This window comes from Elephas maximus, chromosome 22 (genome assembly GCF_024166365.1).
Source record: "Elephas maximus indicus isolate mEleMax1 chromosome 22, mEleMax1 primary haplotype, whole genome shotgun sequence".
NCBI lineage: Eukaryota > Metazoa > Chordata > Mammalia > Proboscidea > Elephantidae > Elephas > Elephas maximus.
This window is the reverse complement of record NC_064840.1, coordinates 16,159,064-16,231,152: the sequence shown is the minus strand read 5'-3', so window position 1 is coordinate 16,231,152 and position 72,089 is coordinate 16,159,064. Positions and strand designations below refer to the sequence as shown.

The window sequence follows — 72,089 nt, the reverse complement described above, 5'->3', positions numbered from 1 at the left end:
CCCTTAGAGCAAAGTTTCTTAGAGTGGTCTAGGAGCCAGGTTTACCCACCGCCTGGGATACTACTTGGAAACCTTGGTGGAGCAGTGGTTAAGAGTTACAGCTGCTAACCAAAAGGTTTGCAGTTCGAATGCACCAGGCACTCCTTGGAAACCCTATGGGACAGTTCTACTCTGTCCTGTAGGGTCGCTATGAGTTGGAATCAACTCGACAGCAACAGGTTTGGTTTGGGATACGACTTAAAAATGCAGGTTCACGGGACCCATGTCAGGCCCACTAAATCAAAACTCTGGTGGGTGGTGCCCTGTAATCACTATGCCAAGTTAAAATCTCCCGACTCTCATCTGAAACACCCTTCTCACTGGCCTCCCTTACCTCCATCTCTCGCATTCAGTCCACTCTGTAGTACAGCCAGTGATCTTTCTAGAAAACACATCTGAACAGCACCCTGCTAATCCTTTCATAAGCTTCCCAGTATCCTTAGGATAAGTCCAGTTTTTAGCTCCTTGATGATCTCCGGTCTTTCCAGTCTCATCTTCCACTGTTCTCCCTGCGGCCACCATCATGGAAAACTCTTCATTTCCTCTGTATTCTCTCAGGCCTCCATGCCTCTTCCAGAAACATCGTTACCCAGCCATAACCCCATCCTTGTCTGCCTCTGGATGGATAGGCTTTGGGTTGGCTAATGTGTGTACCATGCTTCCTTCAAACACCTTTCTGCAGTCATTCGCCTCCTCTAGGAAGCCTTCCTTGGTGCTTCTAGCTGAATTAAGTCTCCTCTGATCCCATTACATCTCTCATACCACATCTGGAGATACTTAGTTTATGTTTAGGTTCTGTGCTTGTGAGTCCCACTCTCTCTGAGTCCCTGGAGAACCAAGGCTCTGTTTTTTCTTTCTTTTTTGAATCATTTTATTTCACTCATGGACACAGAGCCTGGCACTTTGCAGGCTCCCAAACAAACAAAACAACCAAACCCATTACTGAGTCAATTTTGACTCACGGTGCTCCCATGTGTTTCAGAACAGAACTATGCTTCAGAGGGTTTTCAATGGCTGTGATCTTTCAGACGTAGATTGCCAGGGCTTTCTTCCAAGGCATCTCTGGATGGATTCGAACCACCAACCTTTTTGTTAATAGTCAAGCACTTAAACATTTGTGCCACCCAGGGACTCCTTGCACAGGCTAACAGTGATTATTAAATGAGTGAATAAATGAACAAAAATTAATAAATTAATGAACAGATGGCATTCTCCTCTTCACCCTCACCCTCACTCCATCATAGTGCACCCATTGGCCAACCCATCCTCTGAATTCTGCCCACCTTCCTTCACTCTTTAATCAGTAATGATTTTCTTGTACACTGCCCTCATTGGCTCAGGGCCGTGATCTGGGCAAAGGAGGTAAGGAAATGTGTGTTTGTCTTCCAGATACGCCTAAGTAAAAACTTGCTATTCTGCAGCACTTGCCAGTTTTCAAACTCCAATAAATATCAGCTCCTCACAACACTCTGTAAGGCAGGCAGGGATATTCTTGGTATTAGAGAAAATGAGCATCTTTGTGTAGACAGCTCAGGGTGCCTGCCCAGTCCGCACTCTCCTTCCCCCTTTGATAGCCCTGGCTGAAGAGTTGGCCATGAGCAGCCAGCCATGTCATGTGCCAGAAACTCAGCCCCTGGCCACACTTGATTGGCCCAGGATGGTGCACTTGATGTAAATGAGCCAATCAGATTCTCTCTTGGGAATTTGAACCAGAAAAGAAAGGGGAGTTCTTTGGAGGTCCTTTCTGACATTTTGGATCCTGTGAGCTGAGCCAGTGTTCAGGCAATAGCAGAGACAGGCACATAAGTGGTTTCAAAGAGAGAAAAAGAATAGTCTCCTTGGCTTCTGACCTCTGTGCATTTCTAGTGAAGTCCCTTATGAGAACCAACTCTGAATTCTGTCCTTCATTATCCTTCCAAAAAACCCCTCTCTTACTAGAGTTAATTCGTGTGGGTTTTGTTCCTTGTACTTAAGAAGCCTTGACCCAGGTGGTGATATAAACAGAAACAACACTGGGCTAGCCATCAGAATACCTCTGTGGGTTTGCCACTTAGGGACCTCAAGCAAAGCACTTCATCCCTCAGGACCTCAATTACCATTTCTCGAAAGTAGGGGGTAGTGGTGGTGGTAGAATTCTCACTTTCCATGTGGGAGACCCCAGTTCAATTACCCACCAATGCACCTGGTTGCAGTGTTGCCATCGATCTATCAGTGGAGGCTTGTGTGTTGTTATGATGCTAAACAGGTTTCAGGGGAGTTTCCAGACTAAGACAGACTAGGAAGAAAGGCCTGGCAATCTACTTTTGAAAAATCAGCCAGTGGAAACCCTATGGATCATGATGATCTAATCCCATTGTGCATGGGGTCACCGTTACTCTGGGGCCAACCTGGTATCAGCTATCGATAACAAAAGTGGGAGCAGCGACCATACCTATCATAGTGGATCAAACAAGTAATATATCTAAAAGCATTTTGTAGCTATATAATAATTAAGTTACTTGCCCAAGGTCACCATAAGGGTGAGAAATTCAAGCATCATGGCAGGCCACTGATGATAGAGCTACTAGGGAGAGAACAAGGGACGTACAGCCACAAGCCACTTTGTACAGCCTTCTACGAGTGGCAGTGCCTGTGGGCACCGCCTGGAGACAGGAGAAAGGAGGCAAAGAGTTTTGGTACACCCTGTCCAGAGTTCAAAGAGTCCTGGTGACGCAGTGGTTAGGCACTTGGCTGCTAACTGAAAGGTCGAAGGTTCGATCCCACCAGCTGCTCTGTGGGAGAAAGATGCGGCAGTCTGCTTCCATAACGATTACAACCTTAGAAACCCTCTGGGGTAGTTCTACTCTAGCCTATAGGGTCACTATGAGTTGTAATTGATTTGACAGCAATGAGTTTTTTTTGTTGTTGTTTTTTTAATGGGATGGGTCCAGAGGACACTAGCTTCCAATGGAGAGCAGACTGGACAGAGAGCCCCAGCCAGCCCAGGGAGCAGGAGGGCATCCCCCTCAGACTCCATCTCCCCCTGAGAACTCTCTCTAGGTCTGTGAGCTCTCTGGGCAGGGATGGTGTCTGTCTTGCTCACAGCCTTCCCTCCAGAGGGCGAGTGCAGGGCCTGGCACACGGGAGGTGCTCACGGACATTTCTGTGTTTGTCTGTGTGTGTCTCTCTCTCGCGACCTCTGTTTTGATGTCTCTGTCTCTGCCTTTTATGCCTTTTTCTGTGTGTGATGTCTCTCTGCCTCTCACTTCCCCACCTCCTGCCTCTCTTTTTTCCTTCTTTCCCTGTCTTCTTCTCTCCTTTCTGTCTCCCCCTCTCTTTTCTCCCTCGTCCTCTGTGTCTCTGGGTCTTCCTCCGCCTCTGTCTCTCCTTCATCCCCTCCCTCTCTCTCCTCCCCACCTCACCCTCCTCACACTTACACCTGCCCAAGACCTTTCTCTCATACTATCTCCCTTTGTCTTGGTCCCTCTCCTGTTGCCTGGTAACCGCTCTCCTCAACAGCCCCACGGAAACCATAGCAACAAGCAGTGGGAAGACGCGGCCATTCATTTCTCTTTTGTCCCCTGCATTTTGCAGCCCCAGCACCAGCGCAAAAGGAAGCTCCAATTACAGGTATTTCGGCAGTGATGCCTTTGTCTGCAGCCCATTCACCTCAAGCCAGCTCCTTGGCGAAAAGGCTGTTGGGTGCCAGGGCACAAAGCGCCTCTGTGCCTCCTCCTGGCGTCCCCTGCTACACTCAAGGACAACAGGATCTCCAAAAAGAAGGAACGGCCTGGCAGGAGGACGGACAGACATACTGATAGAACAGCCTGGAGAGGAGAAACCATGAGCCACAGGGGCAGCAGGGCGTAGTGGTTAGCACACAGGCTTTGGCTCTGCTGAGTGACCTTGGGCCAAGCTCTGCCCCTCTCTGGGCTCTGACCTTCTTACATCTCTGTGGCCTGCAGGCCATTCTCAAGCCACAGAGCCTTTGCACATGCTGTTCCCTCTGGCCCAGATCTTCTTCCTTTCCCCCTGTGCCCAAGTAACACATACCCCACCTTCAGACCCCGGCTCCAGTGCCCCTTCCTGGTGAAGCCTTCCCTGCCCACCCCTGCGCCCCCTTCCTTGGCTTCCACAGCTCTCTATGCTGTGTGTTTCCACTTGTGTGATGACATATACTTCTCTGGGGGTTATTCCTCCTCTGGACACATAAGCTCTGCAACCTCAACAAAGGTGTCTGCTTTGTTCACCACTGGATCCCCCAGTGCCTAGTACAGTGCCTGTAGTTAGCGAATGAATGAGTCGGCGAGTCAGGATTGCTTCACCTCCACGAACCTCAGTACTCCTCATCCAGAAAATGGGAAACATAGCATCACTTTAAAGGATCACTGGGGAGGAAACCACGCCTGGTATATGGAGAATGATCAAAAATTGGTAACCATGTGTATTAGTTTCCTGTGGCTGCTGTGACAAATTATCACAAGCTTGGTGCCTTAAAACAACAGAAGTTTAACCTCTCAAAATTCTGGAGGCTAGAAATCTAAAATCAAGGTGTTGGCAGAGCTGTGTTCCCTCCGAATGCTCTGTGGATAGTGGATACACACTCTTAGCAAGGAATCCTTCCTCATCTCTTCCAGCTTCTCGTGGTGGCTGGCATTCCTTGGCTTGTGGTCGCATCACTCCAATCTCTATCTCCATCTTCACATGGTCTTCTCCTCTTTTGTTTCTTACTAGGACACTCGTCGCTGGACTTGGGCCCACCCAGATAATCCAGGATGATCTCGTCTTGAGAACCTTAACTTAATGATACCCACAAAGATTCTTTTCTCAAATAAGGTTCCTGGTTCCAAGGACATATCTTTCTGGGGGCCACCATCCAACCCACTACACCATGATTATTATTATTTCTGCAATTAAGGCCCAAACTCTGGTTACTGACAACTTAGGTTCAATCAATATTTATGAGGACTGAGTAGTTGCAGTACTTAAATGTACTCATTTGAATTTAATTTTTAGTATAACCCTGGGAAGGTAGATACCATTATCCCCTTAGAGTTGAGGCAAATGAGGCCAGAGAGGTGACATGGTTTCCTCAAGTCACAATCCTGGAAACTGGGCACCCTGTTCTCCCCAGTGTATGCACAGGTCACCCTCCTGTTTGGCATGTCTTTTCTGTCTTCTGCTTCACTGGTTGGGTCCACTCATTCTTCAGGTTCTTTACAGCTGGCTGTCCCTTCCTCAGGAAGTCTCCTGTGATCCCTAGGGCTGCATGAGGACCCCTCCTCTGGTTTCCAAATCATCCTCTCCTTATCACTCTGTGTCTGTCTGTCTGTCTCCATCCTCTGAACTGTGAATTCCTTGAGGACACAGACTGAGTCTTCCTTATGGGGCACTCCATAAATATTTACTGAAGTGAGGTGAAATGAGATGTGTGATGGCATTATCATGGACTGAGTCTATTGAAACATATCAACACCAAGCATATTATCATTGTTGTTAGGTGCCAACTCATAATGACCCCATGTACAACACAACAAAACACTGCCCATTGTCACAATCCTTGCTATGTTTGAGCTCACTGTTGCAGCCACTGGGTCAATCCATCTGGTTGAGGGTCTTCCTCTTTTTCGATGACCCTCTGCGTATGTTTGTTGTGCTGTGGTGGCTTACAAGTTGCTGGGGTGGTGGAAACTATGCTGTTGGTATTTTAAATACCAGCAGGATCATCCAGGGTGGACAGGTTTCAGCAGAGCTTCCAGACTAAGACAGACTAGGAAGAAGGACCTGGCGGTCTACCTCCTCCCAAAAAATTGGCCAGTGAAAAACTTATGGATAGCATATTATCAATATTTGATTTTTAATTGAGACCTCAGTCTTCAGAGAAACCCTGGCCTAAAGAAGCTTAGTAGATGCTCACTCCTAGGATTCAAGTAATTGCAAAGTTTTAACTTTGGGCAATTGGCCAAATGCTGGTGCCATCAATAGAAATCGAGAGAATCAAGAGCAGAGGCCAGTGCATACAAGTCTCCTGGGGACTTGCTAAAAGTGCAGAGCCTGAGTGAGGGGGTCTGTGGCTGGGCCTCAGATCCTGCCTCCGTAAACTCCCAGGTGAGCGTGGCTGTTTGTCCCTGGAGCACACTTGAGTTGCAAGGATGTAGCTGATTTGAGCAGGAGATGATGAATCAGGTTTGGAAATGCTGAGTGTGAGCTGCTGAAATGATTCGCAAGTGAACATTCCAAGGAGGCAGGTGTAAACACAGAGCTAGGACTTAGAGAGATGGAGACCACAGCTTCTGGTGGCATATCATGTAGGATGTCGCTGAGCTTGTGTGTGGGCAAGGAAGAAACAAAGACAGCCATGCAGGGGACAGCCACATTTTGAGGAAGGATAACAAGAAAGAGCAAAGAGCATTGGAGAAGATCAGAAGGATGAGCCAAGAACTTGCCAATGGAATTTATGAACTTGAAGGTCAATGGCGACCTTGAGAAAAGGTATTACTATAGTGCAGGGGTGGGTAGCAAACACTAATAATTCCTGCCCCATATGCCCTCCACCAGTTGCCGTCAAGTCAATTTCAACTCAAGGTGACCCTTGTGTGTCAGAGTAGAAATGTGCTCTATAGAGTTTTCAAGGGCTGACTTTTCAGAAGTAGATCACCAAGCTTTTTCTTTCTAGTTCATCTTAGTCTAGAGGCCCCACTGAAACCTGTCCAGCATCATAGCAACACACAAGCCCCCACTGACTGGTGGGTGGTGGGCTACCCCTAGGGAACACTGGCCAGGAATAGACCACAGATCTCCCCCATGGAAAGCGAGCACTCTACCACTGAACCACCACTGCCCCCAATCTAGTGAGCATTCTAGCACTGAACCACCACTGCCCCCAATCTAGTGATTAGATTCACTGATTTCTCATCGGACAAGTGAAAGCCTTTATGGACAGGTCCACAGGAGCACACCTCCCTCCCCCCGCATCACCATCACCACCACCAATCCACTCTAAAACTTGACTGCACGCAGAAGAGCAGATGCTGTTCCGGGAATTGGGCGAAGCTTGAGGAAGAGGGTACGGTTTGCTTGGCTCGGTGCACATCTGGGGAGCGAATCTCTGAGTACAGCTGAGGCTGCTGCTATATATAACACACAAGCACAACTCATAAAACTGATTGTAACGCACTTTTCAGATCCAAAGTGCCACATAAATGCTAAATAAGAAAATTAATCTTAGCTACAAAGAACTCACGTTGCGAGACTGGAGTGGTTTTGAGACTGTGCCAGGGAAGGGGGAGTGTGTGCCATCTCTTCCTTCCACTCTCTGCCTTCACCCCCCCCCAACAAATGGGCACACACACACTCCTGAACACATACAGCTGCTCCCACAAGCACTGCCTCATACACACATACACCCCAACACGTATATCCCCCACATGCACCCACAGACAGCTTCATGCCCATGCAGATATGCCCAGATGCACGTATGGACATCCATATACCCACAAGCGTGCACACACAGACACAGGCTGTCATGTACATGCCAGCTTCTAAATACCACCCCCCACGCACACCTACCATCTTTCATCCCCATAATACATAAGGCTGTATGTGGCAGCTCTTGTAATATAGTCCTACGTTGCAGGATATTATTTCTATAGGTATGTTCCACTAGAAAATGAAGTCCATGGGGACAGGGATTTTTATCTTGTTCATTGCACCGCCAGAGCCCTGGCATGGAGAACTGTGCCTGCCACATAGTAGGCGCTTTAAAAAACTGTTGGATGAATAAATAAGTGAATGAATGAGTGACGGTATTATTTCCCCAACAAGATTAAAAACTCCTTAAGGGCGGCATGAGTTTTATATCATACATTCTTTATTTGCCACTGAACTTTGGCAGTTCACATAAACGTGGAAAGGAAGGAAGGGAGGGGAAGAGTAAAGGGAAAAGGTAATGGAAATGAGAAAGAATGGAGGAAGGAGACGTGAAGGAAATAAGAATGAAAATGTAAAGAAAATAAAGGAGAAAGAAGAGAAGAAGGGAGGGAGAAAGGAAGGAAGGGAGGAACGGAGAGAAGAAGGAGGGGAGAGGAAAAAGGGAAGGGAGGGAAGGAGGGAGGAAGGAAGGAAATGAAGAAGAACAAAGCTTCAAGTCTTACCCTATCTCTACTACTTGTGTGACCTTTGACAAGTTACTTAGCCTCTCTGAGGCTCAGTTATTTTCTTCTGCAAAATAGGCATGATAATAGTGGCTAGGAGGATTTTTTTTTTTTTTTAAGATAAAATGAGAGGATATATACAAACCCCACACACTGCATAGTGTGTTGTTGTTTGGTACCATCAAGCCAATTTCAACTCATAGTGACCCAATGGGACAGAGTAGAACTTCTCCATAGGGTTTTCTAGGCTCTAATCCTTTTGTGTGTGTGTGTGTGTGTGTGTGTGATTTAAGTGAAAGTTTACAATTCAAGTCAGTTTCTAATATAAAAACTTATACACACATTGTTATGTGATCCTAGTTGCTCTCCCTACAATGTGACAGCACACTTCTCCTCTCCAACTTGTATTTCCCATGTCCATTCAACCAGCACTTGTCCCTTTCTGCCTTCTCATCTCGCCTCTGGCAGGAGCTGCCCACTTAGACTCACGTGTCTACTTGAGCTAAGAAGCACACTCCTCACCAGTATCATTTTATGTCTTACAGTCCGGTCTAATCTTTGTCTGAAGAATTGGCTTCGGGAAAGGTTTTAGTTTTGGGTTAAAAGAGAGTCTGGGGGCCATGTCCTCAGTGTCAGTCAGACCATTAAGTCTGGTCTTTTCTCCTGCACCATCAGGGACTCTCTCTTGTGTTCCCTGTCAGGGAAGTTCTTGATGGTAGCTGGGCACCACCTAGTTCTTCTGGTCTCAGGCTGATGGAATCTTTGGTTTATGTGGCCCTTGTGTCTCTTGGGCTCATATTTTCCTTGTGTCTTCGGTGGTCTTCATTCGCCTTTGGTCCAGGTGGGATGGGACCAATTGATGCATCTTAGATGGCCACTCACCAGGTTTTAAGACCTGAGATGCCACTCACCAAACTGGGATGCAGAACATTTTCTTAATAAGTTTTGTTATTAGGCTCTAATCTTTATGGGAGCAGATTGCCAGATCTTTTCTACTGCGGAGCGGCTGGGGGGTTCAAACAACCAGTGATTTACTTTGCAGCCAAACACTAAACCACTGCACCACCGGGGCTACCCTCCTCACAGATGTGTTGTTGTTGTTGTTAGGTGTAAGGTGGTTCCAACTCACAGATGTATTAAGTGCTAAATAATTGGTAGCTGCTATGAGGATAATAACAGAGTTGACTGTGATGGAGATGACGATTCACAAAGGAAGGGGAAGAGGAGCTGGATAATTTAGAATCAGCTCTTCCCTAAGACAATTTTCCAGGCACCACCACTCTGGCCCCATTTCCCTCCTGTTCATGCCATTCTCCTAGACCAGTGTTTCTCAAACTTGGCTGTGCATGACAATCTTCCAGGGAGCTTTAAAAAATCCTGATCCTGTTCACCCTTCAGCCAAATATTAGACAGGCCCACAAAACAAAACAAAACTAAAAGGGCACATGAGTCCAGTGGCAAGGACTAGGAGGCAGGAGGGAAGAGGAAAGCTGGTAATAGGGACACCCAAGATTGAGAAGGGAGAGTGTTGACATGTCATGGGGTTGTTAACCAATGTCACAAAACAAGCCGCTTTGAGTGACTGCTTCAGATGAGAAAACTGAGGCTCTGAGATGCAAAGTGTTTTGCCCATGGTCACCTAGTTCAAAGGGCAGAGCTGGTATTTGAACTCGGCTTCTGGCTCCCAGGTGCAATGTAGTTCTATGCAGAGCTGACATGCCACGGACATTTCCATCCTGGGTCTGTGACATTGGAAGCTTCTGCTGACAATGTTCCCTTTGCAGTCTGCAACGTTCGTGCCAACTCCAGGACAACAGCTGCACAAGCCATTCTCCAGCCATTGGGATGGCTCAGCTGACTCCTAGGAGTCACCCACTGTCCCCAGCCACCTCAGAGAAGAGGAAATAGCACCAACTCCCTGCTGCTCTCTGAGGAAGGCCATGGTCGTCAAGCCCCACCACGCCAACTACAGACAGCACTGACAAAGCAGAAGGAAATGTCAGGTGGATTTTCTGATGGCGAGTGGACTGTGGAATAGCTTGGTACAGAGTCAGGGCTGCCTGGGGAGGTTCCCTCTGGAGCCAAAGGAATATCAACAGCCCCCTCAATTCCATGGGGAGATTTAAGCTAGCCAATGGGCTGAACACAAAGCCAGAGGGCCTGATTAAAAGACCATGTTCTTATTCTCAAAGAGTCCCTGGGTGGTGCAAACAGTTAGCACACTCACCTGCTTGGGGAGGTTCAAGTCCACCCACAGATACCTCGGAAGAAAGGCCTGGTGATCTACTTCTGAAAAATCGGCTATTGAAAACCCTGTGGATCGCAGTTCTCTGACACACATGGGGTCTCCTTGAGTCGGAACCGACCCCACAGCAACTGGTCTCCATCACCCGTCTGTCGGTTTGTTATACTCCGGCTGCTTGTGTGCTGTTGTGATACTGGAAGCTGTTCCACCAGTACTTCAAATACCAGCAGGGCCAGCCACGGTGGACAGGTTTCAGCAGAGCTTCCAGACTACAACTAGGAAGAAAAGACCTGGCAATCTACTTCTGAAAAGTAGCCAATGAAAATCCTGTGAATCATAACAGGACATTGTCTGCCTTGCTTCGTCTAGGGGTTGTGCTAGAGAAGGGCATTGTGTTGGTGAAGCAGAGGGCCAGCAAGGGCAAGGGAGCCCCTCGGTGAGATGGACTGGCACAGTAGCTTCAACAATGGACTCGAACATGCCAGCAATCATGAGGATGACTTAGGACTGTGCAGTGCTTCATTCTACTGTACACTTGGTCACCATGAGTTGGAGTCAACTTGATGGCAGCTATCTATCCATCTACCACGCATCATGCTAGGTGATTTTACATTGTTTTCTCTATAACCCTCACTACAGTCTAGAGATATACACCATTATTTATTGAAGAAGAAGAATGGAGGTCAGGAAGGCTTGCTCAGAGCCACAAAGCTAGGATTGAGAACCAGGGCTTGACCTAGAGCTAGGCTGCCACCCCACTGCTGTTCACATCCTCTAGAGAGGGGAAGTTTCTTGCCCCAGTTATTCTCCAAGTCAGTGAGAGGCGGAGACCACAACTCCAGCATCCTAACATCAGATTTATCTTGTACGCCATGAAGCCTACTTTGCAACTAATAATGGACACAAGGCTCAGAATTAACAGTAAAGTGGCCACAAACATGGAGGTAGAGGACAGTTGGCTGTCCACCCCACGGCCATTTCTCCCTCTCACTCTTGACTCAAAGGTGAACTCTAATTGGTCTAAGTCAGTCTCATTCCGTTTCCAGAGAATGGTTTAGAAATGGGGCACTAGGCTTAGTTTCTGGCCAGTGAGGGGAAGTCTGTTGGGAGGATGTCTTCTGGAAAGTGTTTCTTTGTTCTTAAAAAGATATAACCAAGAGGAGGCCTCTCATCTTCCCTTGGAGTTATTGGGTCTGGATGTGATAGCTGGAACCATGGCAGCCATTTTGTGACGTTGAGAGGAGCCACCCAAGGGCAAATACCATGCACTGAGGATGGCAGACTCAGAGATGAGAAGACTCCAGGTCTGGATGTGATAGCTGGAACCATGGCAGCCATTTTGTGACGTTGAGAGGAGCCACCCAAGGGCAAATACCATGCACCGAGGATGGCAGACTCCGAGATGAGAAGAATCCAGGTTAGATGACTTCACTGAAATGCTGATTAACTGACCACAGACCAAATGACCTGTTACACACTTGATGAAGGTCTTTCTTGTTTTATCCCTTTAAGTCAGAGTTTTCTAATACTTGCATCCAGAAGCACCCTTGCTACTACAATGAACTTTAAATTCTGGTGTCAAACTGCATGGGTTTTAATTCCCACTCGACCAACAATTAGCCATGTGACCCTGAGCAAGTCTCTTGACCACTCTGACCTTCAGTTTCCTCCTCTGCATGACACAGTTGGTAATAATAACCCAGAGTCATTGTGAGACTAAAACGAGAGGATGCAAATCAAAGGGCTTTGCAAATACAAAAGCCTGAGGTCTTGTTGGATATTATTATTGTTGCTGATATTATAGATGTGGCAGGGCCAGAAGCAGCCTTGGGCATTCTGGGGGGCCCAGCGCCTGGCCTGGTGGTAGACTCAAGGATGAGAGCAGCTGCAAACCCTTAGATAAAGCCTCATTTGTATTCTCCCAGTCTCTCCTGCCTGCATGCAGCTCTGCAGGCTGAGCCAGAGAAGTAGCCCTTTGCAGAGGCTCGGGGCCAGCAGCGTGCATCTGAAGGAGGGAAGGATATTGAGGTGGGCTGAGAGAGGGCTGTACCCAGCCATGTAAGCCCCACCAGGGAAGATCACCTGCCAGTAATAATATAATACTCTAGCTATCACTTCCTGCCAGCCTCCTGGGGTGGGGGCAGAGTCTTTGCCTCTATCCTCTCATTCAATCCTTGCAACAACTCTATAAAGTAGATTTATTTCTACTTTACGGATGAGGGAACCCAAGCTCAGGGGAGTTAACCAGCATGCCCAGCTAGTTTATGCAGCCCAGAGCAGGCCAGGTCTGTCTGACTCTGAAGCCCATGCTCTTAATCGCTATGCCATCACCAGGACAGTTAGATGCCCCTCATGTGCCACATAGCAAAAAGAAAGCAGAGCAGGTCTGGGAAGAGTCGAGCTTCCTGTTCAATGACCTCCTTGCCTTCATGGAGTTCACCTCCCACCCAATGACTGAGGCATTCATAGTCCAACTCTTTCTCCATGTTGCCTTTGACATCCTGGCCTGCCTCAGAATGTCCAAGGCAGCTTTTTATATTCTTCTGCACCAGCTCCCTGGGTGGAGGATCTAGAGTCCTGATTCCCAGAAACAACACCGCTCTGGAAATGGCTCCAGAAAAATGGAGAAACTGTTTTTCACTAAGAGTCTGGGGGCCCAACAGGGCAAGTGAGAAGGAGCATTGGGGGTGTGCTGGTTACTCTGTTTGTGGCGCTCCGCCAGGCAGATCCTTTCTGTGCCATTGTCTGCCCTGCTCTGTGCCCCAACAGGCTAAGCCATGTGTGGACAGTGGGCTTGGCCAATGGGAGGCACCAGGAAAGACTGGAAAACTGGGAGAAAGAGAGTTCTCTGCTTTACCAAATTTGTGGATGGGAAGTCAAGGGTGAAGCGGGAAAACGAAGTCAGGGAGGCCACAGAAGTATCTAGGTTTACTATACAGTTGTTCCTCGGTGTTGTCCCTCAGTATCCGTGGAGAGTTTTGTTCCAGGACCCTCCCCATACCAAAATCCAAGGATGCTCCAGTCTCTTATATAAGATGGTGTAGTACTTGCATATAACCCATGCACATCCTACCATATCCTTTAAATCATCTCTAGATTACTTATAATATCTAATACAATGTAAATGCTATGTAAATGGTTGTTTCACCACAATTGAAGACTTGTTCTGGAAAGTAGCCTTTCTCTTCTATGACTTTCATGAGCTCTTTTGGGAACACCGATGCTGCCTGGGTATCAGCCCCTGCGGATTTTCCCCTGACCTTGAAGTTCTGGGGGCTATAGTGCTTTCCCTAATTCATAACTAGCCAAACCAAAGCAAACCAAACCCGTTGCCCTCGATTCTGACTCATAGCAACATCCTTTATCTTCCTCTTGCTTTCTTTTTTTGCCGAAAATTTTTCACCCGCGGTTGGTTGAATCCACAGATGAGGAGCCCGCGGATACCGAGGGCCGACTATACTCACAGTTCCCTGAGAGGTACACAGCATCCCATGCAGGGCCACACGGGAGCACAACGAGACACAGAGAAACAGCAAAGGAAGAGCAAGAGAGAGCAAGCAGGGAACTGGGGGCTGCTGCCTTTATTGGGGTTTCAGGGTGGGGCTGAGCCCTTAGCTGTGCTGGTATGGGGTTAGCTAGGTAAAATTTAAAGTTCAAGCCTAGGAGGGAGGAAATAGCATAAGTTCCCAAAGAAATGATTAAATGGGACCACACAGGGGAAGGGATACATGTCCCAAGACAACTATCAAATGGGGCCACATAGGGAAAGTGGCAGGAGAGGAGTTTGCGAGTATCACAGGGGACCAAACGGTGGTTGTTCCAGTGCACCAGAGGGGGCCTGAAACAAGGGTGAAGGGCAAGGGCCTACTGCAGGGGGTAAGCCTTAAAGGTTTGTGCTCAGAATAGGGGAGCATCGAAGAAAACCGTTTAAATCGTTAATGCAAATTTGAAGTACCACCGCCTCTCCCTCCACTCCCGTTCCCTCCTGCCTCAGTGCTGTAGCTCTGGCTGTGGATAAGCCCATCTATGACCATAGCTCCTATTGCCACCCCCTTCTCGTCATGTTTCGGCAACCCTGTTCCTCCCTTTGTATATTCAGGCCTAGGAGTGGTAACAGCTCCCAACGATAGCCAGTCTCTAGGTGTTTCAATGTCCCTCATGAGGTCTCCTAATCTTGCCCACTCCTCTATGAGTGGTCCTTTATTAAATTTTCTTTTAATTCCCAGCTTTCTGTTTCCTCACGGAACCCTGAGTATAAAGCTGGACTGTCTTGGATCAGTGGTTTGGGAAAACTGCTAGTGGGAGAAGCTTTGAGGAACTGCCAGCTTGATTGGTTCTGCCCTGTGTGATGTCCTCAGAGGTGGGTGGATTCTGGTGGCCAGGGCTGTTCTCTGTTGCTGGAGGAATCAGGCTTTGACAAGCCAACTGCCATCTGCCCTCATCTGCCTGGCTTATAGTGAACTTCAGAGTGTAAAGGGTAGACAGCCTCCGGGGATAAGATGGTACCCCAGCTCTCACACACAATGGGCTGCCCCCATTCAGCTCAATGGCTCTTTCATATTTACAAAACACTTTTTCAGGAAGTCACTCACTGGAGCCTTAAAACAATCCTGTGAGGCACACATGAAGGCTAGAATGCCCATTTTACAGATGGGAAAATTAAAATTCAGAGAGAAGGGACACATCTAGTCATACAGCCACCAGTACTTCTCGACCCCAAGCTGTGGTGACCCCAAGCTTGAGGCTCTTTCTGATACACTTCAAGCTTAAGAGTTGGTATCGTCTCTGATTCTGTGGCTATAGGATCTCCTGGCAAACCTGAGAAGTCTGTCCTCGCAGACTCAAAACATAAATAAATGAATAAAAAAGCTGGCATTTGTTCATGGAGCACCTACTATGTATCAGGCATTGGGAAAAACATTTTACATCCACTTTATCCCTGAGGGACCTTGGAAGAAAGACCTGGCGATCTACATCCAAAAAAGCAGCCATTGAAAACCCTACGGAGCACACTCCTACTTTGACACAAATGGGGTCAGCATAAGTTAGGGGCTGACTTGACGGCAGCTAACAACAAATCCTCAACAACACTGTGGCATAGTTACAATTATCCTTCTTTTAATGGACAGGAAGCTGGGGCTCAGAGTTAAGTGATTTGCCCAAAGTCATTCAGGTGGCAAGTGGCAGATCTGGGATTTGAAATGAGATCTGTTTTATGCCTCCTGAACTTAACTATTGCACTAAACTGCCTCCATCCTCTCCGAAAAGGGAGCATTGGCGTGATGGATGAAAGGTATGTCTTTCCCCTCTGCCAGTGCCTGCAGCTGATGTTACAAGTAGAAGGAGCTCTACGTTGAAGCCCGATCATCTGCAGGCAGCACCCACAGCAAGGCCACCACTCTTCTGGCTGCTTGTCTGAAGTTGCTGCTCCCACCAATGTGGCCATAGACCCCGGGCGGAAGGACAAAGCCAAGTTTCATGGATGGAATTAACGATACCTCACACATCTCCAGCATCTCACATCTTAGAATGTATTTTGACATCCATTAGGTTCATTTCATTCTTGCAGTAAACCTGTTGGGCAAAGTAGTGAAGAGACCTCTCCAAGGTCACATAGCTGTTACGGATGGAGCCAGGATTCCAATTAGATTGACCGGGAACCAATGTTTACACTCACTCCACTACACTGTACTGTTGGACTTTAAATACGAATCTGAGAGTGGGAGTGATTTGCCCAAGGTCACACAGCAAAAGAGTGTTTGTTGCGGGGATTAAACTCCACCAACACACTTGCTGCCTCCCAGCAGCCACCCAGCCTTCCTCCTCTCCATCTCCTTCTCTCTTCCTGGCCGTTCTCACCTCTTGGGGCTTCTCGTCAAGTTTCCACGAAGCAGCTAGAACTCAGAGATGTCTCCCTCCCCATAACCTCCTGGGAGAGGACTAAAGGCGAAGAGGAAACTGGTTAGAATTGGGACAGCACTGTGGGCCCCTTATCTGCATGAGTTGGCGCTAGCGTGGTTTTCTGAACTCTTGGCAGGATCCGCCTGCTCTTTGCCTGCAGGAAGGAGGTGGAACAGCTGTGTGCACATCTGCCACAGGAACCCTTTAAAGAGCAGAGATGATGTTATTTTTCTACCAGCAGTAGCGGCAGCAGGACAAGTGCTTCAAGGCTCATTTTAGGTTCATTCCCTCTCTGTCTGAGGTTCGTATCTTTAGAACAGCTGTGCACACAGAGCAAACCGAGGCTGTGAGCGAGGAAGCCTCGGAAATAAGCTTAGGAGCCCCCCTGGTCAAGTTCACGTGAACTGACTATTCACAGAGCTTGCTTACAGACAGGGAGTAATAGCTGAGACCCACTGTGTGCCAGCCACTTTCCAAGCACTTTACATATATTCACAATCCTTTAAAAATATTCCTATGCTGTAGCTACTATTATTGTCCTCCTCAGGTTTTTACAGGGGGAATGTGGGGTCCCGATATATTAAGCAATTTACCAAACACCACACAGCTTGTATGTGATAGAGCCAGGATTAAAATCAAGAAAGTCTAGCTCCAGAATCTATGTCCTCTATCTCTGTTGTTGTTAGTTGTTAAGTGCCGTCAAGCTGGTTCCAACTCAGCGACCCTATGTACCACAGAACAAAACACTGCCTGGTCCTGCTCCGTTCTCACAATCGTTATGCTTTAGCCCATCATTGCAGACACAGTGTCAACCCATCTTGTTGAGGGCCTTCCGCTCTTTCATTGACCCTCTACAATACCAAGCATGGTGTCCTCCAGGGGCTGTTCCCTCTTGATAACATGTCCAAAGTACATGAGATAAAGCCTCACCATCCTTGCTTCAAATGAGCATTCTGGCTGTACTTCTTCTAAGACAGATGTGTTTGTTCTTCTGGCAGTCCATGGTATGTTCAATATTCTTTGCCAACACCATAACTGAAAAGCATCAATTCTTCTTCGGTCTTCCTACACTATATTATTTCTTGGAGTTCCTAGGTGGTGCAAACAGTGAACACATTCAACTGCTAACCAAGAGGTTGGAATCCACCCAGAGGCACCTCAGAAGAAAGGTGTGGTGATCTGCTTCCCCCAAAAATCAGTCACTGAAAACTCTATGGAGCACATTTGCACTGACACACACGGAGGCACTATGATGGAATCAACTTGATGGCAAATGAGTTTGCTTTTTTTTTTTTTTTTTTACATATACACTTATTCTCAAATTTTAGAGTGCACAAGAATAATCCAGGCCATTGTTTAAAATTCTGGACTTCCACCCATGAATTTAGTGTACATCCAGGCTGAAGAACACATACTTTCCACAAACACTGTCATATCATACCCAGTTGTAGCAGCCTACACAAGCTACTCCAACTACAGGCACCAGTAGAAATTCCAGAGTCTTGACATCCTAACCCGCCCAGTGGCATAAACAATGTCCCAAGTCTGGGAATGTAGGGGTTATCTCCAGCTAAAGCAGGCTTAGGAGGCATTGCTCAGCCCACCGAGCCTATCCTGAAATCCCTCCCCCAGCAGCAAGCAGCCTTCTGCACGCTCTTCTCTACCAAAACATCTTTGATAAATCCTATTCCTCTCCTCCTCCTCTCAGATGAGTCCTCAGAGACTCCAGCCAGTCTGTTCTGATCCATATTTATCAGCTTGGGGCCATCTTCCCTTCCACCACCACCCTCATATTTGCCTCCAATTTAATCGGGGAAGACGGATGGATGATGGCGCCCCATGTAACTTAATTAAGATAAAAGCTTCCACTGATCTCCCCGCCGGAGAGACAAAAGATGTTGCCAGCCATGGCTCCTGGTGCCTACACAGCTGATATGTGCCACCCCATGATTCCATGAGATGCTGAGAGTCGCAGTAGCTGCCTTTAGAACCAAACGATTCGAGTTGCACAGGCCCCAATTACCTGGACAGCAGTGAAAGGTGTAGCAAAATAAACCGCAAACCAACCCCATGGTTGCTAAAAACTCTTAGTCCTGGTATCCAGAATCTGGCCACTTCTTAACACCTCCATTGCTATACCCCTGGCCCAAGCCCCCATCACCTCTTACCTGGATTATTGTAGCAGCCTCCTCACTGGCTTCCCTGACTCCAGCCTTGTCCCTCTGTAGTCCATTCTCAATACACCCAAAATCCCATTGCCATCGGCTTGATTTCAACTCATGGCAACCCCCTCTGTGACAGAGTACAACTGCTCCATAGCGTTTTCTTGGCTGTAATATTTACAGAGAAGATGGCCAGGCCTTTCTCCTGTGGCACCACTGGGAGGGTTTGAACGGCCAACCTTTAGGTTACTGGTTGAGTGCAAACTGCTTGCACCACCCAAGGACCTCTCAATAAAAAAGCATTGTTATATTGTTGTGTTCCTTTTGTAACATAAATTGAACCAGGTCATGCGTCTTCTCAAAACCCTTCCACGGCTCCCCATACCACATAGAGTCGTAGTCAAACTCTCTACTCTGTCATACATGGTTGCTATGTGTCAGAAGTGACTTGCCAAAACACAACAAACCTGATCTAAAAACACAAAGATTCCATTCTGGTGCCAACATTTTAGGATCCCAATGTCCACCCTGACCTTCTCCAGAAGACAATGGACATCTTCCCAGAGATCTGGGAGGATGTTGACGCTTTTGCCCTTTCCAGAGTTTGGGAAGAGGGAGCATTTTCCTAAACTTTTAGCATCTTCCTACGACTATGTTTGGTTTCATAGGGCTTTGCACAGCCCTCATCAGCATAAGCAGCTGACTCAGAAGGTGAACTTCCTGGAGAAGGAGGCAGGAGCCCTGGTCTTTCCCGGGCCATGTGTCAAAAAAAAAAAAAATTTCAAGGGGCCTTTAACAGCATAATCACTCTCTCCTACAGAGGCTGGTGGTAACAGGCCTTTCAGTGGAGCGTAATAGTAGTTTGCATTTAAATATATACAATATACTTGTTACTACAGTAGCCACTGCAAAGACAACCAAGTCTGTAGGGGAGGAAGCGTTTGTCAGGTTTGGGTAGAAATCAGGCCAAGGTGTGGCCACCTTGGACCTCATGGCTGCTACTTCCAGCTCAGTAGTTCCTCAGGCCTCTGGTAAGGAGAGCTGGACTGTGAGTTAAAGGCAGTGAGAATTCTCCCTGTGAAAATACCAACAGCATTCTTTAAAGAGATGGAAAAATTTATCAATAAGTTTATATGGAAAGGAGAGAAGCCCGGATAAGTAAAGCACTACTAAGGAAGAAGAATAGAGTAGGAAGACTCGCACTGTCTGACCTCAGAACTTACTACACAGCTACAGTAGTCAAAAAAGCCTGGTACTGGTGCAATGACAGATACATTGACCAATGCAACAGAATTGAGAACCCAGATGTAAATCCATCTACCTATGGTCACCTGATCATTGACCTAAAGTTCATCAAATAGGGAAAAGACAGTTTTTTAACAAATGCTGCTGGCAAAACTGGATATCCATCTATAAAAAAAATGAAACAGGACCCATACCTCAAGCCATGTACAGAAGCTAATTCAAAATGGATCAAAGACCTAAATATAAAGCCAAAAACTATGAAGTTCATAGAAGAAGAAATAGGATCAACACTAGAGGCCCCAATACACAGCATTAACAGGATACAAACCACAACCAACAGCACACGAGCTCCAGAGGATAAGCCAGATAACTGGGATCTTCTAAAAATTAAACAATTATGCTCATCAAAACACATCGCCAAAAGAGTAAAAAGAGCACCTGCAGACTGGGAAAAAAAATTTGGCTATTACAAATCAGACAAAGGTCTAATCTCTAAAGTGGACAAGAAAATCCAACAAAAAGACAAATAATCCAATTGAAAAATGGGCAATGGAAATGAACATACACTTCACCCAAGAAGACATTCAAGCAGCCAACAGACACGGAAATGCTCCCAATCACTAGGCATTAGAGAAATGCAAATAAAAAACACAATGAGATGCCATCTTACCCTGGCATTACTGGCACGAATCTAAAAACAGGAAATAACAAATGTTGGAGAGGCTGCCAGGAGATGGGAACTCTCATGCACTGCTGGTGGGAATGCAAAAGGATACAACCATTTTGGAAAACGATATGGCACTTCCTTAGAAAGCTAGAAATAGAAATACCATATGATCTAGCAATCTCACTCCTAGGAATATATCCTAGAGAAGTAAGAGTCGTCACACAAATAGACATATGCACACCCATGTTCATTGCAGCATTGTTCAGAATAGCAAAAAATGGAAACAACCTGGATGCCCATCAACAGATGAATGGATAAACAAATAAACAAATGGTACATACACACGGTAGAGTATTACGCAATGATAAAGAACAATGATGACTCTGCGAAGCATCTCACGACACGGGTGCACCTGGAGGGCATTATGCTGAGTGAAATAAGTCAATCACAAAAGGACAAATACTGTATGAGACCACTACTGTAAAAACTCATGAGAAGGTTAACACACACAAAGAAACAATCTCTGAGGGTTACAAGGGAGGGGAGGGATGAGGATGGAAAATACTACATAGACAATAGATAAGCAGTAACTTTGGTGAAGGGTAAGACAGTACACAACACTGGAGAAGCCACCACAACTTGTCCAAGGCAGGGTCATGGAAGCTCCATAGACACACCCAAACTCCCTGAGGGACGCAATTGCTGGGCTGAGGGCTGTGGGGACCATGGTCTCGGGGAACATCTAGCTAAAATGGCACAACATAGTCTATAAAGAAAATGTTCTACACTCTGGTGAGTAGTGTCTGGGGTCTTAAGAGCCTGTGAGTAGCCATCTAGGATACTCCATTGGTCTCACCCCTTCGGGAGCAAGGAAGAATGAAGAAAACTAAAGATACGGGGAAAGATTAGTCCAAAGGACTAATGGACCACATCTACCACGGCTTCCACCAGACTGAGCCCAGTACAACTAGATGGTGCCCAGTTACCACCACTAACTGCTCTGACAAGGATCATAATAGTGGGTCCTGGACAGAGCTGGAGAAAAATGTAGAACAAAATTCTAACTCAAAAATAAAGATCAGACTTGCTGGCATGACAGAGACCGGAGAAACCCTGAGAGTATGGCCCCAGATACCCTTTCAGCTCAGTAATGAAGTCACTCCCGAGGTTCACCCTTCAGCCAAAGATTAGACAGGCCAATTAAACAAAACGGGACTAAAGGGGCACACCAGCCCAGGGGCAAGGACTGGAAGGCAGGAGGGGACAGGAAAGCTGGTAAGAGGGAACCCAAGGTTGAAAACGGAGGGTGTTGACATGTCGTGTGGTTGGTAACCAATGTCATAAAACAATATGTGTACTAACTGTTTAATGAGAAACTAGCTTGCTCTGTAAACCTTCATCTAAAGTACAATTTTTTAAAAAAAGCACTGTGGATTCTGCCTCTGAGGCTGACTTTGGGCAAGATGCTTCCTTGATTTGAATCACAGTGACATAGGATCCCATGGTTACTAAGGAGCCTAAAGGTCTAGTCTTGGAGGCAATTTTTTAGTTATCTAATAGAACACAGCTTTGGAGGTAGACAAACTTGCTTAAAATCCTAGTTATGTGACTGCTTGGCTACACGGATTTTGGCATTGGACTTTATCTTTCTCCCAGCCTCAGTTTCCTCATCTATAAAATGGGAACAAAAATCTTTCTTTGTGGTGAGATGACAAAAACCACAGAAAGCTCTAAGCGTCATTTCTGGCACTTTCTAAGTGATGTTAGCTGTACCCGTTCATTCACTCAAAATCTGTTGATCAACTACTAGGTTCCAAGCTCTGTCTGGGGTTGATGAGAGAACAAGCCAGACAAAGTCCCCCCTCTCATGGCGTCCATTCTGGTGGCAAGGTTCGCTTGCATACCTGCAGTGACCAGACCTTCACTACTTCCGAAGCCAGCTCAACCACTCTTTGGACAGCTCTGAAATTTACGGTTTTGTTAATTCTGCCCTTGAATGTTCATTGTATCTTCTGGAGCTAAGGAGAAAATCTACTTCCTCTTCGTGTTACACTCAGCGGTGAACATCTGTCTAGTTATTTCTGCTTGCCCAGCATCCATTTTCCCTTGGTCTAACTCTCTAAATGTTCTTTTGGGGAACCATCCATTCCCTACTCCCAGTTCATGTGAATTTGTGAGTATGTGATTCAGCCTGATCAAGGAGAACGCTGAATTTCCAGTGACTGCTCCTATGGTGGCCATGTGGACAAATCAGAGCTAGTAGGAGTCAGCCCTGGGACATTTCCAGTAACTATGAAGAAAGAGGCACTCTCCTTCTACTTGGTCGCTAAGCAAGTAGAATATAAGCTTGGAGCTGCCAGTGACCATCTTTGCTACCAAAAAGAGAGTTGCCCTGAGAATGAAGCCAATGAAGAAAAAACACCGGAGCTGTTTCTGGAAGATCTCCTCCTAGAGTTTACCAGTAAATGTTGTTGTTTTTAGGTGCCGTCAAGTTGGTTCTGACCCATAGTGACCCTTTGTACAAAAGAATGAAACACTGACTGGTCCTGCACAATCATTGCCATGCTTGAGCCCATCGTTGCAGCCACTGTGTCAATTCACCTTGGTGAGGGTCTTCTTCTTTTTCACTGACCCTCTTACTTTACCAAGCATTTCCAAGAAACAGACTTTCTATAAGTGGCCACCAGTAGTTCCTACCAGCTTGGCAATCCCAATAGAAAGGAATCATTTCTTTCCCAGTAATTTTAGCAACAGTCAAGTGGTTAACTCCATTAGAACCTGTCTTGAATTATATAACCCCCTCTAACCAATTCCTGGCGCCCAGGTGGTACAGTAGTTAAGAGCTTGGCTGCTAACCAAGAGGTTGGCAGTTCAAATCTACCAGTCAATCCTTGGAAACCCCATAGGGCAGTTCTACTCTGTCCTAGAGGGCTGCTATGAGTTGTAATCAACTTGAAGGCAACAGGTAAACTAATCAGTATGGCCTGTGGCGGGAAGTTGGGAAAGTAAAATACACTTATTTTCTAGGCTGGAAACCCTGGTGGCATAGTGGTTAAGTGCTATGGCTGACAACCAAAAGGTCGGTAGTTCGAGTCCACCAGGCGCTCCTTGGAAACTCTATGGAATCGACTCAACGGCAGTGGGTTTGGTTTTTTTCTTTTTTATTATCTAGGCTCATGTCGCATGCCCATCCCTGGAATGGATGAAGTTGTAGAGAATCGGCCCTATGCAAAGCACAAGGGGCTTCCAGCCACGTGTGGATATTTAAATTTAAATGGTAAGTAAAATTAAATAAAATCCAACATGTAGTTCTCCAGTCACCTAGCCACATTTCAAGTGTTCAATGGCCTCATGGAAACCCTGGTGGCATAGTGGTTAAGAGTTTGGCTGCTAACCAAAAAGGTCGGCAGTTCAAATCCACCAGGTGCTCCTTGGAAACCGTATGGGGCAGTTCTACTCTGTCATATAGGTCAATACATGTCAGAATCAACTTGACAGCATGGGTTTAGGTTTTTTTAATGGCCTCACGTGGCCAGTGACCACTGACTTCAGACACTGCAGGTATGAAAGGTTTCCATCATTGCAGAAAGTTCTACTGAGCAGCCTTAATGGATTGGGGGTGGAGAAGGGCTGGTTTCCCAAAGGGTGAATGGATGTTGGGGAGGCAAAACTGATGCCCATTGTCAGCGGTCTTAATTTGGGAGGCTGCAGACTGTGATAGACCTTCCCTCCCCAAAGGTAGAAAAATGCAAACGACTCCATAAACACGGAATTGTGCTTAGAATTTGAGGGGTCACTGGCTCCCTGAAGCCAATCAATGAGCAATGACCCTGGTTGAGAATATCTAGCGTTCAGGGAATTTTAGCAAGAGAGAGGGCTGGAGGGAATAGCTTTTAAAGGCTTTACTGCCTGAGAACCGTCTCTAGAGCTTCCTTTATTCTCCACCCCAGTGCCCTTAGTCTGGGAACAAGAAGAATTTGTCTCCAGTCCTCATTATCAAATAAGACACAAACGATGCAAATATTATGCTAAATGAGGCCCCTTAAAATAGCAGAGCAAAACCAGCAGCAGAAGATGCCTTGTCATTTGCAATTTGCAAATGAGTTTGATGCCATTCTTCACTCTCCGCCCCCACCCCCCTGTTGTTGACGTTAATCTGAATCCCTGAAGGAGTCATCTTCCCCCCACCAGAAAGGTGTCCCTTGAGGGAGGGGGTGGGGCAAGACAAGGACATGGAAATGCAGTTTGATTGCTTACATCTGATTAGTAATTACAAGCCTAGAGCAACTCTGGTGAGAAACATTGTCACCCTCTGATGAGGAAGAGGCTTTGACAAGGGCAGGTCTTCCAGGCTGAGGGTGGGATGGGAAGGTGATCAAGGGTGGAGGAAGGTAGTAATAGATAAGCATTCCGGGGACCTGCTGTTGCTTGGGCTGGGGGAGAAAATTGTAAAACCATTGCCCGTTGAGTCTGTTCTGACTCATAGTGATCACAGGTGATCTTTATAGAAGCAGATTGCCAGGACTTTCTTCTTTAGCATGGCTGGGTAGATTTGAACTGCCCACCTTTCGGTTAGTAGCCAAGAGCATATTATTTGTGCCAGCCATACAGGCAGGTTACCCATCTTTTGCCAGCATTTGCACTCCACCATTTATCAGCATGGATGACCTTGAGCTTTGTGTAGCTTAAGCTGTGCCTCAGTTTCCTTATCTGTTAAATGGGAATAAAGCTGGCACCTGCTTGCTGGAGCTGTTCTGAAGGTTAATAAAGTCTTCTGACAGTGCATGCCTCCAAAAGAGCATGGATTCAGCCCCAGTTGACAGGACATTGTGCATGGGACACTATACAACCTCAGGAAGGCTACATTGCCTCTGCCAACATGGCTGTAGACCAACAGCCTTCAAAAATGGGACATGAGCACCTACAACCAACTTCCAACTACTTGGATCACTATAAAGGAATGTTAGCTTGGGCAATCCTAGACAGCAAATATCCCAAACCAGTTTGTTTTTAGCTGTTTTCATGAACTTCCCACACCGTACGTGGAAAATGAGAAAGGAGCTCTGCCTTAGCCGTCATTCTAAGGGATCCAAAATGCAGGCAAGATGCAGGAAGAAAGGTCTAGCAGCAAGGACCAGCCTCTAGCCCTGCTGCCCAAGGACGAATGAATGGCGCAACGCCCAGTGAGGCATCCTTCCCTATTCCCCATAAAAGGCGTCCTGGTAGCACTACGGTTATACACCCAGCTGCTAACTGAAAAGTCAGCAGTTTGAGCCCACCAGCTGCTCTGTGGGAGAAAGATGCGGTAGTCTGCGACGGTAAAGGTTTAGCCTTGGAAACCCTATGGGGCAGCTCTACTCTGTCCTGTAGGATCGCTGTGAGTTGAAACCACCCAATGGCAACTGGCTTAGTTTTGGTTATTCCTGATAAATCAGAACACGTGACTCAGCCTCCAAATCGCTGGGTGAACTTGGACGACTGGCTTATCCTCTCCAGTCCTCGCTTTCTTCAAAGTAAAAGGGGACAATCAAGTAAGGCTCCCCCACTGCTTGCTCCTCTCCCTGCATGTCCCTCCCTTTTCTTCTCCAAATGGCTTGGATTAGAGCCTCTCTTCTTTCCTTTTCTGAAAAGCATAGGTCTCTCCCCCGAATGCATACAGGCCCCCCCTTCCCACCCCTCAAGATCAGCCTGGTTTCACCATAGAAAGAGGTCCGTTTTGATACGGTGAGGGTGTGTGTTCAGCAGGGAAGCGGCAGGGAGGTAAGGGGAAGTTAGACTTTGCATTATTATTGGTTACCAGTTGGCCACCAAGTCACCCCTGACTCATGGTGACCCGTGTGTGTCAGAGTAGAACTGTGCTCCACAGTGTTCCCAATGGCTGATTTCTCAGAGGTGGATAGCCAGGCCTTTCTTCCAGGCCACCTCCGGGTGAACTTGAGCCTTGAACTTTTTGGTCTGTAGCCAAGTGCTTTAACCTTTTGGACCACCCAGGGACTCTTCCTATTACTGACTGTTGTTGTTATGTGTCCTTGAGTCGACGACCCTGTATGACAGAATTGCCCCATAGTTTCCTAGGCTGTAATCTTCACGGGAGCAGATTGCCAGGTCTTTTCTCCCATGGAGCCGCTGGTTGGGTTCAAACCGTCCACCTCTCGACCAAGAGTTTACTCAGTGTGCCACTGTTCCTGATTAGCATTTGTTAAGTCACTGTGGACAATGGTCTTTGTGGTTAAGAGTGAGGCTAAAACAGTGGTCCTCAGTCTTAACTGCTCATTGCCTTTACCTGGGGAGCTTTAAAAGCCCTGATGCTGAGGCTGAGCCCGCAGAGACTGAGGTTTAATTGGTATGGGGTATGGCCTGGCCATCGGGATTGTTTTCAAACTTTTCCACATGATCCTAATTTGCAGTTCTGTTTGAGAACTGTTAGGCTAGAGGGAATTCTAAGGAAACTAGGGGGAATTGATTAGCTCTGAATAATCTTAATTACTACTGCGTAGTGTCTGAAATCCATATTTTAGATTTTTATTTATCCTAAAGAAAATACCTGTATCATTGGACCATAATAAAAGAAATTTAAATCTTTTTTTGGTTCCCTCCAAAAGTCATAAGCCAAAATAGGCAGCCGAACAGCCAAATTCTTAAAAAGAAATTATAATAAATATGGAAGACAAATGAGAAAGTGTCCATTCCCCCAGTTACCCAGAAAAATGGGCATATCATACTGTCATCAAAAAATTCTGCCGTATATATAAAGTGCTTGCAAATCAATAAGAAAATATAAAAGAAAGCTAAAACTCCAATGAAAGAAAATGGACAAAAGGCATGAACAATTCTCAGTAGAATACATACATGTGTTTAATAAGCTTGTGAAATTTTTGAAAACTCAGTATCTACAGTATTCAAACGAAAATGGAAACAAGACACCACCTTTTAAACCTATTAGTAAAAAAAAAAAAAAACTCTTTGCTGGCCAGGGTGAGGGAAGCACTCTCAAACACTGCTATTGGAAATGTAATTAGTTCAACCTTTCTGGAAAGCAATTTAGCAGGACAATCCCAATTACATAAAAAATATGCATGTATATTTAGACATATAAAAAAGACTGGGAGGACATAAAACAAATGTTAACAGCAATTTTCTTTGTGTAATAAGATTATGGTGATTTTTATTTTCTTCTTCATACTTTCCTGTATTTTCCAAATTTACACAATGAACATGAACTGCTTTTTCACTGAGGGGAAAAAAATAAGACACATTTTTTAAAAACCTTGTGTCATGTCTTACACTGGGTTCTCTAAATGAGTAAACCCAATTAAATGTACATATGTAAATATAGATAAAGAGATTTAATTCAAAGAAATGGCTCAAGCAGTTGTGGAAGCTGGCAAGTCCCAAATCCTTGAGTCAGGCGTCAGGCTGGAGGCATCTCCTTACTCACAGTGGTTGCAGGGGCTGATAAACCCAAAATCAGCAGTTCAGACAGTAGGCTGCTGGCTCACGGAGCTGTGGGAGCTGGTGAATCCCAAAATCTGCAGTCAGGCAGCAGGCTGCTGCCTCACATCCCAAGAACTGGAGGTCAGATGATGACGAGTCTGATGCAGGATCCAGAGCAAGTGAGCCTCGCTGGAACATCCATTTATATACTAGAGACAGGCCACACACACCCAAGGAAACTCCCCTTTCAACTGATTGGCTGTTCATAGCAGATCTCATCATGGAGGTGATTACATTGTATCACATCTCATCATGGAAGTGATTACATTATACTACCTGATGGAAGAGCCATCAGTCTAAGGTCTGCCAAACTACTGGAAGTCACAGCTAGCCAAGTTGCCACATAACATTAACCATCACACCTTGTTATGTTCTTTTGAGATGTACTTTTTAACCATTTGATTCAAGGATGTTTGGTTTTGCAATGCTAGCCCTTTCTGAGAGTTTCGTATTTTATCCTGAGAGAGTTGACAAATAAAAGACTGGTTATTTTAGTCTGTATAGCAAAATAAAAAGCCCACCTGCTCTGCACTCACCAAACCTGGGTGAGTGTTTTGGCTCTGCCCCTTCCTAGCTGCATGACCTTGGGTGAGTTATTCAAACTCTGACATCCAGATTTCATATCCTTAAATGGATACATATAATCATACCAACCCCAAAGGATTAAATGAAATACCTTATGTGCAGTGCTTGGGACAATGCCTGGCGAATAGTAGGTGCTCAGTAAGTGGTAGGTAGTACTGTGGTAGGAATTGCTGGATGGCACAAATGTTGAATCAGTCGACTACTAGCTGAAAGGTTGGCGGTTCAAACTCACCCAGAGATGCCTTGGAAGATAGGCCTGTTGATCTGCTTCTGAAAGCCCACAGCCTTGAAGACCCTATGGAACACAGTTCTACTCTGCACTCCTGGGGTCGTCACGTGGCCAGAATTGACTCGATGGCAACTAACAATCACAACAGTAATGTGGTAGCTGGCTCATTGCTATGGTGTTGGAAGCTCTGCCACTGGTATTTCAAATATAAGGAGGGTCACCCATGAGAGACAGATTTCAGCACAGCTCCCAAGCTAATAGACTAGGAAGAAAGGTCAGGTGACTTACTTTTGGAAATCAGCCAAAGAAAACCCCATGGGTAAGAAGAGAATATTGTCTGACTGACTCAAACCTGCCAATAATAATGGTGCAGCGAAGGACCAGGCAACATTTTGTTCTGTTATACATAGAGTCGCTATGTGTCAGAGCCAACTTGAGAGCAGCTAACAACAGGACAAGCCAGCCACGGGAAAAATTCACAAGATCTTCGTAAATGGAAACAGTCACCCAGAGTGAAAATCTATCCCACTTGGAGAAAATTATCCTAAGTTTGCCTCATACCACCATTCCCACTTTACAGCTGGGGTTTGGAAGCTCTTGGGGAGGTAGAATGTTTTGCTCAAGACTCTCCCAGGACTTCAGGATCAAGGGCTGAATGAACAGCAAAGCTCAGGTTTCTTTACTCCTGGAATAACGTTCCGCTGCTATTTCTCTAGCCCGGCATGGCACGTTGACATCTTCTCATATCTCCACAGACCAACATTTTGCTCGTAAAGCCGTTTATACAAGCCAGTAAATGCCAGCCATGTGGCCCCATGTACATATAAGACCTTGTTATTGTTAGGTGCTGTCAAGTCGATTTTGACTCATAGTGACCTCATGTAACAGAGTAGAACTGCCCCCATAGGTCTCTCAGGCTGTCATCTTTATGGGAACCGATCGCTAGGCCTTTCTCCCACAGAGCCGCTGGGTGGGTTCAAATGGCCAACTTTTCAGGTAACAGTTGAGCACTGAACCACTGTACCACCAGAGCTCCTTTTATATGAAACCTAGGAGGTAGGAGTCATTGTCCTCACTTTATATAGACAGTGCTTCTCATCATTCAAAATCCACTTCATTTCACCACACCCTGTTTTCTGCTCCGAAGAAAAAGAAGTCCATTTTGCTGCAGTCAGGGTGAGTATTGAAGGAGACTTAGCATTTTCAGTGCAGACAACTGAGTTTTTCTCTATTCTCTCCCTTTAACCCCACTGCCGTCAAGTCGATCCTGACTCACAGCGACCCCATAGGGTTTCCAAGGCTGTAAACCTCTACAGAAGCAGACTGCTACATCTTTCTCCTGCAAAGCCGCTGGTAGTTTCAAACCCCCAACCTTTTAGTTAGTAGCCAACTGCTTTAACCACTGTGCCACCAGGGCTCCTCATTCTCTACCTAGGTGGTCTTATACATGCCCACAATTTAAATTGCTGCTTACTGGCAAACTTCCAAATACCTATCTTTGAGCTAAATCTCTTTTCTCAGGTATAGACTCATTAAAACTTTATACTAAATCTTTCTTTTTTGGTTGTCTAATATGTATACATCCCAAACTCAACATGTTCAGGGGCAAACTCATGGTCTTCTATTCCAGCAACACCATCCATCCAGTTTCCCAAGCTACTAGACATTATTCATGGTTCTCTCTCTCTCTCCCAGTTTCTCTCTTTCTTCCCTCAACCCTTTCCTAAAAAACCTATTGCTGTTAAGTCGATTCCAACTCACAGCTACCCTATAGAACAGAGAATTGCCCTAATAGGGTTTCCAAAGCTGTAATCTTTATGGAGGCAGACTGCCACATCTTTCTCCCCAGGAGTGGCTAGTGGGTTCGAACCGCCAACCTTTCCAGTTAGCAGCTGAGGGCTTAACCACTGCACCACCAGAGCTCCTCCCTCTTTTCTAGCCATCATCAGTCAGGCCCTGTCTATGTTATCCACCAAACAGCTCTTGAAGCTCTTGAGCCTGTCTACTTTTCCCTGTCTCCACTGAGATCGCACTCATCTAAGCGACCTTCATCTCCTGTCTGGACAATTGCAAGCACCACTTAACAGACTTCACTCAATCCACTCTGGCCCTGCTCCAATTTTCAGGCAGGGAATGTTTTTGAAACACAGATATAATCACGCTGTTCCCCTGCTTAAAGCCCATCCAATGATTTCCCAGTGTTTTTTAGATAAAGACCAAAACCCTTATGATGGCTCAGAAGGTCATGTATGGAGTGCTTCCTGCCTGCTCTCCTAGACTACCTGCCCCACGGGCCCCCTGTCAGTCCCTCACACACCCTACTACAGGACCCCGGCATTAGCTGCTCTTTCTCATCACTCTAGGATTCTTCCTCACCTAGTTAATTCTCGCTTAGTTTTCTGTATCAACTCGGATCTCACTTTCTCTCTCCTTCCCAATCTGGGCCCACTCCCTTACTACGCCTTTTCATGGATGTGTGGTTCTTCCCGTCACAGCATTATCTCCATGTATAATCACAGAATTGTTGGTATGACTAATTAACTAGTTCGTCTTCCCCATTACAACTGAGAGCTCCCAGAGGATAAGAATTGCGTCCCTTTTGCAATCAACATTTTGTGTCCCTAGTTGCTTTGTGCGAGTCAGATTTGCACCAGAGCTAGAAAGGAGAGGTGGACTCAAACAGCTCCTGGCCCATTGTCTATTGACCAGTCCAACTACGCGACGTAAGGGTTCCTCCACTTGCTATCAAGCTAGAATGGGAGGTGAGGTCAGCTACTGGATGAACGTCATGCAACAGGAAAACGTAGGAATGCCTGCTGCAACTGATGTCACTGGCTGGTATCACAAACACTCGTGGGAGGCAAGGATTTCAGATTAACAAGAGACAGTGTATTTTCAGGGGAGAAATGCCTCCCTATTCTTTATTTGGCTAAAATATTTCCCAATTATCTCTTTAATTAAAAACAAGATTTCCCTGATTATAAAGTCAAGATGGAATTGCCATGAAGTAAGTAAAATGGCAGATGAGAAACTCATTGTGTGTCTGTGTGGATGCACGTATATATACATGCATGTGTCAGTGTGTGTCTTACCCACTTGCACACACAAGTTGAGTGTTTAGAACAGGTCATGAGTCAACAGAAGCAGTATCCAGCAGCCAGTTTCTGAAACGTGACCATACCTGTTGCTGACTGGACCACAGATGAGTGCCTGTTACAAGCTGGGCCAATCAGATTCCATTCCCTGGGAATTTAGAATTCAATTGAAGAGTACTGGTCTCCCTGTGTGATGGGGTCTGTAATGCATCGACATGGTAGTCCGCCACCTCCTGCACTGCATTTAGGCTAAGTAGCAGGGAAAGTCCATCTGCCAAGGAAGATTGAAGCAGGTGTGCAGACAAGAGGAGATGCATAGACTGCCTGGGTTCCAGGCTGCTTTCCAGTTGTCCATGTCAACCTCTTCAAGGCTTAGCACAAACCTGCCCTCAGAGTCCATGCGTCTCTCTAGCATCATCATTAGTCAGTGTCTCTTTGAATTGGTGAGCTCAAGGGGGCTTCTGCAACTTGTAACTGAAGCAATACTACCAAATGCACACCCCCCATCCCTGCTCAAATGTCACTATCTCAGCGAGCCCTTCCCCGATGATTCAGCGTAAAATTGCATGTGAACCTGCACACACTTCTTGCCCCTTCCCACTTCACTTTTCTCTCTAGCACTGATGTCCTTCTAATATATACAAATAAATGTAATATTTGTTCTAATTGTAGTTGGGTGCCATCCAGTTGATGTCAACTCATAGTGTCCCCATGTAACAGAGTAGACATGCCCCATAGGGTTTTCTAGGCTGTAACCTTTACGGAAGCAGATTATCAGGTCTTTCTCCCGCAGAGCTGCTGGTGGGTTCAAACTGCCAACCTTTTGGTTAGCAGCTGAGTGCTTAATTGTTGCGCCACCTGGGCTCCGTCATATTACATATTGGAAAATATTTAGAATGTATCTGTGTAATATATAATTATGTAATTATTCAGTTTACTGTCTGTCTCTTCCCACTGGAATATAAGCTCCATGAGGACAGGATTTTTTTTTTTCTACATGACAAAATAAACTGTAAGCAACTTAAAACAAAACAAAACAAAAAACCACAGACTAGAGAACGCGTTTGCAATGCACTTAACCAACAGAGGGATTAAAGCAAGAACACACGAAGAACTACAAATTATAAGAACTAAACGAGCAACTATGGAAAAATGGGCAATTGACAAAAAATCCAAATGGCCATAAATACATGAGAAGGCGCTTAGCTTCACTTGCAATCAGGGAAATGAAAACTAAAAGAAGATACTGTTTATGCCCATCATTTTAGCAAGTATATATGAGTCATCTTTTCATTCATTCATTCAAGTCAAAAAACATTATTGAATACCTACATATACCATTTCTAGGTACTAGAGATACAGCAGTGAGCAAAACAGACAAAAATCTCTGCCCTTAAGGAGTTTATAGTCTACTGAACATAACAATAAAGAAAAGTAGTAAGATATATAGTCTTAACTTTCATATGCTAAGGGGAAAACACAAACATGAAATGTTTGTAAGGGAATTAAAATTTTGAATAGGGTGGCCAAGCGTTGCTGAGAAGGTGAATTTTGAGTAAAGACCTGAAGCAGAAAGGAGCAATTTGTATCTAGGTGATTCACATCTAAGGGAAGGGCATTTGAAGCAGAGGGATCAGCATGTGCAAAGGGCCTGAGGCAGGAATTTCCCTCTGCCTTGTTCAAAGAACAGGGAACAGACTAGTGCGGTTGGTGCTAGTTGGAGATGAAGGAGCCCTGGTGGCACAGTGGTTAAGCACTCAGCCACTAACCAAAATGTTGGTGTATGGGGCAGTTCTACTCTGTCCTACAGAGTCACTATGAGTCGGAATCGACTCAATGACAATAGGTAGGAGATGAGGCCAGTGTAACAATATGGAATAGCTGACCCTGTAAAGTCTTGCAGATCGCTGTGAGGACTTCAGCTTTTACTTGGAGGGCAGGGATTTGCGTCTTTTTGCTTATACCTAGAACCGTCCCTGGCACGTAGTAGGAACTTAAAAAACAGTTTTAAAATAAATAAACACTATGCAGCCAACAAAAAATTCCTGTATAGAAATATAATTATGATATGCTGCTTCAGGCTTTTTATTTTTCCCCCTAAGGCAGATTACAAAAAGTATAAAAGTGGTGACCCCCAAATTGCTAACAGTAGTGGCTTTTAGGTAGTGAATTTGGGCCTCATCTTTTCTTCTTTTTCTAAGTGGGTTTTTCTTAAAAACAGTTCGGAATATTTGTGTAAGAAAGGAGAAAAATAAATGAATAAATTAGATCAAGGATTGGAACGGGAAGGAGGAGGGAGCAAGGAAGAAAAGAAATGAATTCTGGCCACAGAACCAAATCTATGAGCCCTCCACCTGATCTCTTCACACACACACACGGACACACACACACAGAGGCATGCCTGGAAGCCTTCCTTCCCTTCCTTCACACACGTATACGTGCACCTACACACATGTATCTGAAAACCCTCCTTCCCTTCCTCGGCCCTGCCCTTGGCCACATTCCCAGCCTTCTCTGCTCCTGCAGCTCCCTCCCAGCCACCCAGAGGCCAACGTCCAGCAGCCCTCCTGGCTACGTGGGAGGCTGCCTTCAGATCCACAAACAAAGGCAATTAACAAGGCCTGGCAACTGACTCCTGTAATTGCCCACACTCCTGAAAAGAAATTAATAATGGCCCTTTCTGAGAAAAATAGAAACAATTCAGCCATTTGCCCCACAAGAGAGCAGAGCAGGCCTCCCCAAGAATACCCAGAAATTGCCAGGGATCACATGCCCAGAAAGGTCAGTCTGGGAACCTTCATTTTCCATGAGCCCTGGCTGTCCCCCATCCCAGGGAATGCTAATGTCAGTGGCTTGGTCACCACTCTTTAAGAAACAGTGATTTAAAAGAAGGAGGTTGTCTATGGTTGCTTGAATTATGGGTAATTTTTTCCCTATTTTTTAACACTTGCCATTATTTGTCAAATTCCATAGTGAGCATGTTTTATTTTCATATTCAGAATTATTTTAAGTGTTAACTAATAAACAAAAAAGGAAAAAGTCCGATTCCCCCCAGTTTCTACTTCTCTCCAAGAGCTGAGACGTCTTGGCCCCCTCCTTTCCACCCCGCCAGCTCAGGCTCTTTCTGAAATGCATGCATACATATTAAGAACGCCAAAATCTGATTTTCTATGCACAGGACACTCTAGCCTAGGGCATGTCATACAATTTGCTTACTTACTGTGCGCTTTTTGGAGCATCTGAGGAAATCGGAGCTGGGGGCTGGATCCATTTGTTTTCCTTACCCGTAATGATAATTCTCTCCCCCCACCTCAGTTAATAGATTGAGGCTTGCAGGCATTTATGAGTGGTGTGTTTAATATGGTTCTGGAATATTTGTCCTATAAATTCTTCAGAACAGACTTATAGATTGCCTATTACCTGCATTATGGGCTCTTAATACATCACTTACGGCCGTGTATATGTTTTAAAAATTGTGTTTTCCCTCTGTGTTCGCATTCTCAGCGGCTAAAAATTGGTGAGAGACAGAATGCCCTGTGCCAGATGAGGGCCGTGACTGTTGACTGAGAGAGGGGAGGGAAAGAGAACTGATAGTTAGGTCTGAAAAGACAAAGTGTTTGGAGCAAGGAAGAAAGAGGAGCAAAGGAACCCCGCCAGCTGGATGTCGTTGCAGTGTTTTAGAGCCAAGATCCATCTCCCGGTATCCTCAGGCAGCAAGCCTGAGCCTGCTCGCGTCCTGATGATTCCACTGTTATAAATCCCCTGGCATTTCTCTACCCAGGCTGCTCAGCGTTAACTTTGCATCTATTGGGAGGTTGCCTGGTGTGCAATGGAATCTCTGCATCCCTGAGACTCACTAGCTGGTGAGCACAAACTCACATGAGGTTCTCCAGCCCCATAGCAACTTCCCGCTTGCCTAGCTGCCTGAACCTCAGACCCCCTTCCAGTTCCTGTCCCAATCTAGTATCCAGGGACGTCCCCAGAAGATGGCACCTCATTGGTGATTGGCACCCCTGGATGCTGATGCTTTGACATCAGCACTGCCACAAAACGACAGCTTCCAGATAGTGACAAATGGCACTCAGCGCTCCCTTGGGCTGGCACTAACCTCCCTACTGCTGTACCATGTCAGACTCTTTTACCGGGACTCTGCAACACCACTGCCTGGGACCACGCTTTGCATTTTTGCGCATAGAGCCTTTTTCTCTCAACTGTGGATGGTAAAAGAGCCCCACTCTTTTCTGAACTACTGTTTGCCTCCACCCGCAGGCATTGTTGCTGGGACTGAGATGCGATGCCATTGAGTTTGTCCCTAACAGTGGATTCACTTCCACAAAACCTGTTGTCACTTTTACTATTCGTTCTCACTGAGAACTTCTCCCCACAAGCTATCCTACATGCTTATTGTGTCTAAACACCAGACATTCAGGTGGGTGGAATTTGTTTTCCAGAAGGCCCCAGTATAGATCAGTGAATGGAAATAGTAGAGAGAAGAACAGTTTCTGGCATCATACGCCCCATTTGAGGCAGGTATTACTAGCTGCTGTAACAAACCAACCCAAAATCTCAAAGGGCTGCAAAAATAAAGGTTTCTCACCTGCCTCCCAATGCAGATAAGAAGGACTTCCTGGTGGCTCTCTTCCAAGTGATGACTCGGCGATCCAAACCCTCTTCAACATGTCATGCTGCCATCTTCAATACACGGCCCTCCACAGTCAAGGTAGAAAGGAAGAGAGAGCCAGCATGGAGGAACCTTCAAAGAGACACCCACATTTCATTAGCTAAAACCTAGTCATGTGGCTCCAACTTAACTGCAAGGGAGGCTGGGAAATTTGATCTTCCTGGGCACCAAAGAGGAAGAAATGGGATTTTTAAGCATCAAACCAGGCTCTGTGCTATATACGCAACCTCCGGTTAGGTTCAGCCAAGAATTCAGACACATATGGACTGTCAAAGTTTGTGTTGTCCTGAAGGAGCCCTGGTGGTGGCAAAACAGTTAAGTGCTTGGCTGCTAACCAAAAGATGGGTGGTTCAAACCCGCCCTGTGGCTCAGCGGTAGAAAAGATGTGGTGATTTGCTCCCGTAAAGATTACACCCTAGAAAACCCTACGGGGCAGTTCTAATCTGGCACACTGGGTCACTGTGAGTCGAAACAGTACCTAACAACAACAATTAAGATTATAAACTTCATAAAGGCAGGTATTGGAGTCCCTGGGTGGAGCCCGGATGGAGCAGAGGTTAAACACTTGGCCGCTAACAGAAAGACGAGTGGTTCAAACGGACCAGCTGCTTCACGGGAGGAAGATGTAGCAGTGTGCTCCCATAAAGGTTCCAACCTTGGTAACTCCAATGAGGCAGTTCTACTCTGTCCTACAGGATTGCTCTGAGCTGGAATCAACTCAAGTTTGGTGGTGCAAATGGTTAACACGCTTCATTGCTAACCAAAAGGTTGGAGGTTCGAGCCCACCCAGAGGTGCCTGGGAAGAAAGGCCTAGCAATCTCCTTACGAAAATCAGCCGTTGAAAACCTCATGGAGCACAGTTCTATTCAGACACACACGAGGCTGCCATGAGTTGGAATCAACTTGATGACAACTGGCTTTAGAGAAGGCTTGTTTAGTGGTTTTACCCAGGGCCAGCACTGCCCCTTAGATGGCTTTGTCCTTCAGCCACTGTCATAACCTCTGAACTATTTCTTTGAAGACAAGGTCTAGTGTTCACAACCACAGGCTTTCAATTCATGTAAACATAAAAATTCTTATTGGCAAGCTTGCTCAGCACAGTGTAAAGGCTGGACAGGAAGTCAGAAAGCCGGCTTTGCCTCTAATTACATCCTGGTAATAACAGGTCTATCGTCTCTCCTCTTGTGCCCTCAGTTTCCCTATAAGCAGTCAGGCCGTACCAGAGATAATAAGAGGAATGGTGAGATGGTGGTAAAGCCTGAGGCTTTGGCATTAGTGAGAGATGGATTTAAACCCTAACTCAAACACACAATTAGCCCATGTAACCAACACTGGGAATTGACCCCCAACAGCCATTCATAGCCCTTCTTCTTGCCTTCCTTTTCAACAGAGGCAAGAGAGCTAAGTCTATACCTTCCCAAAGGCTCTTGAAGCTGGGATTGGTTCTGGCCAGTGAGAAGGAGACACAAATCTCTAGGAAGAACCTCCCTCCCAGAACAAAAAGACAAAGCTCCAAGAGGAGAAGGGTTTGCCATTCCCTCTTCCTATTGCCTGCATCATGGACGAAATGCTCTAAATTGCAGCTGCAGCCACCATGCAACCATGAGGAAGATTATGTAATGAGGATGGTGGGGCAGGCAGATAGAGCCTGGGTTGCTGTGATGTTCTTGCTTGAGTTGCTGAGAGCAAGCCTCTTGTCTCTGGAATCCAGTGAAACCAGACAAGTTTATCAAGGCCTTCAGTTACTCTTAGCCACATGCAATTCTAACTGACCTTGAGCTGGTCATTTCTTTTTAAATTATATTCACTGGGCACTTACGAGCATGTGCTAACTTAAAAAAAAAAAAAAAACCCATTGCCGTCAAGTCGATTCCAACTCATAGCAACCCTATAGGACAGAATAGAACTGCTCCATAGGGTTTTTCCAACTAGCAGCTGGGGGATTCGAACTGCCAAACTTTTGGTTAACAGCCGAGCTCTTACCCACTGTGCCACTAGGGCCCCTTTATGTTTATTCTCTCCTCATCCTCACAACTACCCTATTTCACAAGTAGGGAAACTGACGCGTAGGGAGGATAAATAATTTCGGCAGATATTTGCCTTCTAGAACCTGGGCTTTTAACCACTACACATAATTCACCTTTCTGAGCCTCAGCTTCCCTCTCTGAAAAATGAGACATCAGGAAGCAGTGACATAAAGAAGCTAAGACACAAGTGTTCAATTCAGAAAGATTCTAGTTCCAATCCTGTGCTCTTCCACTTTATGCTGTGTGACTTGAGCAAGTTACTACGCCTCTGTGAGTCCCCATTTCCTCTTTGATAACTGGTGACAATAAGGACCTACATCATAGAGTTGTCATAAGGATTAAACACCATGTAAAGCTGCTGGCAAGAGTCCCTGAGTAGTGCAAACAGTTAAGTGCTCAACTACTAGCAAAGAGGTTGGTGATTTGAAGCCACTAGTTTTTTTAGAGGTGCCACAAAAGAAAGGCCTAGCATCGGCTTCCAAAAGGTCACAGCCTTAAAAACCCTATGGAATAATTCTACTCTGCGAAATCGGGGTCACCACGAGTCAGAAATGACTCAGTGGCAACCACCACCACCACCAAAGCTTATAGCAGGAGTCCCTGGTTGGCACAAATGCATTTCTGCTTGACTACCAACATAGGGGTTGGCAGTTTGAACCTACCCAGCAGTGCCATGGAAGAAAGGCCTGGCAATCTTCTTCTGTAAAGATAACAGCCAAGGATACCCTATGAAGCAGTTCTACTCTACAACACGTCGGGTTGCCATGAGTTAGAATCAACTCCATGGCAACGGGCTTGGGTTTTGGACAGCTGCTAACACGGGACCCAGGCAGAGCAGCAAGTTCTTCCGGCATTGGGTTCTAGGACACTGGTGACTTGCTTTCCTTCAGTGCTTAAGTCTCTAAAATCTTTCCCTAAATGAGAAGTGCAACTGTGGCATTCTAGGTTCTGAAGACAAATGAAATACAGAAACATCTCATCTGAAGAAAGTAGCAGAGGAACGAATAAAGGAATCACCCTCCAGGGGCTTCTCTGCACTCCAAAGCTAAAAAACTTAAAAACCTGAAAATGGGAGGGAAAGGGGGAGACACAGGAATGGTAACAAGTTCCAAAGAGGTTATAATAAAATCCTAGTATTTTCTGTGACAGATTTCATCAGTGCCACCTGAATGCATCCTATTAAGCCTCATTTATTACATTTTCAGGAACATAATTTAGGTATAAGATTCTGAACAAACGGGTTGTGAAATAGCTGATTCCGGATGCATCGAAGTCCGCCCATGCGTGGAGAGTAGGCTGGTGTTTTTCGTTTTGATGGTCTCGTGGGCAACATCCTCTATGGCTTGTGTGGGGGAAGGAGGAAGCAGGCTGCAGGGTGGGAGGGGGCTCCACAACGCTATCTGCAGTCTTTCTTCCCCCCTCAACAGCCATTTGGAGGTGTTGTGTTTCCTACCCCGCGGCACAAATATCTCTGAAATCAAATGGGCATACATAGTTGTGTTCTTGAATTAAAAAGCAATGTATACACACAGCCCAATAGCCTGTTTGTTCATCTAAGGGTCTTCCCTGAGTCTTCCAAGACCCCCCAGATAATTTCTTTTGCTAGTGTTTACAGGGCAGGATTTGGCCGGGGTCTTCCCTATAGATGAAATGGATGATAGATACTTCTGTTCTGGGATTTCCAAGTCTTTGGGAAGCCTCCACACCTGCAATAAGCTTCCGGCTTGTTCAAAACACTAGCTCAACCTGGCTCTTTAGTGCCTGAACTGGCTCTGTGCAAACGAAAGGGGAGGCCCTAAGGCGTACCAGAGCTCTACGTTATTTAATTTACTCCCCCGCCTTGGCCCATTCAAGGCTTGGAGCATTGACCCCGTTTTATTGATGACAGAGTCCCCAGGTGGCGCAGGCAGTTAATGTGCTCAGCAACCAACTGAAAAACCGGCAGGTCAAGTCCACCCAGAGGCATCTTGGCAGAAAGGCCTGGCAATTTACTTCCAAAAAATCAGCCATCGGAAATCCTGTGGAACACAGGTCTACTCTGACACACCCTCCTCTAAAACCAGTTGCCATCAAACCGACTCCGACTCGCAGCGAACCCTTACGTGTCACATAAGAACCATGCAGGGTTTTGCCCTGTTTCACGGGGTTACCATGAGTTAGGGCCAACTGTCGGCAGCTAACAACAACCCCTACAACCTGCGAGATATTGAGCACGACATTTATACTCTTTGTGCCTCAGTTTCCTCATCTGGAAACAGACATAATTTTACTAGTGGCACCATGTTATAAGGATTCAAGATGAGGTTGGAAGAATAGACAGAAAACTTTAAATATTAGGTGTTATGATTCTCAAGACAGATTTTGTTCGTTCTTCTGGTATATTCAATATTCTTCACCAACACCGTGAATCAAATACACCAATTCTTTGGTCTTCCTTATTTGCTTTCCAGTTTTTACGTGCATATGAGGCAACTGAAAATACCATGACTTGGGTTACGTGGACCTTAGTCCTCAAGGTGACATATTTGCTGTTTTAACATTTTAAAGGGGTCTTTTGCAACAGATTTGCCCACTGTAATACGTTGTTGGAAACCCTGGTGGCATAGTGGTTAAGTGCTACAGCTGCTAACCAAGAGGTCAGCAGTTCAAATCCACCAGGTGCTCCTTGGAAACTCTATGGGGCAGTTCTACTCCGTCTATAGGGTCGCTCTGAGTCGGAATCGACTAGACGGCAGTGGGTTTGGTTTTTTTGGGTTTTTTTTAATACATTGTTTAATTTCCTGACAGGTGCTTCTGTGGGCATCTGTCTTGGAAGAAGTATGGCCAGATTGCTCCATAGAAGCATGGATGGCGAGACTTCCCCTCACTTACTTCGGACGTGTTATCAGGAGGGACCAGTCCTTGCAGAAGGATATCATGCTTGGTAAAGTGGAGGGTCAGTGAAAAAGAGGAAGACCCTCAACAAGATGGATTGACACAGTGGCTACAACAATGGGCTCAAACATAGCACAATTGTGGGGATGGCACAGGACTGGGCAGTGTCTCATTCTGTTGTACATGGGGTTGCTATGAGTCGAACTGACTCAATGGCACCTAACGACAACAATTATTCTCAAGGTCTAGCAAAGGCACTAGCATACACTAAAAAATAAAAAAAAAACATTGCCGTTAAGTTGATTCAAACTCATAATAACCCTACAGGTGAGTAGAACTACCCCATAGTTTCCAAGAAGCAGCTGGTGGATTCAAACTGCCAACCTTTTGGTTAGTAGCTGTAGCTCTTAACCACTGTGTCACCAGGGCTCTTGGCATACACTAGGACTTCAAAAAATGTTTGCCAATTGAAGCATGTTGAATCTCCAGGGATGGTGGAAGGCTTTATGAAGCCTTTTCCTTCCGTGTTAGGTTCTTCTGGTTGCCTAAGAACTCACTCAAGGTAATGCAAGCAAAGGAAGCTTATTGTGAGGATGTACCTGGCAGAAATAGAGACAGGCATTTCCAGGGAACTGTAGAAAAACCATGCAGCCAGACCACCAAGGCAGGACCATAACTGGGGAATACAAAGGTGACTCAGAGAACCGCCCTAGTGGTTGGCTAATCTTGTCAACTCTGAGCTGCAGAATGTTTCCGTCTGTCTCTCCAGAGATCTACTGTTAACACAACTCGTCTGCTCTCTCTCTCTCACCTCTCTTTGTATAACTGTCTGGTTCCTTTGAGATCTGAGATTCCAATCACATCTCTTACCCCCGTGGGTTCTGTTGCAATTGAGAAATAGTCGTCAGGGTCAAATAGAGATGAAGATACTAGTTTCAAAGATGTCCCTGGGCGTGCAAATAGTTACTGTGCTTGGCTGCCAATGAAAGGTTGGAGGTATGAGTCCAACCAGAGGCACTGCAGAAGAAAGGCTTGGTGATCTACCTTGGAAAAGCCAGCCACTGAAAACCCTGTGGAATACAGTTCTACTCTGACACACGTAGGATCCCCACGAGTCAGAGTCGACTCAACGGTAAGTGGTTTAACTCCTAAACCTGGGCTGGAACATAGGGCAGACCTGCAACCAGAGGCAAGACTTCCGCTCCTTCCCACCAAGTCTAGGTCTCAGGACTTATCTGGGCAAATAGTATGGGGTCCCCTACCAGCCTGTCCCCACACCGGCTGAGCAAGAAGAAACCCAAGGCAATATGGAGAGAAAGTCATCTCACCACACAGAAGCAGCAGCTGAGAATGGATGTTTTATTAAGGCTTGAAAAAGTAACAGAGTTGGTGTGTTCAGGCTTTATTCTCAGCTTTACCCACAGATCATCTATTCACCCACATTAAGTTGAGTGAGGAATGGGGCGGAGGGACAGGCTGACTTCCAAGAAGGTATATGTTCTTACTTTCATTAGCCATGACAGACTTGGCAGGAGAGGGATAGAAATTTTTTTCCTACAGTTACTTGCCTAGATCTGTAGCTCAAATTCCTAAAAGAGAAGATATCATTCCCCACAGATTCATTGTTATCCCTGCTTGAGCAGAGTCTCCATAACAGGCCAACTCATGGGCCATTGGCCAGTCCACTTCTTAATACAACCTGAAATGATCTTGATCACATACCTGTTCACTGTCTTTCTCCCACCACCACTAGGATGTGAACTTTCTGAGGACAGGAATTTATCTGTTATGTTCACCGCTATATGCCCTGCATCTAGAATAGTACATAACTCAAGGTAGGAATTGAATAAATATTAATAGAACGTGTAATTGAACTGACTAATTACTGCAGTGAATGAGTGAGTGAACGAACAGATCCAACACGTTTACAGAAAGCCCTTTCTAAGTCACTGGGACCTTCCCCTTATTGCCCAGGGAACTTGGTTCTAGCCGCAAGCTCACATAGCCCACTGGGCAAAGTCCAGAAGATAACCAGACCCCACTTTCCTAGAACATGGTTTATTGAGCTTCTGTTTTTATGGCAGGATGCCCTTCACAAAAGCAACTCAGCCAAATATTCCGTCCAACCACATACTGGAATCTTCCTGAGAGATTTTCTGGCCAACACAATTTTCTCCATCTTATTCTATTTCTAGTGATATTTCAGCTCCTCTTGAAACTGGACCACCGCCCTGATTACCTGCTTCTTAATCCAACTCTGTCTGCACCAGTGCTTTGATTAACGCATTTTCCTGTAGACAATAAACTTTCTCCTCCAACTCGCTCACCAGGGCGTTATTTAACAGAAACCTAAATTCTGCATGCTAATGAAAAAGCTCTTGTAGGTAATCCTTTAAAGGAATTCTAAGGACCCAGTTCCTAATAAACTGATGCAAACCAAAGACCTTTATGATGCTTCTAAAAACCCACACTCTTCCTGGCCTCCCAAGTCCCTTACCCAGAATGGGGTAGGCATGAGGCCACAGATAATCAGAAATACCAAGCCAAAATTGGTCCCATCAAGGAATTCAGGTTTCATCACAGCTGAGCCTGACTCAGAGTTAGAAGGTGACAGTGCCCTAGACAGCTCTAAGGAACAAGGACCTCAGCATCATTAAGATAGATAGGTGGAGATGCCCCAAATGAAGAGACTTTGTCCCACCTTCCTCAGCATTGATCACAGAACCTGGGAGGCTCAATGAGTAAAACCTGGACCTAGGAATAAATAAGACATACAGGGTTGTTGTGAAGATCAGAGAGAATATGCGATAGTGCCCATTGCCGTGGAATCAATTCCTACTCATAGCGACCCTATAGGACAGGGTAGAACTGCCCCATAGTAGGTGCTTGATAAATGGTTATTATTGTCAGATACAAATCACACAGTGGTACCAGTGGGGATCCGGAGAAAGGGGCTTCTCAGCCCATGACGAGGGGTTGCAGCTGCTTTTTGCACACTCTTGTAAGCTTCCTTGAATCTTTCTGGGGAAAGATTGTTATAAATAAACAGATAGGTAACTAAGATATTCACAAATGTGGAGTACTATTCAGGGTCTTTAATATCCAATTCACGTGCAAATGTCAGGGGAGGCGGCACCAGATCACATTTATTGGGGAGGGGAGTGGCAAGACCGTATCTCTACTCACTTAAAAAAATCCATCCTCTTACTCTAAGAAGCCTGAAAAAGGTGGGTATGTGTATGTGCGTACACACACGCGCGTACCCGCGCTTCACCTATGCTCTTGCAGACCTGGGACCATCTTATAGCTTCATCAGTCTAACTCAAGGCTCACAGTAACCTTGATACCAAGTACCCCGTGGTACTTGGAAGTTTCGAAATGAAAGAACAGTATTTATCATCCCCCAAAGCCACAGTTCTCTATAGCCTAAACCACCGTACTTGTAGAAGCTACTCTGGTTTGAAGTTAAGTACCTGGACTTTGAAGAAAGAGAGACCTGTGTTTTCAATTATGCCACTGGAAGCTCTATTTACTTAACCTATTTCTCTAAGTCTGTTTCCTCTTCTAGAAAATGCCTACTTTGAGGTTGTTAGGTGGCTTACATGAGATATGAAAATCAGATAATATATAATATCTGTTATTGTGTGCCGTCAAGTTACTACCTACTCATAGTGACCCTATCCTCAAAACAAAACCAATAAGTAGCATCATGATAAATGGAGAAAAGACTGAAGTTGTCACGGATTTCATTTTACTGGATCCACAATCAATACTCATGGAAGCAGCAGTCAAGAGACCAAAACAACATATTGCGTTGGGCAAATCAGCTGCAAATGACCTCTTTAAAGTGTTTTTAAAAAAAAAAAGATGGCACTTTGAGGACCAAGGTGTACCTGAACCAAGCCACGGTGTTTTCAAGCGCCTCATATGCATCAAAAGTTGGACAATGAATTAGAAGACCAAAGAGAATTGACACCTTTAATTATGATTTTGGCAAAGAATAGTGACTACACCATGGACTGCCAGAAGAACGAACAAATCTGTCTTGGAAGAAGTACAGCCAGAATGCTCCTTAGAAGTGAGGATGGCAAGACTTCATCTCAGGTACTCGGAGATGTTATCAGGAGGGACCAGTCCCTGGAAAAGGACACTATGCTTGGTAAGGTAGAGGGTCAGCGAGAAAGAGGAAGACCCTTAATGAGATGGATTGACAGGGTAGCTGCAATAAGGGGCTCAAATATAGCAATGACTGTGAGGATGGCACAAAGCTGGGCAGTGTTTCGTTCTGTTGTACATAGGGTCTCTACAAGTCGGAACCAACTCGACAGCACCTAACAACAGTGACCCTATAGGACAGAGTAAAGCTGCCCCCATGGGGTTTCCAAGGCTGTAATCTTTAAGGAAGTAGACTGCCCCATCTGTCTCCCATGGAGCAGCTGGTTAGTTCAAACCCCTGACCTTTTCGTTAACAGCTGAGTGCTTAACCACTGTACCACCAGGGCTCCTTATAGTATCGACATATAATCTATATAATGTATAATTATATACTGTATAAAACCTATTGCCATCAAATTGATCCTAGCCCATACCAACCCTACAGGACCGAGTAGAACTGCCCCGTAGGGTTTCCAAGGAGCAGCTAGTGGATTTGAACTGTCAAACTTTCGGTTAGCAGCCAAGCTTTTAAGCACTGCACCACCATGGCTCCTATACACTATATAGATATAAACACTATATGAGATGTTATAGCTTTTATTGCCCTTGTTCTCCTTAACCTACAAAGTGAAGGCTCTGTTCTACTATACTTGGTGGAGGTAGATGAGTGTGGTTTATTACACGTTTATTAGCACCTAGCCCAGGATTAAGTACATAGTGTTCCATACTTGGTTGCTTAGTATCTGTACGAATGTGTTCCTGGAGGTGTTAACTATCACTATACCTACCACACAGTACAATGTTTACATTACACTGTACTACTTCCTCCTTCCTGGGATGGTGTCCCTTCAATTTGCTTCAGTTAGATTAACAGTGCCCTCTGCTGGCTGCCCTCTGCTGGCTGGCAGTAGCCAACAAATACTCTCCTCCCAAATGTGGAATAAGGTTTGCTCTACGGGAAAGAAGAAAATGGACAGGTATAGAATACCTGCTGTGTGCCAGCCAATGTCCTGGGCACGTCCATCATCTTTAGGTGAAACTGTGTGGTCAGTGAGGGAACAGCCACGACAGCCCCGTCAGGTCAATTCTCCCTGTGAGTAAATTCTACAGCCTGAGCATCTAACAATCTATATGCTTTTCCAGGTCAAATGAAATGACAGGAGGATTAAAAACGTGTCTCAGAAATCCTTTGATGGAGCTCAAGAATGTAGCAAAAGGGAGAATCCCGGTTAATTTCAAGACGCCCGACAATCAGCTTTCCATCAATTTCCAGGACCTTATTTCCCACCCCCTTCATTCTCAGAATTGATGTTTATGTTTCCGCCAGAATAGAGACCAATTCTCCTTGGCCTCCTCCGTGAGAAAAAAATCAGAAATTTTCCACCTGGCATGCTACAATCACATTTCTCAACACAGTCCTGGAATACAGAATATGACCAGCATTGCTAATGCTGAGTGATCAAAACTCATGCGCTCTAACTTTGTAACAGTCAATATCAAGGCAGGCCCAGTCACGCCAAGGAATGGAGCCTCTCCTTCTGTCAGATTCGAAATGATAAGAGCCCATCAGTCTGAAAACAGCTCCCCGGAGAAACTATACCTGGAGGGGACGCTGGTGAAGTCTCTGCCATTTTCACCCGTGTGATTCTGCTGCCATTTTCACCTGTGTGACTTTGGGCACACGATTTCCCTCTCTGAGCCTCCATTCTCTCCTTTTTTAAAAATGAGGACAGTAACAGAACTTTATTCAGAGGATTAAATAATAACACACATGAAGTACTTAGCGCAGTACCTGGTACATGGGAAGTGTGCAAAAAAATCTTCACCCAGGTGTAGGGGGCACCTTGTCTGGTGTTTCCCTTCCTTCTCCAACAATACCCCTCACGCCACGCCTCACTTACGCCTTTGGCAGCCACATTCATGCCTTCTGACCCTCTCCTCCCTGACAGCCATTGGCGATTGGGCCGGGAGACTACCCCACCTAAGCTGGACCAATCAGGTGCTCCCTCCCAGGAAGCTGAGGTAGGACAAAGGAGCTAATCAGACTCAGCTGGCTGTATAAACAGAAGCCAGGAGGCTACCATCTCCCACCGTGTGACAAGGAGGCAGAGGAAGTGAGATCTCTGGAGGCCTGAAGGTGCTGAGAAACAAAGAGACAGAGCAAGGATTTGCCTTGGCGCTGGGCTCTTTCTCGCTCACGGTTCCAGGGCCATGGCAGGCCTGCCTGAATCTGCCTCCCCTTGGGCTTTCTGAGACAGCCCTGTAGGCTTAGAACAAACCCCACTTTTAACTTAAGCCATTCTGAAGGTGTTTCCCTCACTTGGAAGCAAAAGAACTTTGAGGCCAAAGCAAAGAGATTTCAGGGCCTAAGCTCCTTCCTTGGGGATGTGTTATTCCCTGAGATTCAATGAGGGATTCCGGGAGGAAGGAAAGAGAAGAAAAAAAAAATACTATTTTAATAAGCATCTATTGCGTGCCAAGATGTTCCTGGGTGGTGTAAATGGTTTGTCCTCATCTACTAACCTAAAGGTTGGTGGTTCAAAACCACCCAGCAGCACCATTGCAGAAAGGCCTGGCAACCTGATTCTTTAAGAATACAGCCATTGAAAAGCCTATGGAGCACTTCTACTTGAACACATTGGGTCACCATGTGTCGGAATTGATTCAACAGCAATGAGTTTGGGGTTTTTTTTGGTTTTATTGGGTGCCAGACATCTGCTGGGTTCTCTCCACATAACCAACTAGATGTGAAACAACTGTGCCAGCTAGAATAATCATTCCTGTTTTGTGTAAGGAGGCCCTAAAGCTCAGAGAGGTTAAGGGCTGGGCCCCAGGTCACACAACTGGGAACATGTCAGGAGTCCAGACTGAACCCCATTCAATTTGTGTAAGTGTTCGTAAATCTGGTATTCACAAACTGGGGCTTACCTCAGTGTCTCTGTGGCATCATCACTACAGCCATCACTACCACCATCCTCCTCCTCTTTCCCCTCCTCCTAATGGCTAATATTTATTCAGCAATTCCATTCAGCCAGCTACTTCACTGAATACACATGTTAGCTCATTTAACCCTCCTAACAAGTCTGGTGTTACAGTGTTGAAGCACTCAGCTGCTAACCAAAAGGTCGATTGTTCAAACCCACCAGCTGTTCTATGGGAGGAAAGGTGTGGCTTCTGTAAAGATGACACACTTGGAAGCTCTATTGGGGCCGTTCTACCCTGTCATAGAGGGTCGCTATGAGTCAGAATCGACTCAGTGGCCATGTGTTTAGTTTTGGTTCTGGAACATGCTATTGGAGAAGGTACTGTTATTATCTCTATTTTACAAGCGAGAAAACCGAGGTTCTGTGAAGTTAAGTCACTCGTCTGAAGTCCCTCTGCTGGTAAGTGGTGGAGCTGGGACTCAAGCCAGGCTGTCTGAATGCAAAGCCCGCCCTGTGAGACTATATCCTCCTGGAGGCAGGAGCTGCAGGTCCCATTTCTTTCATACCCCTCGTGGTGCCTAGCACTGTGCTATGCATGCAGTAGTTGCTAAATAAATATATCTGTCAAGGCGCTGAACAAAGAGGAAAAGACTCCAGAAGTGCTGATGGGGAAAGCGCGAAATGCCTTTGCTCCAGGGCACCTGAAGATACAGCTAGACGTTCAGACGCTGAGCACCAACCTCCGAGCACAGAGAAGTCTCTCTCACGTCAGTGATAAAGCGGTTTGTCAAAACACCCTTCAATGTGGGGACCAGCGCCTGCCAGGCAAGTACCAAGCATCTCAAAGGCTGAAGATGGCTCCTCAGTCCTTTTCCTTCTATCCCCGACTGAGCCAGGCCTTGAATAAAGGCCAGGGAAGTCCTCTCTCACGTCCAATGCAATTCAAGAAGACGAGAAGAACAGACTTGATAGCAAGAGTGCTTATATGTGCCATGTGCTGTGCTAAGTGCATTACTGAGCCAAGATGAAGCATGGTGAGGGCACCTGACTGTACAGCATAGAGATTAAACACACAGGCTCTGGAATTAGACTGCCTGAAACTCTGCTCTACTGCTCACTGCCCATGTGACATCAGGCCTCAGTTTCCTCATCTGTAAAATGGGGGTGATGTTAACAGCAGTACTAAATAAATAAATGTTGCTGCTGTGTACGGCAGATTCTGACTTATAGCAACCGTCTAGGACAGTAGAACTGCTCCATAGGGTTTTCCAAGGCTGTAATCTTTAAAGCAGCACACTGCCACATCTTTCTCCCATGGAGCAGCTAGTGGGTTCCCAATGCCAACCTTTTGGTTAGCAGCTGAGCACTTAACCATTGTGCCATGAAAAAATATGAGGGCTCCTTAAATTCTAAGTAGTACTAAATAGCTAATAGGAAACCCTGGTGGCATACTGGTTAAGAGCTTGGCTGCTAACCAAAAGGCCAGCAGTTCGAATCCACCAGGTGCTTTGTGGAAACCCTATGGGACAGTTCTACTCTATCCTATAGGGTCGCTATGAGTCCCAATCGACTTGATAGCAACGGGGAAATAACTAATAATAACGTTGTTAGTTGCCATTGAGTAGATTCCGATTCATGGCAACCCCACGTGTACAGAGTAGTACTCCTCCATAGGGTTTTCAAAAGAAGATTATCAAGCCTGTCTTCTGAGGCCCCTCTGTGTGGGTTCAAACGCCCAATCTTTTGGCTGGTAGTCAAGCGCTTAACCATTCGCACCACCTAGGAACTCCCAAATAATATTAAATAGTACTAAATAATAAATAGTACTAAATATCTACTTCATAGGGTTATTGTAAAGACGAGATAACCAGGTATTAGTACTACTTCCAAAATTCAGTCAGAGAAAATCCTATAGATCACAATGGTCTGAGCCTGTTGTGTATAGGATTGCCATGAGTAAGGAGCCAACTAGAGGACAGCTAACAACAATAATAAACCTAATAATCTCAAGCGCACTGGACAGCCCCACGATCTGTCTCTTGCTTCAACAGTGTTTGGAAGAAACCGACTGGGGACTCCCCACCTGCAGCCTCCCACCACCCTCCAACTTCCTCTCAAGGTACAATCTCAGGGGCCATCTTCTAGGCCATCCAGTTTCCCGGACCAGCTTACACCATTTTTGTTTGTTTGTTTTTGTTTTTGTGGTTAGCTCCTAATCCTCGACCAACAGTGGGCTCCCAGATTAGTCAGAATTACTACGCTGATGGGTAGGCCGCTGTCTACCTCCTAGTCAGCCTGTGTCTGCGGGCCTCCTACACCTACCTCTCTTTGAGCTTCTATTTTGACCGCGACCATGCGGCCTTGGAAGGCGTGGGACACTTCTTTCGAGAGTTGGTCAAGGAGAAGCGAGAGAGGGCCGAGCGTCTTTTGAAGCTGCAAAACCAGCACGCGGTGGCCACTTCCTGTTCCAAGATATGCAGAAACTCCCCAAGCTGAGTGCGAAAGAACCCTGGACGCCGTGGAAGCCATCATGGCCCTGGAGAAGAACCTGAACCAGACCGTTTGGGATCTGCACGTGGTGGGTTCTACCCACACAGGCCCCCCATCTCTGTGACTTTCTGGAAAGCCATCTCCTAGATGAGGACGTGAAACTCCTCAAAAAGATGGGCAACAGGGTGACCAACCTCCTCGAGCTAGTGAATCCCAGGCTGTGCTGGGTGAGTATCTCTTGGAGAGGCTCAGCCTTAAGCATAACTAGGAGCCCCAAAGCCCAGTAAGCTGTGAAGGGCCCTCTGCGTTCCCCTGCCGTCTGGCATCTGCCTGAGCCTCTCCAACCACAAAGCAGATTTTTAACCACCTTAGAGTCTGTCCAAGCCTGGATCAAGGGGAAACAATAAAGCTTCTTTTGCAAAGGGAGAAAAAAGAAAAAAAAAAAAAAACCCTAGTAAATTATCACATTATCTAGTACTTTAGAAGAGGAAAAACAGTAACGTACGGCATGATCAGGAAGACCAGGTGTGGGCAGGGGTAGGGTGCAGGTTCAGGTTGTGATGTTATTAAGGTGGTCAGGAAGGGCCTCCTTGCAAAGATGAACTCTGAGCAGGGGCTTGAAGAAGGTGAGGTCACAAGCCAAGCAGACACCCAGGGGAGGAGCATTCTAGGCAGAGAGGACAGCTAGAGAAAAGCCCAGGACATGAGTGGGTCTGGCATGTGTATGGAAGGGCAAGGAGGCCAGGAATGGTAGGATCAAGGAGGAGAGTGACAGCGGATGAGGTTAGAGAAGAGCTTGAACAGAACAAGCAGGGGGGTTTGTGGGCCACAGTAAGTACAGACTTAGGCTTCACCTTTGAGTGAGATGCTGGCTTTGAGCAGGGGAGTGACGCGTCCTGACTTATGTTTTAACAACTAGGGCGAGGCAGGTTACGCACTTTCCTAGAGACAAAACCCTCAGTAATCAGGGAAAACAACATTCAAATGCCACAGTTTTTCAAAAATAAAATGAATGAAAAAAAAATCCAAGATGAACAAAGTTATCAACATTTTAAGCGAAGACAGGATCAATACTTCGGAGTTTTCCTTTTGCCTCTGCTGCCACATGGTTCAGCCAGACCTGGGCAGCTGTAATGAGAGCTGACTGAACGTGAGCAAAGGACGAAGCAGTTGGGAAATGACTGGAATGATCCAGCTTAGAAGGAACGTGGGCAGGACCAAGCTGGTAGCACCAGGGTAGGGGAAAGTGGTAGGGTCCTGAAAATAGCACAACAGGACTCCTGACAGATTGGATGTGGAGGTCTGGAAAAAAGAGAATCCAAGACTGACTCCAAGGTTGTTGAACTGAGCAATTAGAAAAAAAAAAAAAATCAGTTATCATTGTGTTGATTCCGGCTCATAGCGACTCTATAGGACAGAGTAGAACCGCCCCATAGAGTTTCCAAGGAGTGCCTAGTGGAAATGCTGACCTTTTGGTTAGCAGCCGAGCTCTTAACCACTGTGCCACCAGGGTTTCCAAGCAATTAGAAGGAGATAAAATATAAAATGCCTAGAAGCTAGCACATGGTAGGTGCTCTATATACCTGTGTATCCTTTCCCTTCCTTTGCCTTGGTCCTCCATGTGGGACTTCCTGTGTAGCCATATCAGGGATCACATCTTGTTTGTGTGTGTGTGTGTGTGTAGATGCGTGTGTGCATGTTATTTGTATGTGTGTGCGTATATGCATGTGTTTGCAGGTACATACAACACACACACAGGGGTAACTGTAAGCCTGGCAGTAAGTGTCTGACCTAATCGACTTTAAGCAAAATGCACTTGTAAAGCACTCGGCACAGAGTTGTTGTTAGGTGCCATCGAGTCAGTTCAGACTCACAGAGATCCTCACAGTTAGTGCTATGCTTCAGCCCACTGTTGCAGCCACTGCGCCAATCCATCTTATTGACGGTCTTCCTCTTTTTCTCTGATCCTCTACTTTACCAAGCATGATGTCCTTCTCCAGGGACTAGTCTCTCCTGATCACATGTCCAAAGTACTTGAGACGAAGTCTTGCCATCCTTGCTTCTAAGGAGTATTCTGGCTGTACTTCTTCCAAGACAGATTTATTCGTTTTTCTGGCAGTCCATGGTATATTCAATATTCTGCGCCAACACCATAATTCAAAGGTATCAATTCTTCTTTTGCATGCATGTGAGGCGATTGAAAACAGCAAGGCTTGGGTCAGGCGCACCTTAGCCCTTGAAGTGACATCTTCGCTTTTTAACACTTTAAAGAGGTCTTCTGCAGCAGATTTGCCCAATTCAACTTGTCCTTTGATTTCCTGACTGCTGCTTCCATGGGCATTGATTGTGGATCCAAGTAAAATGAAATCCTTGACAACTTCAATCTTTTCTCCATTTATCATGATGTTGCTTATTGGAGTCAATAAAGACAGCCATTGCTGTTACCATGATTACTAAATATCTGTTGAGTAAATAATTGGGTAATGTTTTCCCGGCTTTCTTTGCTTGGGATAATAAACCTGTGTTTACCTCAGTTAACTCCACAAGGACAAAAGAAGTTCTCACTCAGAGAATTGCCCTCCGGTGTTAACAACAAAAGTAAAACGAAACGGAACAGCTCTCCTGGGGAAAGCATTTGATAAGTGGAAATGTAAGGGCAAGTTCCGGAAAAGCTCTGGGGCCCAAATGTGCCCACAACCTTCTTGTCCCAAAGCAAAAGCTCTCAACGGGGCTGGTGCTGCCCCCTTGGGGGAGATCTGGACATCTGTGGGGGGAGATCTAGAAATCTTTTGGGGGCGATTTAACTTGTTACTAGGTCTGGGGTGTGCAACCCACTCATACAAATGTCCTTAGTTATTTCCATACATGAAAAACAAATTTATTATAATCACCTGAAACTAAGCCTAATCCATTTATAAATACAAACACAAAATTATTGTTTGCATGGTTTAAGTATACATTCCACCTACCATCTGTCAGTTTGTCATACTGTGGTGGCTTGCGGGTTACTGCGACGCTGGAAGCTATGCCACCAGTATTTCAAATACCAGCAAGGTCACCCATGGTGGACAGGTTTCAATGGAGCTTCTAGACTAGGACGAGGAAGAAAGGCCTGGTGAGCTACTTCTGAAAATTAGTCAACGAAAACCCTGTGGATCACAGCAGAATACTGTCCAATGTAGTGCTGAAAGATGAGCACTTAAAATACACAGTGGCCACAACCATGGACATGAGCGTACTAACGATTGTGAAGATGGTATAATACTGGGCAAGATTTTGTCCTGGTGTACATGAGGTAGCCATGAGTTGGCGCCAACGGCAGCTAACAACAAGTGTACATTGAATCTCAAGGGAATATAACTACTGCGTAAATTAAGCAAAGGCTGTTCTTTGCTTTGTTACCAGAAGCTGCCCAGTATTTCAGAAAATCGGTTCACTGATGGCAACGTGGTGCCTGGTATTTTTATAGGTGACAGGACACGGCTGCACAAGTTTGTCTTTGTAGCTGTGGCAGCCACAGGATCACAGACAGGCACGATCGTCTGGTTATATCACTATGTTTTATGGTAGACTCATATCCCGGCATTTACATATTGAAATATTTGCTATCTTCTTTCAGACTACTTTCATTTTATTTCCTGTTATAATACTGCTAGGACATTATAGGGATTTTTTGAAGCTATATGTATATATAGATTATATTATCTGTGAAATTCATTTCAGGATAGTAAAGAGGGTGTTATAAAATTTTTTCTTTTATGAAAAGGTGCATTGAGTCTGAGCTGATTGAGGACAAACGTCTGGCCTAAACGGCTACTATGAAGCCTTAGGAAAGTGTGTCCTATGGATTTTAGCACATTTATTGCCAGGTCACCCCATGTTGCAAGGAGAGCCGGGCATCTAGATATTTGCCTGTAAGCTTCTGACTTTTAAATAAATGGTAACTAATTTTTTTAATATTAAACACTATGTAGGCCAAATAATCACATCTTTGGGCTAGATGTGACCAAATTGTGATCTTGGCTTTAAAACTGGATGTGTTTAATGGAGTAACCAAGAGAGCTGTGTGAACCTCTCCAGTGTATATGTGATCACTCAAGTTGCCAAGAATTAAATATATATGTTGGGTAGTTTTATACATATTGTTGTTAGTTGCTGTCGAGTCAGTTCCAACTCATGGGACCCTATGTATGTCATACTAGGACTGTGCTCCGTAGGGTTTCCAAGGCTGTGAACTTTCAGAACCAGATCACCAGCCCTTTCCTCAGAGACGCCTCTGGGCGAGTAGGAACCACCAACCTTTCGGCTAGTAGTTGAGCACTTTACTGTTCACACTATCCAGGGACGCCTTTACACACATTATCACACCTAATTTCACAAGAAGCCTCTAAGTACTGTGTGCCCATGTCACAGATGAGAAAACTGAGGGTTGGAAAGGGGAACTGACTTGGCTGAAAAGGTGAAGTCGGGATTCTGACTCAACTCTGAAGTCTCGTTACTAATTACAGTAATTAAAACCAAGCAGTGTGATCCCACTTCGGTGAGTGGCATCTGGGGTCTTAAAAGCTAGCAAGCAGCCATCTAAGACACATCAATTGGTCTCAACCCACCTGGATCAAAGGAGAATGAAGAACACCAAGGACAAAAGGTGATTACAAGCCCAGGAGACAGAAAGGGCCACATAAACCAGAGACTACATCGGCCTGAGACGAGAAGTAGATGGTGCCTGGCTACCATTGATGACTGCCCTGACAGGGAACACAACAGAGAATCCCCGATGGAGCAGGAGAACAGTGGGATGCAGACCTCAAATTCTCGTAAAAAGACCAGACTTAATGGTCTGACCGAGACTAGAAGGTCCCCAGGCCTTCTGTTAGCCCAAGACTGGAACCATTCCCAGAGCCAACTGTTCAGGCTGGGATCGAACTGGACTATGAGACAGAAAATGATACTGGTGAGGAATGAGCTTCTCGGCCCAAGTAGACACATGAGACTATGTGGGCAGCTCCTGTCTGTAGGTGACATGTGAAGGCAGAGGGGGACAGGAGCTGGCTGAATGGACACGGGGAATACAAGGTGAAGAGGAGGAGTGTGCTGTCTCATTAGGGGGAGAGCAACTAGGAGTACATAGCAAGGTATATATAAATTTTTGTATGAGAGAATGACTTGATTTGTAAACTTTCACTTAAAGCACAATAAAAAAAAGGAAAAAAATAAAACCAAGAAGTTGTCATTGAGTCAACTCTGAGTCACGGTGACTCTACATGTGTCAGAGTAGAACTGTGCTCTGTAGGGCTTTCAGTGGCTGATTTTTCGGAAGCAGACGATCAGGACTGTGAGTAAGCAGCCTAGTGCGTAAATCGCTCACGTCACCCAGGAACTCCAATTATAGTAACTACTGCCCCCAACCCGAAATTTGGTACCTACTATTTACCCGGCTGTGAGTGGGAATCGACTCAATGGCACCGGGTTTGGTTTTTGATTATTTACTTGGCAGAGCCCTGGTGGGGCAGTGGTTGAGCTCTGGGCTGCTAACCAAAGGTTCACAGTTCAGGTCCACCAGACACTCTTTGGAAACCCTTTTGGGCATTTCTACTCTGTCCTATAGGGTCACTATGAGTTGGAATTAACTCGATGGCCATAAGATTTACCCAGCACTGTGCACAATGCATTATAAATATTCTCTTGTTCAATCATTACTGTATCCATGTTTTGAGGCACGTATTTTTATAGATGAATCCAGGGCTCAGGGAGGGTCATTTGCTGCCAAAAAAGTGCGAGAGTATTCTCAGCCAGGTCTAGTTAATGCCAACCACAATTGGTATATTGTCTCTCAGGAAAAAAAAAGATAAGCAATAATAATAGTGAGGGTTATTCACTGAACCCTTTATATATGTCAGGTGCTTTATTCATCTTGTCTACACCAGAGATCGTCAACTTAAATAACACATTAGGGTCACCTGGGAGCTTTGAAAAATATTGATGCCTGGGTCTCACTCCCATGGATACTCATTGGTCTGTAACTTGACCTGGGCATCAGGATTTGCAAAAGCCACCCCTCCCCCGTAATTAGAATAATTGGTTTAACCCACGCAACTACCTATGGGCCAGGTCAATAGTGCTCACCTCTAATGATACCCTGGCATCACCTGGAGGTTTTCTTTCCTGGTTACAGATGCCTGGCTCCCACCCCCAAAGATTTTTTTTCAGCTGGTCTGGGAAGGGACCCATTCGTTACTGTAGATTAAAGTCTCCCAGGCGGGGGAGGAAGGAGTGGGGAGTTAATGCTTAAGGGGTGCTGGGTTTGTTTGGGGTGACAAAATTTTTTTGGAAAAAGACAGTCGTGATGGTTGCATAGCAACCATGAATGTGATTACTGTCACTGAATTGTAAACTCAAGAGTGGAAGAAAGAGCAAATTTTTTGTGATATCTATTGTACCACAGTAAAAAGAAAGTTTCCCAGGTGATTCTAATACACAGCCGTTAAACGAGGCTCAATCAATGCCCCATTTTACTGATGACATAACTGAGGGTCACAAAAGTGAGGTGATTTAATCAAGGTCATAAAAACCAAACCAAACCAAACCCATTGCCAGCAAGTTAATTCCAACTCATAGCAACCCTACAGGACAGGGTAGAACTGTTTCACAGGATTTCCAAGGAGCGGCTGTATTGGTTTCCTGCTGCTGCTATAACAAATAGCCACAAACTTAGTGGCTTAAAACAACAGAAATTGATTATCTTGAAGTTCTGGGCGGCAGAAGTCCAAAGAGTCTCACTGGGTTAAAATCAAAGCGTTGGCCAGGCTGTGTTCCTTTATGGACGCTCTGGGAGAAAATCTGTTGTCTTGCCCTTTCTAGCTTCTAGAGGGCACCTAAGCCCTGGTGACGCTGATGTTAAAGCACTCGCCTGCTAACTTTAAAAAAAAAAAAAACTGAAAGGTTGGTGATTTGAACCCACCAGCCATCCCGCTGGAGAAATATGTGGCAGTCTCCTTCTGTAAAGATTAAAGGTTACAGCCTTGGGAACCCTGTACAGTAGTTACACTTTGTCCTGTAGTGTCGCTATAGGATCACTATGAGTCAGAATAAATTCAACACCAATGGGTTTTTTTTAAGAGGGCACCCACATTCCTTGACTCATGGCCCCCTTCCCTCTTTAAAGCCAAAAGTTGCAGGTCAAGTCCCTGTCATGCTCCATCACTCTGACACTCACTCTTTTGCCTTCCTCTTCCACATTTAAGGACTCTTGTGATCGCAGCCCTGGTAGCACAGCAGATAAGAGCTAAGCTGCTAACCAGGAGGTCAGCAGTTCCAATTTACCAGCTGCTCCTTGGGAACCCTATGGGGCAGTTCTAATCTGTCCTATGGGGTCACTATGAGTCAGAATCTACTTGACGCAATGGCCTTGGCTTTTTGGTTTGGTAATTCTATTGGGCCCAACTGGATAATTCATAATAATCTCCCTACCTTAAAGTCAGCTGATTAGCAGCCTTAACTCCATTTGCTTCCTTAACTTCCCTTTGGTAACATATTCACAGGTTCTGAAAAGTAGGACGGGGACATCTTTGGGAGGCCATTATTCTGCCTACCACCCTTGCTTTCTCATTGCAGAGACAGCTTCACCAACAGTCAGAGAATCAGCCAAGCCCAGTACCCAGGAGCAATGTGACCAATGCTACTTCTGATGACACAGAACCCAAGGAAACAGCCCAGTAAGTACAGCAAAAGTCAACACATCACATGGATCTAATTTTCCACTATTCGGCCTTCCAAAGGCATCTTTGGCCTAATATTGATTTTTGACACCATCTTGATCAGCCACTGTTAGGCAACAGTTACACTTGTACCAAGGAGAAGGAAAAGAGACACCTTCCTGTCAAGCCAGAGAATCATAGAATCGCAGGGCAAGCATGGTCCTTAAAGGCCACCATAGTCCAACTCACCGTATGACCCCTCTCTCCAAGTGGCCATATTGAATTTGCTGGACTCCACCAGGGACAGGGAGATCATTAGCATTTAAGTAGCCTACTCCACTTTTGAGCAGCTCTCTTAGAAAGGGCTTCCTTACTTACTACACAGCTGCTAGAAATTTTGAGATAGGTCTGCTTGTACTGACAGGGAAGAATCTCCAAGACAAATTATTAAGGACAAAAAGCAAGTTGAAGAACTGTATGTCCAGTATTATCTAATTATTTTCTTTAAAAAGTCTTTCAAATGTGTACTTAATAGCATACAAAATCTGGAATCATAAGAACGAATTAATAAACGATGGCTAACTTTTGTGTGTGTGCGCTTTAAGTGAAAGTTTACAGTTTCAGTTATTTTCTCATACAAAAATTTATACACGCATTGTTATGTGACCCTAGTTGCTCTCCCTATAATGTGACAGCACACTCTTCCTTTTCCCCTTAGAATTTCTGTGTCCATACAACCAGCTTCTATCCCTTTCTGCCTTCTCATCTCACCTCCGAACAGGAGGTGCCCATTTAGCCTTGTGTATCTACTTGCAGTAATAGCACTCTCTTCACAAGTGTCGTTTTGTGTCTTATAGTCCAGTCTAACCTTTGTCTGAAGACTTGGCTTCGGGAATGGTTTCAGTTCTGGGCTAACAGAGAGTCTAGGGGCTATGTCTTCCAGGGTCCTTCAAGTCTCAGTCAGACCATTATGTCTGGTCTTTTTACTAGAATTTCAGTTCTGCATCCCACTTTTCTCCTGCTCCTTCGGGGATTCTCTGTTGTGTTCCCTGTCAGGGTGGTCATTGGTGATAGCCGGGCACCATCTAGTTCTTCTGGTCTCAGGCTGATGTAGACCCTGGTTTATGTGGCCCTTTCTGTCTCTTGGGCTAATATTTTCCTTGTGTCTTTGGTGTTCTTCATTCTCCTTTGCTCCAGGTGGGTTGGGATTAATTGGTGCATCTTAGATGGCCACTTACTAGCTTTTAAGACCGGAGATGAACAATGGCTACCTTTAAAGTGTAAAGGGAAATTCAGAGGGAGTAAGTACATATTTTTCTGAATTGCCAGGATACATACCTCCGAGGTTATTATGAGAATAAAATGAGATAAAGCAAGTGAAATACTTAACATGGGGCAAATACTCAATAAATGTAAACTAAAAATTTTTTAGGAATTCCTGGGTGGTGCTAATGGTTAGCTTGGCTGCTAACTGAAAAGATGGAGTTTTCAGCCCACCAAAAGGCACCTTGGAAGAAAGACCTGGAGATCTATTTCCAAAAAATCAACTATTGAAAACCCTATGGAACACAGTTGTAACACACACACATAGCGTTGCCATGAGTTAGAATCAACTTGACAGCAACTGGTACTGGTAAATGTTTTTTAATCATAGAAAAGGTCCAAAAGAATGTCAGCATTGATTACTTGTGAGTCTTTTTGTTTGTTTGTTTTTCTTGTATGTTCTTAATTTTTTTTTTCTACAATGGACATTTATTAGTTGTCAACATAAAAGAAAAAGAAATCATTTCTGTATCAGCACAGAATGCACTTGGCTGCAAGTAATAGAAAACCTAACTACCAGTGGCTTCAGCGTAAAAGAGTTTGTTTTTATCACTTAACAAGATGCCCAGAATTAGGTGGCTGCTGTCATTAGTTCAGTCATCAGAGACCCAGGCCCATTTGGCATATTGGTATTCACCCTCATGCTTGTCACTTCATGGTTTCAAGATGGTCACTGCATCTACAGACATCAAATCTACTTTCAAAGCAGAAAAAGGAAGGAAACATGGTGCCAGCTGCATTTTTTCCCTTTTATTGGGAAATAACCTTTTCTCCCGGAAGCACTCACCACAGACTTCCATGTTAGGCCTCACTGACCTCATTTGTGTCTCTTCTAGCTGCAAGGGAGGCTGGCAAAGTAAGGGACAAGATTGTCCTAATTGGCTTCAATTAGTCATGTCTTGGAAACCCTGCTGGTGTAGTGGTTAAGAGCTACCACTGCTAACCAAAAGGTTGGCAGTTCAAATCCACCAGGCGCTCCTTGGAAACTCTATGGGGCAAATCTACTCTGACCTATAGGGTCGCTATGAGTTGGAATCTACTCAATGGCAACGGGTTTGGTTTGGTTTTGGTTTAGTCATGTCTTACAGCCTAGAGTTAGGTGCCACTGCCAGAAACAAAAATGGGGTTGTGCTATCAAGGAAGAAGGGGGTTTAGATATTGGGTAGAAAAGTGTCTGTCACAGCTTCCATTTATGGAGCCTGAATCCCCGCCCCTGGCAAACATCTACCATTGATCCTAGCTGTTCTTTACAAAAATCCATGCATTATTAATACCTCTACTTGTAGGCTGCTTAAAGTGTGACATATAACTTATTTAAAATCTCATAGGGAACCCAGCAGGGTCAGAGCTGGGATTTACAGACTTCCATCTGTGGAGATGAGTAATACCCCTTTCCTCAACTAGTTATTTACATCTAATTGAAATAGAAGAAAAAGGACTTCTTGAATCCTATCTTCAGTTGGGATTTATACATGTTCAAGCATTGTCTGACAGAGCAATGGACAAGGGGGAGCTGGCAATGGAAGGCGAGTTGCAGGAAGGGATGGCCGGGGTCCTGAGAGAAATTTCATCATAAAAGAAAAAAGAGACTGATACATAGAAAACTCAACGGCAAAGTCTGTAGGGCACAGGGAAGTGGGAATTCCAGGGAAAATGCAACGGCTGGAATTTGGCATTGCCCATATCATGGTATATATATGTGTGTGAGTGTGTGTACCCCAGGGGAATAAAAGGGCTGAGTATCTGTAACACTTCAGATACCCATGAGTGTCTCACATATTCTCTCCTTCTCATATAACTCTGTTCTCTACCCTCTCTTACAAGTCAATCTATGTCTCCTCAGGAGAAAATCCTGCCATCTCTTCTCTGGTTCTTCACTCACTGATTAGCACATTCTGTATCTGAGCATGGGGGAGGAGAGGAGGAAACGATACCTACAGGACAATGTCAAAAATCTCCCCAAGGGAATGAGAGGCGTGGAGAGTGTTATGTTATGATTTATGCACGTAATTTCGGTCTCTGCTTTTTATGCAAGACATCTTTCACTAATTCAGTCATTCAACAAATATTTATATGTGCCGGGCACAATTTTTGGCACAGGAATATGGGGATGGTAATATATAGTCTCTGCTCTTAGGAGTTCACCCTCATCTCTTCCTATGTCAGCCACTTTCCAGGACAGAGGTTACCCCAAATCACCCAGGACCCAGGCTAGGGGCTCGGTCTTCCAGAAAGTTCTCCTGAAGACCCAGGTTAGAGGGTGGGATTCCAACATGGATGACTATTTCCAGCCTCTCTGTAACCGTCTAGGGCAATGAAGACACTGAGCTGACAGTGGCCTTGGCAGAGCCAGAGAGAGATCCCAACACATTTATCACCAGCCCAGAGCTACTGTTCAGCCCCACTGACCTGTAAAATCCACACTAAACTCAGGGCTGGCTCTTTAGCTTCTGAATTTGATTTAGACCCCAGTGAAGGCCCCCAGGGCCTAGTACTGACAAATCACCATTTACCTGGACTGTTCTACTTCACACAGAAATTTGAAGAGTTCTAGAAGCCAGTGGGGAAGGCCAGGCTGGCCTCAACTCCTAGGCACAGAGTCAAGGGGCCATGAGGTTCCCTATCCCTCAAAATACCTCCTTAACTTGGCACTTCTCCCCACAGTACTCATCACATTTACAATTATGAGACCAGAACCTGCCTCCTCTGAATGAAAATGTGCTCTATGTAGGCAAAGCCACATCTCACTAATTTATGGCTGCACCTCCAGTACCAAGCCCAGTGTGGACACATAGTAAACCAAAAAACAAACAAACCCATTGCCGTCAAGTCAATTCTGACTCATAGACTCACAGCGGCCCTATCGGACAGAGTAGAACTGCCCCATAGCGTTTCCAAGGAGCAGCTGGTGGATTCAAACTGCCAACCTTCTGGTTAACAACCATAGCTCTTAACCACTGAGCCACCACGTTTCCAGTCACATAGTTGGTACTCAATAAATATCTGTTGGTTTCATCATATGTGATACTATTTTCAGAACGTATCTTGAGAAAAAACAAAGAGTGATAATAATAACAATAGCTAGTCAGCATTTACTAAGTACCAATTACAGGGCTCCGTGATCTACATTTGTTACCGCGGACAACATAAGGAACACAATGTTACTGAACTGTACACGCGAAGACTGTTGAAATGTCAAATGTTTTGTTACATATATATTAACCACAATAAAAAAAAAAAAAAAAAACTAGTTGCAGAGACAGGATTTGTATCCTGACTTAGCCATTTCCCAAATGCGTAACTTTGGGCAAGGGTCTTAACCTCCCTGAGTCTCAGTTTTCTAACCTGTAAAAGGGCTTAATAATAATAATAATACCAAGCTCATATGCATGTGACATGCACAGCAGAAGAGCAATTAAAAAAAAAAAAAGCCCAGCTGACTGGGATCACAAGAGAGGGTCCCAGAGAGAGCCAAAATTCTAACTTAAAAAGAAAGAACAGACTCACTGGCCTGACGGAGTCTGGAGAAACCCTCAGAGTATGACTCCCGGACACCCTTTCAGCTCAGTAATGAAGTCACTTCCGAGGTTCACCTTTCATCCAAAGAGTGGACAAGCCCATAAAACAAAACGAGACTAAAGGGGCACACCAGCCCTGGGGCAAGGACTAGAAGGCAGGAGGGTACAGGAAAGCTGGTAATAGGGAACTCAAGATTGAGAAGGAAGAGTGTTGACATGTTATGTGGTTGTTAGCCAATGTCATAAAACAATATGTGTACTAACTGTTTAATGAGAAACGACTTTGTTCTGTAAATCTTCATCTAAAGTATGACAACAAAAGAAAAAAAAAAAAAAAGAGCCCAGATGCCAGTGGCTACCAAAATTTTAATTCAGCAATTCCATTTCCAGGAGTTTCTCCAATAGAAAAGTTTGCACAGCTGTAAAAAGACTGCTCACTGAAACATAGTTGGAAATAGAGAAAAACTGCCAGTAACCTTCAACAGAGGAATGGTGGCGTTAATTATACTACCATCAACAATGGAACACAACGCAGTCATCAAAAAGAATAAGGGTAATGTGGCAGATCCATACAGTGGAATAATAATTCAGCCATTAAAAAGGAGGGAAATACTGATGTGTGCTATAGCATGGATAGACCTTGAAAATATTATGCTCAGTAAAAGAACGCAGATGCAAAAGAATATTGTATAATTCCATTTATATGAAATGTCCAGAATAGGAAAACAGGTAGAGACAGAGAGTAAATAGAATAGTAGTTGCCAGGCGTTGGGGGGAAGGGGGTTTGGGAGTGACTTTTAATGGAGTTTCTCTTTGGGGTGATGAAAATGTTCTAAAATGATTGTGACGACGGTTGCACAACTCTGAATATAACAAAAAAAACCACTGTACACCTTAAATGGGTATGGGTATGGTATGTGAATTTTCTCAATAAAGCTATTATAAAAAAAAAAAGAGGAAGAAGAAGAAGATTGAGGCTATTTTGGAAACCCTGGTGGTGTAGTGGTTAAGTGTTACGGCTGCTAACCAAAAGGTCGGTAGTTCAAATCCACCAGGTGCTCCTTGGAAACTCTATGGGGCGGTTCTTCTCTCTCCTATAGGGTCACCATGAGTTGGAATCAACTCAGGGGCAACGGGTTTTTGGTTTGAGGCTATTTTAGTATCTGGAGTGCCTGAGTGGTACAAATGGTTAACATGTTCTGCTGCTAACCATAAGGCCGGAAGTTCCGGTGTACCCAGAGGCACCTTGGAAGAAAGTCTTGGTCATCTGCTTCTGAGAAATCAACCACTGAAAACCCTACAGAACACAGCTCTATTCTGACACACAAGGGGTCACCATGAGTCAGAATCGACTCCTTGGCAACTGCTTTTTAAAAGTTTGAATTACTTATTAGGTGTCCAAACATTGATGGGAAATAGACCATTAAATCATCAAGCAATGAGGGGAAGTGAGAACGGGGAGGGGAGGTAGTTGCAACAAGGTGGGGTAGTGGGTGGTGAAGAGAAGACAAGAGATTCGGAGCTGGGAAAAGAGGAAGAATGACTGGGAAGTGGCAAGGAGGACCAAGAAGGACACTTATCTCCAGGCCCAAGAGTATGAGGAGTAGGGAAGAAAACAGACCCACTTAAGAGGGCTCTAGGGGAAGAAATGCCCTCAGAAAAAAGCTTGGTTACAGCAAGAAGGGAAAGATCATATTTACAGAAGAAGCTGTGATGTATCATACCAGGTACACACCTTTTCCAGGAGACTCTCACCCACTTGCATGCAGACGTCCCAGTACCTACTTGCTCCTGCATGTTAGCAGCCCCAGTTTTGGGTTTGAGGCTGCTGCCCAGCATTAGCCATCTGATCATTTCTCATTGCTGCTTACCCTCTTGTTATTCTGAACATCTGGTGTTATTGTTGTTAGGTGCCACTGAGTCAGTTCTGACTCATAGCGACCCTATGGCACAACAGAACGAAACACTGCCCGGTCCTGTGCCATCCTTACAATCTTTCTTATGCTTGAGCTCATTGTTGCAGCCACTGTGTCAATCCACCTTCTTGAGGGTCTTCCTCTTTTCCGCTGACCCTGTACTCTGCCAAGCATGATGTCCTTCTCCAGGGACTCATCCCTCCTGACAACAAGTCCAAAGTATGTAAGACAAAGTCCCGCTATCCTTGCCTCTAAGGAGCACTCTGGCTGCACTTCCTCCAAGACAGATTTGTTCGTTCTTTTGGGAGTCCATGGTATATTCAATATTCTTCGCCAACACCACAATTCAAAGGCGTCAACTCTTCTTCAGTCTTCCTTATTCATTGTCCAGCTTTCACATGCATTTGATGCGATTGAAAATACCATGGCTTGGGTCAGGTGCACCTTAGTCTTCAGGGTGATGTCTTTGCTCTTCAACACTTTGAAGAGGTCCTTTGCACCAGATTTGCCCAATGCAATGCGTCTTTTGATTTCTTGACTGCTGCTTCCATGGCTGTTGATTGTGGATCCAAGTAAAAGGAAATCATTGACAACTTCAATCTTTTCTTTGTTTATCATGATGTTGCTCATTGGTCCAGTTGTGAGGATTTTTGTCTTCTTTATGTTGAGGTGTAATCCATACTGAAGACTGTGGTCTTTGATCTTCATTAGTAAGTGCTTCAAGTCCTCTTCACTTTCAGCAAGTAAGGTTGTTTCATCTTTATATCGCAGGTTGTTAATGAGTCTTCCTCCAATCCTGATGTCCTGTTTTTCTTCATATAGCCCAGCTTCTCAGATTATTTGATCAGCATACAGATTAAATAGGTATGGTGAAAGAATACAACCCCGACGCACACCTTTCCTGACTTTAAACCAACCGGTATCCCCTTGTTCTGTCCGAACAACTGCCTCTTGATCCATGTAAAGTTGCCTCATGAAGTGTTCTGGAGTTCCCATTCTTCACAGTGTTATCCATAGTTTTTTTATGATCTACACAGTCGAATGCCTTTGCATAGTCAAAAAAACACAGGTAAACATCCTTCTGGTATTCTCTGCTTTCAGCCAGGATCCATCTGACATTAGCAATGATATCCCTGGTTCCACATCCTTTTCTGAAACCAGCCTGAATTTCTGGCAGTTCCCTGTTGATATACTGCTGCAGCCATTTTTGAATGATCTTCAGCAAAATTCTTGCTTGCATGTGATATTAACGATATTGTTCTATAATTTCCACATTCGGTTGGACAGACAGCAGAGAAGGGACAAATTTGGCAGCTGACCATTCTAAAGTGCTGACTTAAATGACTTCAACCCTTGTCTTAGCTTGTATACGTGGATGTGTATTTTAATTATTTGTTTTAGTATTAAATAACTTCCCCTATAGTTGGGAAATCTTAAAGTTGTTAGCCCTGGGAAGATTCTCCCTGTTTGCCCTGTGGCTTTGGGTTTCTCCTTGTTCAATGTCATGCATCTCCAAAGAAAGAGGTGCCCCAGTTTGAGAAATAGGGCTTTAAATAAGAGGCAGCCACCGAAGGGTTTTGTGGAGTGGTGTAACATGGTCTTAACACTACGTCTGGAAGTTGACTCTGGGCCACCATACCTCTTTTCCATAATTCCCAGTACCAGCATTGCAACAAATGTCCCTTAAATCCTACACGACCCTTGAGAAGCGGTCAAGCCTGTGCCTCCATCCCATTGCTCCCATCCCAGCCGCACTCACTCACTCATGCCACAGACGGCTCCTTCCCATATGGAGTCAAACTTTCCCAAGGACAGTAGAGCCCTCACCTCTCCCATCAAGTTTTGTTTCCCCATGGGACTGCGTGCTGCTGGGAGATAGCTATATGCCTGCTAAATTGCTTTGATAAAGTTGATTGTGGGCCTCATTGCTGAGCTTTTCTGTAAGTTACATTACAGCTTTGAACTGAAATCTGTCTTAGCAGCGACAAAATCCCCAAGAGAATCAGCTCCCACCTCTTCAGGGTCACCCTGAAATATTGTGAAATCCTTATATTCTAGAGGAGCGATTCATAACTGTTTGTGGGGTCACAGACCCTTTTAAGAAACTGATGAAAGCTCTGGACCCCTCCAGCCAGAAAAATACACCTTGCACAAAATATTAGATGCATTTGGCATAGCAGTTAAGAGCTACAGTATCTAATCAAAAGGTTGGCAGTTCAAATCCGCCAGGTGCTCTTTGGAAACCCTATGGGGCAGTTCTAGTCTGTCCTATAGGGTCGCTGTGAGTTGGAATCGACTCGATGGCAACAGGTTTGGTTTTGGGTTTTGGTAGCCCCTCCAAAACCCATTCTGAGACTACGTTAAATAAAACTGATGGATGAGAACGTCAGGACTGGATTAAATCTTAGAAATTACCTGGCCTGGATGGCCCATTGAATAATGATAACAATAATTATCCTTATGATAAAAGCAATCATCTATTAAGTGCTTGCTAGGTAATAGCACTCTGCTGAGGCTTTGCATACATCATGCCATTAAATTTTCACAATAACTCAGCCTAGTAGGTATTATTTCATCCCCTCTCTACAGATGAGGCAACCGAGGATCTCAGAGTCAAAACCAGCCAATGAAAACCCTGTGGATCACAACAGTCCGATCCCCAGCAAATTATGAGGGTGGTGCAGGACCGGACAGCATTTTATTCTATTGTGTATGACATCGCCATGAGTCAAGGCTGACTCGATGGCAGCTAACAGCAACAACAAGTAACCTTGTACGTGTGTCATTTTGTATTGTGCAAGTATATCTGTAAGATAAATTCTTAGTGGGAGACTGCCAAGTGTCGTGGGTTGTAGGCTCTGGTAACAGTTGCTGAGATGGAGTGTGAGTTGCAAAATGTTTATTAGGAACATATGTCCACACAAAAACTTGTACATAAATGTTCATAGCATCATTATTCGTAACAGCCCCAAAGTGGAAACAACCCAGATGTCCATCAACTTATGAATGGGTAATATGTTATATCCATTCAACAGAATATTATTCAGTCATAAGAAAGAATGAAGCACTGACACGTTACCACATGGATGAACCTTGAAAACATCATGCTAAGTGAAAGAAGCCAGTTACAAAAGACCACATATCATATGAGTCCGTATGTATGAAATGTCCAGAATAAGCAAATCTGTAGAGATAAAAACTAGATCAGTGGTTGCCTAGAGGTGGGAGAGTGGGAGAAATGAGGAACGAATGCTTAGGGGTATGGAGTTTCTTTTGGGGCATAACAAAAACATTCTAAAATTGATTGTGTTGTGGCGATGTTTGCACAGCTCTGTGAATATACTAAAAACCACTTATTTGTACACTTGAAAATGGGTGAATTGTACGGTATGTGAATTATATGTCTCAAGAAAGCTGTTTTTAAAAATGTTTATTAGGAGGGTCATGGTTTCATGAGACATCTCAGTAAATTGGTCTAACAACATGTTTATGCTTCTGTTCTACCTCTCAGTTTGTTGTGTAGTGCCTGGGGTCTTAAAAACTTGCAAGCAACCATCTAAGGCAGATAATTGGTCTCCATCTGCCTGGAGCAACAGAGGAAGGAGAGTCAGGAATAGGAGGAGGAAATAGAATGTGTGGCTAATTACCTTTGTGAACAACTGAATGGTGCCTGGCTACCATTACTGAACATTTTGATCAAAAACTTTATAGAAGAATATTGATCCAAAGGGGGAAAATGCAGACCACACTCTCACATTTTCAGGGTCTCCAGACTTTCTGGAGTCGGGGAGGCTGGATGAACCCCTGAAACTACCACCCCGAGGTCATTTTTAAACCCTAACCCAAAAATATCCCCTGATATCTTCCTGAAACCAAACAGTAATTTAGCTTAACTTAGTTAAAAAAAGGTCTGCCTTGAGCATTATGCTCCTTCAAGAACTACCCACATGGGACCAAATTGACAACAGAAATTCGAAACGTTAGATAGGAGGTTTAGGGGGCAGTGAGTTTATGTTACTGAGGAGGAATAACTCAGAAAAGGAGGGTGAAAATGGTTGCACAACTCAAAGAATGTCATCAATGCACTGAATTGTACAGAGAACCTGCTGACTTGGTGTATGTTTTGGTGTGTATATTCTCAACAGAAACAACAACCAAAACATTAATTAAGTAAAAAAATGTTTATTAAGACTCAACACTTGTGAAGGAACGAGAGAAGAAGCAGGATTGGGCAGAGAGAGAAGACGAACCTCAAAGCAGACCTAATGAAGCCAGCCAAGCAAGCAGGGAATAAGTGAACCAAAATGGCGGAGCCATATACCTGCACCTTGCTCAGTTCCTGGATGTTGGCTGCCCTGAGAAGGGCATGACCTAGGGTGAAGCAGGTCTCTACAGCTGTAGAAGAAGCCCATAGCTGGAAGACATCTGCTGACCACACTCCCCACAGCTGGGCATCAAGTCCTTCCTTGAAGGGGCATCTGGGAGGCACATCTCCATGTCCACCTCATCAAATTAAAAGACAAATTGAACTAATTTCTGTAGATATGACCTCACTACCCTAGTCACTGTTATCATTGTCACTCAAGAATTCCCCAACCACTGGCACTATTTTTGTATCTAGCAGGTGGGATCTTATTGCATAACAATAATAAACCCAAAAAATAAATAAATAAATTTTAAAAGACCACCAGGAGGAGTATCTCAAATGCCACGTGAAACATGCTTCATTTTGTCCTGTAAGTATCAGGAAGGTGCAGCACAGTTTTGTTGTTTTCCAAAGAAAGCTGATATGATGTAAAGCTATATTTTAGAATGCTTACTATAGTGATAGCATGCAAGGTGGATTGGAAACAGAAGACCCAGGAGACAGGGAGACTAATTAGTAGGTTATTAAAACCACCCAGGCATGGGTGGTTGCCACAGAAAGGAAATGAAGGGATAGAAGAAAGAAAGATGGTTCGATGCACCAGGAGGATGATTGGACCTGGGAGTAAGGAAGTGGGCAATTCCTTTTATTTCAAGCCCAGGAGGGCTAAAAGATTGATGGATGGTGTGGCCTTATCCCATCATGATAATGGCCTCTCTCACATCTTCTCCATCCTCCCATTTCCCTCCATCTTTACTATCACCACCACCTTCTCTTGCCTAGACAACTCCAACAGCCTTCTTACTGATCTTCAAACACTCAAACTGGTGGATTCCTACGCTCTGTTCTCACAGCAGCCAGGCGGGCTGTCTTAAAACTTAAATCTGATACTGTCACCTCAAGGCTCAAAATCCTTCCATCGCTCCTCACTGTCCTCAGGGTAAAGCACTAAAAGCCCTTCATTTTGTGCCTCCTGCCCACATCTCCAGCCTCATTTCTTATCACCCTCCACTCCTCTCTTTGCTGAATTTCTTTTAATTCTCTGAAAGCCCTAAGTTTCTTTTGCCTCTGGGCCTTCACAGATGCTAGTTGCTCCATATTCAATATATCCTGGGGGAAGGTCCTTGTCATCAATCTTCCCCTGGTCTAGGATCTTCTCAGCACAGGGACCCTGCACTCTTCTCCTGTCTCTTTTTTCTTGATGGTGTGAGGTCCCAGTACTCATGGGAAGTTATTTATAATCAGCTGACTGAGGAAGAGAAAACCCATGCCTAGCTTAGAGATGGTTCTGCACGATATGCAGGTACCACTGGAAAGTGGACAGTGGCAGCACTACAGCCCATTTCTGGGACCTCCCTGAAGGACAGTGGTAAAGAGAAATCCTCCCAATGGGCAGAACTTCCAGCAGTGCACCTGGTTGTTCACTTTGCTTGAAAAGAGAAATGGTCTGATGTGCTATTGTATACTGATTCATGGGCTGTGGCCAATGGTTTGGCTGGATGGTCAGGGACTTGAAAGAAACGATTGGAAAATTGGTGGCAAGGAGGTATGGGAAAGAGGTATGTGGATAGGCCTCTTTGAATGGACCAAAGAAGTGAAGATACTTATGTCTCATGGGAATGCTCAACAAAGGGTGACCTCAGCAGATAAGGATTTTAACAATCAAGTGGATAGGATGACATGTTCTGTGGAAACCAGTCATCCTCTTTCCCTAACCATTCCTGTCATTGCCCAATGGGCTCATGAACAAAGTGGCCATGGCGGCAGGGATGGAGGTTATGCATGGGTTCAGCAACATGGACTTCCACTCACCAAAGCCAACTTGGCTACAGCCACTGCTGAGTGCCCAATCTGTCAGCAGCAGAGATCAATACCGAGCCCCTGATATGGCACCATTCCTCCAGGGGATCAGCCAGCAACCTGCTGGCAGTTTGATTACATTGAACCCCTTCCATCATGGAAAGGACAGCGCTTTGTTCTTACGGGAATAGACACTCTGGATACAGATTTATCTTCACTGCACACAATGCTTTTGCTTCTCTAGAGAACTATCCACAGACTTACAGAATGCCTTATCCACCATTGTGGTATACCACACAGCATCGCCTCGGATCAAGGGATTCACTTCATAGCAAATGAAGTGTGGCAGTGGGCCCATGCTCATGCAATTCACTCGTCTTACCATGTTCCCCCCCCCCCTTTTTTTTTTTTACCATGTTCCCCATCATCCTGAAGCAGCTGGCTTGAAAGAATGATGGAATAGCCTTCTAAAGACACGATAACGGTGCCAACTAGGTTGCAGTACCATGCAGGGTGGGGACAAG

The 72,089-nt window shown here is 45.2% G+C and overlaps 1 pseudogene; it reads left to right on the top strand.

Annotated features, from left to right (window-relative positions):
- Window positions 1–49,120: 49,120 nt before the first annotated feature.
- Window positions 49,121–51,213, top strand: LOC126066072 (ferritin light chain-like; annotated as a pseudogene).
- Window positions 51,214–72,089: the final 20,876 nt, after the last annotated feature.